Consider the following 70,116-nt stretch of genomic DNA (forward strand, 5'->3'; position numbering starts at 1 on the left):
ACTGCAGGCGGTGAAGTTGCTGCAAACAAGGCCATCCCCTCTGCCTGCTCTTGCATGGAGCGAGCTGGTGCCATGCAGAGATGGCCTTATTGGCCGCTAGGATCGGATGTTTGAAAGGCGGTTGGTAGGGGAGCAGGGAAGCTAACATCAAAGTGAGATATGGTCCGGGGATTTCCCCCTTCTCCTTTCACTTCCCTCCAGCTGCAAAAGGGGTGGGAAGAGCAGGGACGATCGCTCTTGCAGGAGGAAAATTGCCCCTCACTGAGGTTAATGAACCCGCGTGGCAGCCGGGAGACGGGCTGCCGGTATTACGTGTTATGCTGCATGTATATCTGTCAGCCGCAAGGCTCTGGCAAGAGGCCCCGGCTGGAATTAACCTGCAGTAACCCCGCGGCGCAGGGGCAGCCTTGGCAGGGTGCGCCGCCCGGGTGCGCTGGAGTATGAAAGCCATTATAATCCGCCCATTCATGGTGCTTAAAGAGCCAGAGGATTTTTTCCCTGGTTCTCCTGGAAGGCAGGAGGGTTCGGAAATGGCAACACGTAGCATTCTCCATCCTGATGGGCTGTCGCGTGCTTTACCGAGCCCAGCCCGCCATGTCATCAGTTCAACAAGCTTTAAAGTAACATTTTTATTATGAACAAATAAAATTTCAGATCAGCACAACCAGATGTCTGTTTCCATATTAGTAGAAATTATTTCAAAAAGGTTTTTTTCTTTTCCAGTACACAAAACAGAGATACTACTATGCAGAAACCTCTAAGCTGTGAAAAATCGTATCCTACTCACATTTCAACAGTGACAGAGCTTAGACAATGTGCAGATTCAACTTTCCAATCCTTCCCTGAACACCCAACACTTGGACATCTGCTCTTCACAATACCAGCGGGGCTGGGAACGGTTTTGGAAAACAAACCAGTCCATGCTTATGCCAGCAGTGGTGTGCAGGTGGTACATACGCCGCCCTCCTCTGCGCTCGGCCGGTCGGCAGCGAGCCTCACCACACCACGTAACCCCCTGTTACAGATAGGGAAACTGAAGCACAGAGAGTTTTTAAGTGACTTTGTCCCAAATCACGCAGTGAGCGAGTAGCTAAGCCACGAACAGGTCGCAGGAGAACAGCTGCTCTAGCCTCGAGGTCCCACTGCTGCCTTCTCTGCTTCCACCTCTCACAAACTCATTTAAGCTAAACATACAGACGATGCGTCCAGGATACAAACATGCCACCAAAAATATATATATATATTTATAGTTGTGTGTATATATATATATATATCTCAAACAAAGTTCTACTTGAAGCATTGTATCTGTTTCTTAACCTAACAAAAATCCTAACTCAAATACATTCAAATTCACCTGCACCCACAGTTCAATGTAGGCAATTAAATAATTAAGAAACCCCTCAAATGTTCATAATTCAGAAAAAAAAAACAACAAAAAACCCAGCAAATAGCTGTCAATACTCCTATGTATATTAAAGAAAGATTTAAGGCACCCAGAGATATTTGCCAATCTACCTTTAAAGTGACTGGGCAAACACCAGGACTGTTTGGTTACTGCTCCTCAGCTTCCACCCTAATTCCAGATTCTGGACCCAAATCAGCACTTGAAATTTAAAAGGAACCCTTGATGTCAAACCCTGCTTCTCTGCTGAGAGGATGTGAAATATTGCAGCATGTCACGGCACGCTTCTCTACCGTAGGGTATGTCACACAACACGCTAAGGGCACCAGGAGCAAGGAAAGCATTCTCCTCACCTTCTCCCCTTCCCACACGCCCTTCAAATTACTGGCTGGAGACAATTCATCCTCTCTGGAGACTTCCATTAGTTCAGAAGGGTTTAGACTAGAGCAGAGTCAGCCCACAATTACAGAGCTAACAATGTTTCCCTTTTGTGGAGGGCTTTTTATTTTTTTTTTAAATGGTAGGATACAATTCTAGCCACAGCCCCTTTGCCCCAGCCAGCCCCCAGGCAGTCATGAACCTTGGAGCAGTAAGGATGCTGTCTCCTGATACCATGAGCTGAAGGGCTCCCTGCTTCGTTCCTCCCTGTTGTACCTCTCGGCTGGAGACCACATTGCTCCTGATGGCTCAAAACCTTGAAGGGTCCCATTGCTGAGCAATAACAAGGTGTTGGCAGGGAGGGAAAGGAGAGGAGGACTTCTTTTCTGAGTAACAAGCGTCCTATTGTTAAGGAGAACATCAGAAAGCTGTCCTGGCTCCTGGTGAGTTTCGCAGCAGCAGGAGCAAGCAAAGCTGCAGAGACTTGCTCCTGTGAAGCTTGCCTGGCTGCTACGTGGCAGAGCTGAGGCGAGGAAGTTGGCATCTGCTCTGTCTCTGCCCAACCTGGCCTGCCTGAATAAGGGAGATGCGGCAAACCCCACTCCAGCATCACCTTGTTCTGGCCACATCTTGTGCTTTCCTCCAGCTCCATTTGATGCATTTAAGCAACAAAAACAATACTATTGCTACAACTAATAATAATAATAATAAAAATTGATAATAATGGAGAGAATTAAGGGGGGAAAAAAAAGCACATTCAGTCCAGTGAGGGGCTCGGGGCCATGGTGCCCAGAACCTAACCCACCGCCTGAACTCAAGCTGTGGTCTCTGCAACTTGCAGGAAACAACATGCACAAGGACTTCTGTCCTCCAGCACACCCTCCAGCTGCGTGCCCACATCGGCTCAGTGATATAACTGACCTTTTCGCAGGCTCAGCCGCCCTCGCTGCCTGCTGCGCCGGCAAAGGAGCGAGGTGGCAAGATGGCTTGCCGAGGAGGCCGGGAGGCAAGCTAAGGGACTAACAAGGAGCTGCTTTCACCTCCCCTTCCTGCTCCCTCAGGAGTGCCTCCCAGTCCCTCAGAGGAGCAGGGAATTGCAAACCACCCCAGTGGACCCTGGGCAGGAAAGCCTGGAGGTGGCCCACACTGGCAGCAGGGTCTTGTCTCAGAGGTCTTGACTCCCTCCCTCAAGGCCCCTGTGCTGCCTGGCCCCACATTGGTGTTTCTCAGGCACTTGTTAATCAACCGAGAGGAGCCCACGAGGATGGGGAGGCCTGCTCCAGCAGACACCCCCACCCCTCCCTACGCCAGCAAGCACTCCCTTGCACAGGGACGGACACCAGGACATCCGCCTGCCCCCCAGCTGGGACCCTGTTCCTCCAGCACATAAAGCAGCTTAACTCAGTGGTGGAGCGTTGGTTTACATCCTTCTCCCCCTCTCCATTTTGGTAAAGTCCCATTTGCCGGCAAAAATCTTGGTGGCGGCGGCGGCAAACAAAACCATCCTGGGTTGGTGCTGCACCACAGCAGCCACCGGCACACCCCTGCGTCTGTCCCCCTCCTTGCTGTGGCTCTCCAAAGGGGCCACAGAGCCTGGAGCTAGGCTCTGCCTTCAGCCCCTGGTGGCATGGGACACAGCAGGCAGTGCAGGGAGGGAGGAGGTAATAAGGCCACCAAGGCTCCCCCTCCAGTGCTCGCCACCAGACCCCCCTGCCCACCAGTGGACCTGGCTGGAGCTCTGAGAGAGTCTGGGGGCTCTCCTCTCCCCAGCCAGAGAGGCTGTGTGGTGGGGATGGGGGGAGAACACTTCCCAAGAGACATCTTGGAAATAGACAACTCTTTCCGATGGCAAGGGAAGGGGATGGGGCTGCTGGGAGAGCAGTTTAGCCATGCCACATGTGTCAGCAGCCCTTGAGAAAGGAGGAGGGACAGAGGAAGGAGTTTTGGGGGAAAGGTGGTGGGGAGAGGGTCACTGACTTTGGCTCAACTTTTCCGTTGGCTGGTACAGGCTTCCCTTAACTCCATGGTATGCAGCCGGCTGTGATCGGCCTCCCTGGGCTGCTTCCTACCAGCTCCTCTGCCAGGGAGAGACTGGGACGACGTAAAGCAGGAGACGGGGTAGAGGGGCTAGAGAGAAAGAACGGAAAGGAAAAGGAGAGGAGGGAAAGGGATGGCCTTGCGTTATAAAGGCAGAGTCCTAGATCTTAAATACATCATGTAAAATACAGCGTGGGAGGGGGGTTAAAACTCATTATCATTATCTTAAGCAAACTGGTAACATTATTCAGTAGTTAGTAAACAGAACATTAAACCTTTGTCCAGCGTGTTCAGAGGGGTCAGAAAGGGAGAAAGGGAGAAAAAAGGAGGAAGGAGAGGTGTGGATGTGTATGTGAAGAGGAGCAGAAACTCAGCCACTCTTGTGACTCCCATCTCCAGTCCGCATTTTCCGAGCCAGGATGACCTCCTTGGAGACCTTCTTGCGATCGCTGGCCAGCCCCAGGAGGCACATGAGGTCGATGAAGGCTGTGGTTAAGTTGAAGCGCCAGCCAAACTCACTGGTGGAGTAGTCATAGGGAAAGGTGTGGTGGTAGTTGTGGAAGCCTTCTCCTGCAAAACATGACCAGGGAGAGGATGTTGCAGAGCTCTAGGTGATGGCCCCTTCCTCTTGGCCCAAAGCACCACATTCCTGAAACAGGCTCTGGATTGAGTCCAGGCTCCTCTCTCCTCTCAGCCCAATTTCACCTCTCTGCAATCTACCCCATCTCATTTGGGCATGGTCCAGCGTGCCCGGGCTGGCCCAAATGAGGCATTGACAGTCATAGAGGACCTATGGTGCTTTAGAGGAAAACAAGAATGTGGCAAGGAACCGAGAAAGGCTCTGGCTTGCAGACCTAACGGCTTTTCCTCTGCCACCATGAGAAATCTTCTAGTATTGGTTCAGTTACCAGCTAGATCTGCAGCGAGTCCCCAACAAGCCAGGCCAATCAATACCCCTATATCACTGGCAGTCCTAATGCCAAATCCAAAGGGCATTTCCAGATGACAATAAAACAGACAGACTTCTACTAAGTGATTTACCCCAGTCAGCAACTCTCTGCTCCAGAGACTGTCAAGGCTGACTTCAGTGCTCACCCCTTCGATGACATCACCTGGACTTCTGCTCCTATCCCCTGAGTCTCTATGGTTCATATCCCTCCCTACTAAAAATCCAGGAGCAGGTCCTTCAGTGGCGGAAATCAGTGCAGCCCCAGTGGTGTACACTGATGCAAACCAGCTGAGGATTTGGGCTTCGGAGAACAGATCAGGGCAAATGCTGACCCTGGGATGTACTTTCCTAGGTCCCCAAAATTTCAGGGAAATACACAAGATGATCTGGCTTGTCTCATTCTCAAGTACCCCCAAAAATCACCAGCTGCACTGAGAACATGTCCAAATGTGCATTTGCTGCTTTTCAAATTGACAAATCTAAGACAGATAGGCAGAGACTGCTGCACACTTTTTTCAGTCTCGTGAACGGGGCAGGGAAACCTTTGAGCAGGCTAAATAAAATATTGCTATTGAGATAAGGAGGTGCTGCTAAGTGTAGCAGAGCCCTTTCCAGCTTGGAGAGAGGCTGGTGGGAGCTGATAACCCTACTGCCCTTATGTACTCACTGGCCAGCCTGGTAAACACACCCAGATGCAAAGGCTGGAGGGGAAGGGTGCAGGAGGAAATGGGGACACCTGGATTCAGAGAAATTCCCAGAAGCTGCAGCCCTCAGGGGCAGTCCCTGCTTTACAGTCTACCAGCAGCAAAAGACACGGATGCTGAACGTACCTAGGGCCCCCAGGCTGACCAGGGGGTTCTCCCGTGGGTTGATGTTCTGATCATATGGCCGGTTGCCAAACATGTGAGCAGCACTGTTCACTAACCAAGTGGCATTGAGCCCTATGGTGTAGCGCAGGATGGCTGGAATGAAGAAGCTGATGATGATGGATTCGTCCCAGAAGTACCAGGGCACTACAGTGGGCAGCGTGAAGCACAGCAACACCACCGAGGGCTTGTAGTATCTGGAAAGGAAGGGACCAGGAGGAAAGCGCTCAGTGGCAGAGGCAGGACAGGAAGGGCTGGTTCAGTCCTCCCTTTGGAGGATTCACACTCAGCTATACAGGGAAAATCAAGTGCAGAAATGCCTCACCTCTGAGCCCTGCATCATTTGCCCTGGATGCGCAGAAGCCATTCCTGGAGACTCTCAAGTCTTATCACCGGGCAGAAAACTCAAACTAAAGTCCTGCTCTCTCTGTCTCAGTGTCTCTTGTGCACAAAACAATGTTCCCATCACCATGAATCCAGACACCAGCTGCTGCTTTTGGCCTCATTTTCCATTTGCTTCTCAGCAATATTGGTCCCCCATAAAGTCAACCCCATGCTTGCTGAGTCCCATAGAAGGTCCCTTCTCCAGCTCTGGCCCAGTGCTGCAACTCCTCCTTGCAGACTTGGCCCTGCCTACCAATACACCCCACCAATACGTGCAAGCAAGGGACACCTGTGCCATCAAACAGATGAGCATGTGGGGTCTCTCGCACTGGAGGGGTGGGAGTAGAGAAAGCCGAACCACTGATGACCCACAAGAAAAATCCCAGCCACAAAAAGGAGGGAAGACATAAAACTTGCTTGGTTCATCTGGGCCTGAGCTAGAGACCTCCCAAATCAGGGTGGTTACTATATGGGTGCAGTCCCCCATCTCTGCAGCCATGGTGACAGGCTCGTCTCCTCTGGGGATCAGCCCCAAACAGCTGAGAGATACCCCATCCAAGAGACACCAGTGAATCAAGACTGTCCTTCCCAGCGACTGCCTCTCATGATCCCATTTTCAACTCCTCTGTCACCACACTATTTCCAGGAGACTGATGGGAGAGGGGCAGAGGCATGGCCTGGAAGGTGTACCACAACATCTCCAAGGATGGCCTGGAGGCACCTGCGGGTGGGCTCTGGGCCAGCCAAAGCAGCAGCTGGGCTGTGGGCAGGCAGGTGTGGAGGTGCTTTGCTGTGGGAAGCTCAGCCCACTGCTGGCAAGATGCTATATGGTAAGCAGGACAGAAAGAGGTGTGGGAGGGCTGGAGGTACCACTAGCTCCTAAATACTTCCTATAGGAGAGGCACAGCTCATTTCTCACAGGGTTCATCCCACAGCAAAGCCTCGGACAGACCGAAGACTCACATTTCTCACATGATGCCCTCAATCCCTTCATGATCCATCAAAGGTGCTTGGGGTCCCCAGCCCATTTGCCAAGTCCCTGCTCCATCCCACATGGCTCTGTGCTGGGGCTGACCTCACTACTCACCTCCGCTGGAACATCACCACTTTGTCAGCCTTTATGTCGCTCAGGTCCAGCTTCTGGCCCTTCTCTATGACGTCCGGGTGCTTGCGCACCAGCAGCCAGCCAATGTGGGAGAAGAAGAAGCCTCGCATGGCATTGTGAGGGTCCGCATCTGTCTCAGAGAACTTGTGATGGACACGGTGGTCCCGGACCCACTCGTAGATGTCATTCTGCAAGGCAACAGGAGTGCAGACTTAGGGCCAGGGCCGGAGATGTTCCCTTCAAATTAACAAAAGGGCCTAAAATATTTAGACACCTGAATCCCATTGACCTGAACTCATATCAGTCATTTTATCTTTCTTTAGAGTTTGGGGGTTTTGGCTTTTAAAATAGAGGTTGGATCTTCTTTGCTCAACCAGTTCAATTTTCTTCGAAATCTGCTTCTTTGGTGGGCCACCTTTTCTCTTTTTTTTAATTGGTTACCTTTAGGCTTTCATTTGCACATCTTCTACAGCATCACAGGCTCTGACTGGTCAGCTTGTTCCCTCACCCCTGCAATAGCCAGCCCTCATTGGCCAGTTGGTGACTCCTCCCTCACACGCTCAGCTCTTGTTGGTCATTTGTCCCCATCCCTACATGGTGCCAGCTGGGATTGATCAACCTGCCCCTTCCCTCTGCCCTGACATTTTCCATGGGTCAGCTTGCCTTGTTTTCCTGGGATTGCCAAATCAGATCTGTTTAACTTGGGGTCGAGTTTTTTAATTTTTTTTTTCTTGGAAATAAAATGGTCTTAAAACGAAGGCCCCTCTTTAGAAATAGAATAAACACACCATTTCAATGACAATTATAAAAAATACCCCCCTTCAGCCCCATAACCATTCCATTCAAGCTGCAAAATCAATACCGCTTGGAAAATGTCAAAGCTTTCATCACTTGTATTAAGAAGTGATTGTTTTGGCCAGTTTTAAGAATAGATTTTAATGAGCCTGTACTCATTCCCTTACACCAAGATTTTCATGTGCTTAAAGCCATGTATTACACCATCCTAGAAAACATGCAACAGAAATCCAAGCACGCCTCTATTGCCTGTGTTACACAAGATGCTCCTTAATCTCCTAAGTACATAAGATTTTTCCTCAAAACACCTTGAAGGTAGGGAAGCATCATCATCATCATCCCTATTTCTTGCCTGGAAAGACCAAGTGACTTATTCACACAGGGAGACTGTAGCAGAGACAGAAATCCTCAAGTCCCTCTCAAGTGCTGTAACCACTCCTCCTTCAACTGAGATAAAATGATTTACCTGTGCGCCATGCAATAAGGCAATGATAGACATGGGCCAGGATTCAACTGTTGCTTGTTTCCAAATACTGGGAACTGCTGCATTCCTTCCAGCCAGATCCTGAGCACCTCCAAGTATCACCAGCCCTCACTGATATTAGCCAGAGCTTGGTCACTCAGCATCCTCTCAGAAAAGGGTGGCCCAGCAGCCTTCCCTATCCAGTAAGCAGAGAAGCACAGCCAGTACCTATGCTGGAAATGTTTCACCTGTGACCCAAAGTCTCTCTCACATCCCAGACCCTACACAGCATCACGTAATGTGAGAAATCCCAGCCTGAAAGCTGACAGACAGCTTGGGTTTATACATCTGGGGAGTCTTTCCCTGTCTCCTGGAAATCCTTCTGTTGGAGGTATGAGGCACAAGTTTGAAAAGGCCAAAGTACCCCAGCCGGAGCACCTCATCCACCATACCCTGTGCACAAACACAAATCAGGGGCCTCAAAGTTGAAGAGTCAGAATCTTGACCCAAACTTTAGCACATGTCTTTTCTACAGATCTTATTTTGGGACCACCTCTAAACTGCAACCCTGTCTGAAAATCATGGCTTTCTGACACCAGCAAGCAAAGCCTGGGAGAATACCTCCTTCCTTGGGAGTTTGCAGCCACAGGCTATAACCAGGAGAGCTTCTGCTGTGCTGCAGCTGCCTGGTCTTGCAGGTGGAGGAGCAACTAGGGGCAGAATTCCCAAATTCCCTGAAATCACAAGCCATAGGTCTCTGAGCAGCCAACATGCATTTTCTGGAGGACCTCAGATAAGATAATCGATAGTCTTCTCTGGCCTTAAAAGTTATTAGTCTGATCTTAGAGCTGCTGCCACTAACAGGAATGAGGTAAACTGAAAATAAACCTTCTCTTGATCTCATTGAAAGTAACTATTAAAAAAAAAAAAAAAAATCCATGGGGAATGGTACTGAATTTTCAGTAAAACTTTGGATTAGTTTCTATTGAAGCTGAAATATCTGTCTGTCTCTCATCTTTGTCTATTCCTATCCCCTACAGCAATAGCTCAGCAAATTCTTTCCCCCTCTGCCCTATAACCCTGTGAAAGATGGTCTTTGTGTGGGACTAGCCAATACACAGCAATGGATCCAATTCCTTGCTGAGTGCTGGACCAGTCGCTGGAATCAGCAGCTTGGTCCTTCCTCTTCCTCATGAAAGACTCTTGTTTGGTACTAACAGAGAATAGGAAAGTGAATTGTGTTTTAGAAATGCTGAAAAAAACATCCCCACCCTGTTCTGATTACATGTCAATGAAGTGATACCTTCTACAGCTGCACAGAGGGGAAAGGGAGATAATGTCTCTAAAATACCTGGTCCACTTGGGCTTTACCCTTCCCCCATACCTCAGATGGAGAATTACTTGGGGGTACAGCACTGATACTTTTCTGTTTACCTTCTTCTGGCAGAAAGTGCTGCACCCTGCCAGCCTCCTGAGTACTTCCTACACATGAGCAAGCCTGCACGAAGTCCCTTCAAGTACAGTTGGAGGACAGAGTGCCATTAGAGCTGCCTCACAGCAGCAAACCCAAGAGACCACCAGGATTTTTCTGTGCCACGCCAATCTGGGTTTTCACTCTAACTTCTTCTAAAGGGCCATCTCTGCTACTTTCTACAGTCCCTAAGGACTGCCCGGTTTGCTTGCTTTGTGGACTGTGAAGTGCTGTAGTGAGTGGTTAGGCAATACTCTGAGGTGCTTATCAGCTGCTTGCAGTCACTTGTGCCACTCTCAATGGTCCCAACCCTTCTTTCCTTGAAACATCACTGACCTGGGATGACTCTCTGGAAGCCAGTGGTGTGACTTATAACAGGATTATTCCTAAACATCACTCTTCTGAACCAGAGAAGCATCCCCCTAACTGCATCATTTCAACAAGTTCTTGGTCTTTCTGCAGCAGCAAATTCCACAGCCTGACTCCCTGGGCTGTGCAGATGTCTCCCCCCTTTTATCAGCTGTGCAGCAAGAGGAGGGTGAGGCAACCCGAACACCAGGAGAGCACTTAGCACTTCCACACCTCTTTCACAGGACCTGGAGCAAGTGTAGGGAGACCACACCTCGAGGGAAGGGTACATTCCTGCTTTGGAGAGCTTTCCTACCCCTGGTCTTGGCCAACAGTCCTCTCCCCACCTCGTTCATCTCAGAGTCACCCTCTGACGAGACAAGGTGAAGACAATGAGATGGACTCTAGCACCGCAGTCTTAGATGGAAAGGGCAGGTTGTTTCCTAACAAGAGGTAGTAGGAGAGAGGAACCCCTCCATCAGCTTGTGCCCCATATCTGAGACAGGGATTCAGGGGAGCACTTCCTTCTGAAGACCAGTGGTACATTGAGGAGGTGCTTACCTGGAAGGCCACGGAGTTTGCAATAGTCAAAAAGATCCTCAGTGGCAGCGTGGCTTTGTAGGACCGATGGCTCCAGAGGCGGTGAGATCCAGCTGTTATCCCCAGAGCACTCACCAGGAAACACAGAACGGCTGGAGAGGAAAAGAAAGTGTTGGAGCAGTTAGAGCAAGTCAGCCTGCAGCAAAGTTTCAGGCAGAGCAACACAAAGGCAGGCCTTTCCCCAAAGCTATATAAACAAGAGAGGAACCCATGGAGAGCACAGATTCGGGCAATAAAAATCAGTGTGAGAGTGCCCAAGCTACCACAGGCTTCCTAAGCAATGTGGGGCAAATCATTTCAGCTCTTCATCTCTGACAAGGGAGGAGGTTCCCCCTTACAAGACTTGTCACAAGGGTTGGGTCTTCAGCATAGTGCCATCTGTCATGGTGCAGGATCATCAAAGTTGTATGAAGCGACTGCTTCCATATAGCCCTGTGATAACCTCTGCAGTTCACGAGAGAACAGCTTCCTCCTTTCCTCCCACCCTGAGTAATCAAGGGTCTTGCTTTCCTATCTCACCACTCCTCACTAAATCTCTTTTGCATTCTTTTCACCTAGAGGTGGCAGATGATCTTAGAGTTCTTCAGGGGGACAGTCCAAGTGCAGGGTTAGGCTTCTCTTCTGCTCCCTGTCTGAGCAGAAGCTGGTCAGACAAAGATCTAAGCTACCATCCCACTGAAGCCTGGGCTTCCCCTTCAGCTCCACCACTGACTGAAAATCTGCCCAGAGGCTCCTGTTCCCAGGTTCTTTTTGATCCCCCCCTCTGCTCAGCTCCTACACCATTTACAGAAGGAAACTCCAAGGCCAACAACTCATTGCAAGTCGTGCCCACAGCAGAGGCAGATGCTGCTGGGCCCAGTTGAGCTTCGAGGCTGCTTCATGTGTTCCCACTCCACACAGGTCAGAAGGAATTCCTTGACCCTCTGGCAGCTAGTAAAAAACAACATCCCTCTCCCTCTGGATCATGTGTTTATGCCTGCGCTGGTCTGTGTGTTCCCACATGTCCTCCTGGGACCTCTGGAATTTAACCTGGGTTGCAGCATCTGGTCATAGAACTAAAACGGAGAAAAGACCCCAACAGGATCATAGCAGCATTACGCTAGGAAGCGGGGAATAAGAAGAAAATTGGATCTGAAAATTAACTCTTTCTCTAGGAAGGAAGGGTCAGGAAGTTGGGCAGAAAGCCGGAGAGCATTCAACAGTTGGTTTGCCCTGCAAGCTCAGACACCGAGAGGGAAGACTTCACATCTGTGCATAGGTCAACTGATCCACCTTCAGTCCCCTGGGGAAAGGGACACCTTCTTCCCAGTTCCCCAGGGGAAACTCTTTCCTTGGTATAAATTTGCAGATGTCAGTCAATTGGATCAATCATGAAAACAGCTCCTTATTCTTACACATAACCCCATGGATAGGAATCACTGGTATGCTTGATAATACCATTCAGTCCAGCCAAATGGCTCTAATCAAGCTTATTAGATACTATGCCAGAAACTTGTCTGGAATCAGAGATCTGAGACACATTCAAAGCACGGTCACCCTGTTGTTTCATTCAAAATAAGCCAGGCTTTATTTCCTGTCATCTCCTGCTCCCTCTTCCTTCTGTCACCTCCTTTTTGTTTTGCTACATTCCAAACCTAATCTCTTATCCACTAAAAGCTGGTCTCGGCTGATTTAACATCCTCTTCTGTCCCCTTAAATTTGCATGAACCTCACTCCCATCCCACTGTATAATAGCGACCTTCCCTGCCTGCTGATCTGACCGTGACTTCCCATCTTCATCTTCTCCCTTGGCTTCCCCTCCTGCTGCTGAATGCGGTGCAAGCCTCGGACCAGCACACCTCTGCCTTGCGTCTCCTAGCACCATTGCGGTCTCTAGGAGGAGCCAAGCAGCCACTGGTCATAGCTGATTTATAGGGCGTGAAGAAGGATGAAAATGCATGCAAATGCAGCAGGGTCCAGCCTTTGCAAGAGACAATGGAGCTGAGCAAAGCTCACAAAGCTGGCCAAACCTGGAAGGGGAGAGTGGAGATGCTGGAGCAGGGCGTTTGGCCTTACTGATAAGAAAGTACTTATGCTGGATGCCTTGAAGGTCTCACCCAGCCCCATAATGCTGACTTGAAAGTTATGAACTAGCTCATAACCAGTTCCCTGTTGGTTTTAGATTTTAAGACTCATTTTAATCAGTCACTATCCCCACAGATTCATAAGCAAGAAGAGCAAACCTTGAAAAAGCACCTAACACATGACTGATTTGCAGAACCTCTCTGGCCTCAGACACTGCAATAACAACAAAACCCATTCTTGGATGTTTCAGACACTTCCTACTAGCGGCAGAAGTGTGACTCACCACCATTCTCCCTCGAACATAAGCTGCTATACCCTGCAAACCGCATTTTATAAAACCTCTGGGCAACTTTATACCTATGGTGCACACCTCAGTAGCTGAGGTAGATTTCCAAGGGTGACAAGCAGTTTATAGCAGAGCTGAGAGCAGCATCCAGGAGTCTGGATTTAACCCCCAACCTATACAGGCTCTAAGAGAAACATCAGACAGGGAGTCTGTGGGGAAAAAAACATCAGCTTGCAATGGATGTAGGGGGCAAATTGCTGGGGAAAGAGCCCAGCTCTCCACTGTGGGGCAAGTAGGCATGAGTTAACAGTGCACTGGGGACAGAAATGAACTTGGCAATCTTTCATATTCTTCAATGGCACTAGAAAGTAAATGCCAGGTTAGGTGAGTACAAGCCCTATTTATAGCCCTGAGTTCAGGCTTCCCTCTCTAGCGAATCCTCACATGCCGACTGAGAATTTTTTGGTAAAAGAGGCCTCCAGGAAGATGACTGGCTGAGAACTGTGGTATTTAAGCTTTGCAAGAAGGAAGCTCATCTGTATCTCTTTTATACAGGCGGTTCTCAGAATTTGCCTGTGGATATCCCCCCCGGGAAAAAACAACACCAGCAATGAAGACGTATCAGCAAGCACAAGGAATCACAAAAGAGATGTGGTGGGGACACCAACAGACCCAGAAACCAGACAACCCAGTACTTGCTTTCGGGTAGCCTTGACTGAAAGCTTTTGTTAAAAATTTGGAAGGGTACCCACTGCTTTCAGGCTGGGTATAGAACAGTCACGGCCTTCATCCAAAGCCCACGAACCTCAGCAGATCATGTTGACTTCTCTTGGAGCTGCATCCCAGGTCACTACAATGGACACAACTCTCTAATTATACTCCTGTGCTGCCTTGCCTCTTGCCCATATATAGCAGATGTAGTTTACCTAAGGAGCAGACACTTTCTGTGGGAAAGGAGCTGATTCTCAGTCTACGCATACATGGCATCCAGCCCCACAGAAACCCAAACCCTACTTGGGGGCTATTATCTCCATCAGCCATACCTAGGAGTTGTTGTGACAGTGACAGGATATGGACAATAAGATTGAAAAGCCTGGTGGAAAACAGAAGAATCCAGCACCCTAATGATTCAGAGGATTCATCCCCGCAAACAGGTACAATGATGATCATTGCATAGCCAGGGAATGAGCATCTCAGGGAAGGAAGAACAAAATCTCCTCCAAGATCGTCCACTAGGAATGAAATTGGAAAGAGAATAGAGAAGGTGAAATAAAGTAGCACAGATTTTCACAGGTGCCTTGTGAAGCTGCCCCAAACTGAAGGACTTAGGGACTCTCTCAGCTGAGGTTTCAAAGTCATCTTCCACACCATGCTTTGAAGTATTCAAGATCCAAAAGATTGTCAACTCACAGGTGACGTTCCCAATGACCCACTCAACTGGAACACAAAGAATTATGACCACTGGCAGTCATATGCACTCAGTGCTCCAAAAATTAAACCCAAAACTGAATTCCAGATTCAGTCATGTCTATATGACTCATTAGCCTTTTACCTCTTCAGGGCCCAGATTCAGACCTCAAGTTATGATGGGAAGCCAGGAATGTGCTAAAGGCATTGTCACCTGCAGTCAACACCAAGAATGTTTACATGAAGAGGTGTCCCTGCTCCAGCAGGTGTCCTTGAGCTTCTGCTCAGTGCAAGGGAAAACTACAGTTTTAGACTGTTTCCTCCTTGCCTCCCAGCCCCTGCTTGCCAGGTGGGTCATGCTATTCTCAGGAGAAAGATACAAAGAGCAAGGAAACGTGTGCAGGCTGCATAAGGGGAACAGTGTTTAGGAGGAGCAATATGAGCTATTGTTGCTAAAATCTAACTTCCCTATCTGGCAAAATCAGAAGTTCCCCTCCACGCTCGGAGAAGCATGCCACCTGCTAGTTAAGCCTGGAGAGGACACCAAGTGGGGAGGTGTTGCCAGCAGTAGTCTTGATGGGAAAGTAACAAAAAACTGCTGTAAACATTTTGCTGGACACATCCCTGGGGGTAGTACTGGCTGAGATTTTCAGGCTGTCAGAGTTGCCTAAATTAGCCAGCAAGATTCTCCTTGGTCCAAAGCAGGAGCATCAAGAAATGGTATCAACCCATGTTGCTGCCACTGCTGGCACTGCAGGTAGCTGAGGTATTGTCAGAGCACCACATCAAGAGGAACCATCACTGTTTTACAGACATTGTTGGCCAGGCCAGCAGGGGTTAACACAAATATCATCAGTCTGCTGCACCCAAGGGCCAGGAAGACAACCTGTAAATCACGTTTCCAGGGAGGCTCAGAGCAGCTAGAGAAGAAACTGTCAATGACCTTTGCATTCTGGCCTTCCAGACTCAACCTCTATGCCGTTTGGCAAATGATGTGAAATCTGCCCATGATCCCTGAAAAGACTATGTGCAAGACTTTGTCAAGTGCAGTGGAGAAGACAGTAAATAAAAGGGCAGCTGGCTAGAAAGCCATAGTGCTGGAAGGGCTTGGAGAGCTCTCATTATGGTGAGCTCTCACCTGATCAACAACCCCAGCTCGTTCTGGGAAGCTCTGTACCAGAAAGAGATCAGGGGATACAATGCACACAGCAACGCAGAACAGCAAACAATGATGAAGGCAGGGCTGGAGAGCTTGAGAGACAAAGAGGAATTAGCACACAGAGAAATGAAAACAAAAGAAGACACAGTCACCAATATAACTGGTTTCAGAGGGACAGGAACATCAAGGAGACAGTGGCCTGGATAAAGAGGGTATAAGCAGGGGATTGCTCCTTATAATAAAACACAGAAGGTGTATCAGCTACTAGGCACCACAGCTGCCTGTAGCATCGCAGCAGAGAACATCTGGGACCATGTTAATTTTATATTATATGTACACAGCCTAAGGAAGGAATGATCTGAAAAACAAACAAAGAAACAAGCTGGGGTTTTTACCCCAGCAGCTCCAGAACTACTGCTGGGAGAGCTGCTCTGCCATGAGCCCATGGTGAATTGCCAAGAGCAACACAAGCCTCTGCTGCTCTGTCCTTGTGTGTAAAATGGGAACTGTAGTCCTCTCCTTGCTACCAGGGGGTGCTGGGAAAATAACAGCAAGTCACTGAGATGACAGCCACAGATGCCTTGTATGTGCTAAAGAAAGGTATGAACTGAGAAAAGGGCAATGAAAGAAGGAGCAAGGAGCCTTGCTGAGAAGCCAGACCTGTGGAGGATCAGAGTATCCCAGCTCCGGTCAGCACTGGAGGAGAATGGATTGTAGGGGAAAGCTCTGACTTGCCTGCAGGGTGCAGGGAAGGGTGGTCCTTTCCCAGAACAAGTGCCAGGGATGCAGGACAGGGAGATCTGTGGAAATACTCCAGCTTTGGTAATGCGGGATGGATCTTCAGCCAGTCCAAAACAGTGCAGTTCCCCCAAACTCCGTGTCCTTCTCCCACTCCTAGAGCATGTCACTCCAGAAGACACCGAGGAATCTCACAGTGCCTCACAGTGGCAGGAGAGCAACTGGCACTTCGCATCGGAGTTGGCTGAGGAAGGGGAGGGACTGGCATCAGGTAAAAAGCAAGGCAGGTTCCCACGAAACGCCATAGGATGCCATACAGACATCCCGAACAGGCACGTGTTTGCAGAGACACTGCCTCAGAGACCATTTTGGGGTAAGGTGGGTCTTGGCAGAATGCAAAGCAGCATTAATGTTCTGGATCAAGATACTCAAGCCCACTTACTTATCTCAGGAGAGCTCAAGGGAGAAAGGTTGGATGGATTTGGAAATCACAGTGCATCTCAGCAGCCTGAAATGAAACCAGTAAACCCAACACACCTTTTCCCTCCTCCTTCCCCAATGCACTGAGGATATTTGGCTGGGGTTGGAGGACCCAGGCTGTCAGCTCAGTGAGTGAGAGGAGCCAGCGGCCCCTGCCAAGCCTCCAGCTGAGAGCCTGGGGAGAGGGCACACAGAGCAGGACTGAGAGCCCTGAAACGCTCCTCCAAGGTCATGCTGAGGCTGCATGTTCTGCCCAGCCCTGCCACCTCGGGGAAAAGCGCAGCCTGTCAGGCTTTCACAAGGGAAAGGCCCAGCAAAGTCTTTCATGATGTCCCCCTGGAAGGCCATGCTGGCTGCACAGGGAACACGTTGGTGCCTCTGCTTTTGCAGATGCTGTAGCCAGCCTCTGACTGAGTCCTGTGCCCTCCAGTGATGCTCATCCTCCAGGCCTCTGCCTGTGAGAAGCTGAGGTGGTCCAGGAGGGAAAGAGTTGTCTGGCTGTCCAGGGAGCCATCTCTTTCCCAGTTCAGCTGTGATGCTTGTTGCTCACAGCCATTGGGAGGACAGACTTTGAGAGTGCAACAGACCAGGTGGATCTCTCCAGGGCCTGTCCACAGCTGGGTTGGCCAGGACCCTGCTCCCAGCCGAGCACTTTGCAGGAGCACTGCTGAAACAAAAAGCCATGCCAGCAGGTCTCAAATTAGACTCTCGCTTTTTGTTTCAGGATGCTCTGTTTCACAGGAAGGCAGGGGCTGGATGCAATCTCTCGACCCACTGCGAGCCATTTGGCTTCTTGACTCCTCCAGGGGTCTACACAAAGGCTCGTGGAAAGCGAGGCTCCCCTGCAGCTTGGGCCCCAGGCCCAGCTGCCTTTCAAGCAGTCAAAGGAGAAGTTTGGTTCCTACCCAGGGCAAGGTCTCTGAGAAAGGGGAGCTTCGCCTAGCTACCTTCTGCTGGGTTGTGCTTTCCATTGGAATTTGCTGCCTGGAGAGATGCTTATTTATTTTTTGAAAGTTGTCAGGCTTAGTTCCGGGATGATGGGGGCTAATCTGTGCTTTTGTAAGAATGATAGAAGACCTGAGCTTCAGACTTAACTCTTGACTTTTATCTTCAGCACAACTGTATTTTGTCTCTTTCCTCTCACACACACACAGAGGCTCTGCAGGATTTATCCTCCCTTGGTAAGAACAGGAATGGTTCTTGTCTTTGAGCAGCAGCCTCATGCCAAATAATGCCCTGTGCCTTGCCTCCCCAGCCACTCCTTAAAGTGCTCTTGCTAGCACCTTTCTTCCTAACTTTCTGGGACCGTCACAGTACTCCATCAAACATTTTCTGTGCTTCACCCAGAAGCGGCTGCACATTCAGTTGTGGGCTACTTCCAAGCCCAATGCCTGTGAATCAAGTTTGCTCTTTAAGCAGCTAAGCAGTCCCCTGCCAAATCCTTCCCTCGCATGCATGACCTTACAAGAGACACTAGCAAGCCCTCCCACAGCTTCTTCTAATAGAAGACCTCCACTTCCTACTTTCTCCTCCCTGAGTCTGTGGGCCTGGAGGAAAAAAAAAATACCACCCAACAAATGGGCTTGCAGATGCCAAGAAACAAGTAGAGGAACATGCTTACCCCATGCCAATGTCTGGATCTTTGCAGAAGGTATCAGCACCAACCCGACTATGGCCCCTAGATGCAGCAGGCTCATGAGGATGATATTCCTCCAGACGTATATCATGGGGGGCTTGGGGCCCTCCTTCTCCCGGTAGGTCTCATCAAAGATATCGTCTACTGTGCCCCGGTCTCCTGCCAAGTCCTCGTGATTGAGTAACTCCTTCTCCATGATGGCATCCCCATTCCTGGTCACCCGGGAGGTGATGTTGCTGACCGTGGTGGTGCTGGAAGCGGAGGAGAACTCCTTGGAGAGGCGGCAAAGGACATTTTCAAGAAAGGAAAAAGGGAAAACCAAACAAGAAGTTGGTGGTTACCAATGCAGGGAATTGAAACACAAACAGCTAGACTGGCAGTACTGAGACTTGCAGCCTGCAGTTTCCCTGGCAGGCTCCGTTCTTTCAGCTGAGCCCTTAGCACCAAGAAGAGCCCGCTCTGGCCCCACAGAGTCATGGCCTGAGAGGGAGGGGACCTGATCTTTCTGGGGAAAGGAGATGAATGGTAGACAGGGTGCAGAAAGTAAAGCAAAAGACTTCAAAGACAGTTTTTTTTCCACCAGTGGCTTTGTTAAGATCATTTGCAGGCTGCAAGGATTTTCATTTTCCTTCAGTTTTATTAGTAGGCGTTTTTAGGTGGGCTTGTGGTCTGGGCTTGTGCATAAGCAGACAACAATAAAGGAAATCTTGTGAATGAACAAAGAGGAGGGAGAGAAATACAGTCTGAAACACAGTTTTATTATAAATCATTAGGCTGCTCCTGATAGCCTGCCTTTTTGTGTCAACCCACTAGGGATCACTGGAGGAACACCAGGAGGATCCACAGGGGCATTCCTCTGGGGTGCCTCCTTATCTCCCCCTGCCTCACCTTCCAGGCTGGGACATGGCAAGACCAACACACTTGGAGATCAGCAGAGGAAAGCAGTCAAGCAGTGTGCTTCCAGTTAGACATCCTATCCCATGGCTGCTGCTAAGCCTCTTATCCCTCTCCCGCTTTCCACCCACAGGCAAACTGAGGCACAGGAAGACAGTCCTCTGAGCCAAGGCCACCAGCACGCAGAGAGGAACTTCTGAGCAGCAAGTTGGCTCAGCCTGGCTCCCGGCTCCCTCCTGTAACCGTGACACAACATTCCCTCTGCACACGCTTATTTGCCCTGGCTGAGTGACAGCCTGCCTGATCAGGCATGCATGATGAAAGGAGCAGGCAGGACTGACCCTAATGAGACAGGTCATTGAACCCTGAATCACTGATTTCCATCTCCATCATGACAGCCGCGTGCTTGCTGGTGCCCGCAGCCCTTTGTCAAGCCTGAGCCCAAGCACCCGACTGGGCTCGACTCCGGGGGTGCCAAGCACGTGGGATGCAAGTGGTAGGAGGGCACGCTGCTCCCATCTCCTCACCTCCTGGGAACCTGCCCAAAGGACACGTCCCTCCACTGTTGTCTCCACGTGCGAAGGGGCACTAAAGGTCAGCCGGCAGGAACGGGAGAGCCAGGACTGTGGGAGGGAGCGTGGCCAAGCTGGGAAAGCTCCTTTCCCAATAGAAATCTCTCCTGAATTAACAGCAGATTCCCACCCAGGCACCCGGATTCGTAAAAGACCACCATCCTGCCATGGCCTAGTTTCCTGAGGGAGGTATTAAAATCAGGCCAGGCAGCTTACGTGGCCACCCCAACTCCTCCCTTTCCCAAGGGTAGAAACTAGAGGGTTACAGACATACCCTCCTACGGGGAGGAGCTGGCAAAGCTGACAGATTCCCCACGTTTGAAAAGTAAAATGATCTCTACAGAGGGAGCCCTCTAAGTTTTTCCTTCTGGAATCAAAGTTTAGAAAGGAAAAAACCTGGACACAAAGTATCCTGCTGCTTTCACTGAACCCAGGCAGCTGCTGAGCTTGGGACCGGCTCCTCTCCATCCACCCGCTATAGGCTGTCTCTGCCTGCTTTCCTAATTAATGTTTTGAGGGTAGTATACTCTGAGCTGCTGGATAATTTAGAGGCAATCACCCCCCCAAAAGAGCCATGAGAAACATCTTCTAATCCAGAGCTTAGGCAAGGAAAAGTCCTGCCCATTCCAAAGTGTCAGGTATTCTCATCCGGCATTTTGGCAGGAAGGCACAATTTTCTTCCTTGGCTGGAAGACAATCTACCAAAAAGACCTAAGACTTGTCTATGCAGGAAAAATTCCCAACAGAGATCTGGTGGTATAATTAGACGGGTAACGCTCCCCATATGGACATGCTGCTTCCAGAGTAAGAATGTGGGGTTGGAGTTGCATTTTTCTCCTCTGCAATAGCTTATGTCACTGTCAAAGTTACACAGGGGCAGAGGAGGAGGAGGGAGAGCACAAAGGAAACAGCAGAGAGGAAAAAAACTCTTCTTCCAGAGCTGTAGTAGCCACATGAGGAATTTTACCAGCATACCTATGCTGATGGAATTACACTGATATAATCAAACTGGTCATTTCTCACATGTAAACTAACCTTAAATCAAAAGGGCTATAAAACAGTTGTGAAACACAGCTCCACCATTACAGACTTGGTGGGGGGAGCGTGGGGGAAGAAGGAGGGAGAGAGCGGGCAGCTATTTAGCTGGAAACCAGAGAAATGAGGAGGAAAGAAAGAGGATTTTTACCCTCTCATGGCTGTAGTGGTTCTTGCGGCTCCTACCAAGGAAAATGGGATGGGGATTGATCTGGGGTCTAGAGCTGAGAGGGGGAGGAGGCCAGCTAAACCATTTCATGAGCTCTCCCTCATTTCTGAATGACTTTGCAACTCTCATCTGCAGAACAGATGTGTTTCCCCATCTCCACATCCCCCCCATACCCTACCAGCATTGAACACGCCATAGGTGATCCTGGCACCCAGCCAGCTTATACAACCAACTGCAGCTCAAAGGCTCCCGTGCCGGGTTCAGCCTAGGGGCCCCAGGGCACTCCATCTCGGGTCCACTATATTTGAATATGCCCAACGTGATCCAGGGACAGGATTCTTTCCAGCCTCCAGGATATGCCCCAAAATACATGCCAAGACCATGAAACGTGGTCTGAGCACACTGCCTTTGGCATCCATTTCAGGTGGGGAGACGAGTTAGGTTCCTTACATTACAGCGTCCCTGGAAGGTTACAGCACCTGCACAACAGGACCAGGGGAGACCCTGCGTATTGGTGAGAGGCAAGAGAGCAGGACTGTGATTTACCTCCACTCCTCAGCATAGGCAGAAGTGGGAAGGTGAGAGCAGGAATACCAGAATTAGCCCCTGCCTCCCCTCAGGCAAAGAGTGGCTGTCAGGAAGGGCAAAAATAAAAAATAAAATCTCTAAAGATCCAACAGTTCCGCATATCTTCCTGGTGCCGGGCTGTTATTCAGACCTTCTTATGCCAAAAATGGGCAGTCTCCCCATTGTATGTTTGCTTGGATCAGGCAATGCAGACACAGTCATTCATTTCATCTGGGCAGCTGGCCGCTTTCACCTTGCGTCTGTCCTAGAGACAGTCCCTGCTGCAACATTTGCCTTAAAAATGCTGTAAGTGAAAGCCCTTTCTTATATTAAAAAAAATATTAAGAAAATAATAAAAAAAATCACAGTCTGAGCACTACCAAAACCCCCACAACCTCTTAGCACAAAAGACTGTCCTGAACAGCCCTTACCAGCATGCCTAGGTGGACGTTTTTCAGATAAACCTGTATTTTATGCTCAGTCTGTCCGAGGGTATAGACTCCACAGGGAGATATTCCTAGCGGCGTCGATCCCCGCTTCATTCACAGTCTCCCCATGAGCCTTGGGTGATGTCTTAAGTTAGCACCGAATGACTTCGCCTCATGACTGAGAAGTGGCGCAGAGAGGACGTACGCACACACATATGTGTGCATACGTGTCTGTGTGAGTGCACGGACACGCGTGGATGCCCAGACCTTTTATTCCCCAGACAGCAGCAGCGCAGCACTGCCGGAGCCGCGGAGATGAAGGAGGAAGGGGCGAGGGGAAGACAAAGCGCCCGCACCCCCGGCCCCGCCGGCAGCCCCCCGCTTACCTCCTCCTGCAGCAAGTGCGCAGGCATGGGGCAGCCCTGTCTCTGCTCCTCGGCGGCGGTACGCGGGCGCGCAGGTCCCCGGCGGTGGCGGCGGGAGGAGGCTGGTACTTGTCGGCCCCTCGCCCGGCGAGCTGTGCGGCTCGGGGAGGCGGGCGCGGAGGTATTTAAGCGGGGCTGTTTGCTTGGCGGCTGGCGGGGCCGTGCTCTCTGCGCCCCGGCCTCCCGGTGACCCCCTGCCCGCGGCTGGGATGCGCGGGGTCAGCGCGGCGGGCGGCGACTCGCGGCGGGGGCCCGGCTCTCGGCGTGCCCGGGAGGCGGGGCGGGGCGGGGCGGGGCGGGGGGCGGGAGGAAGGATGCTGAGGAAGAGGAGGATGACGAGGGCCAGGCTCTCTCATGATGCCTGGCTGCTTTTTTTTTTTTTCCCTTTCTTTTTTTTCTTTCCTCTTTTTTTTTTTTTTTTTCCCTCCCCCTCGCCAGCCGATTGGCTGCGCGAAATTTGGTGCCACCTCGGCCTGCCCTCGCCATTGGCTGCCCGCAGTCTGCTGTTCGCTCCCCGCGGCGCGCACCCTGCGCGCCCGCTGCTCCCTGCGCGCACGGCTCCGCGCACGCCGCGGGGAGCGCGGCCCGGCCCGGCCCGGCCCGGCCGCCGGCCTGCGCGGGGGGCGCTGCCGGGCCCCCGCGGGGCGCTGGCACCCGGCCCCCCGCACCCCCGTCTCCGCCGCCGCGGGGGCTGCCCCGAGCGACACAAGAGGCTCCCAGGGGTGTCCGGGAGCGGCGGCGGAGCCCCGCGCCCCTTCCCCAGCCGGCTGCGGAGTGCGGCGGGGAAAGGAGGGGCTTCAGCGTCAAACATCTGCTCTGCGTGGGGGATCTGTATGGGGACCATTATATATATATATATATATATATATATATATATATATATATATATGTATATGTAAATCATTCATCTCTGCAAAGAAAAGCACACCCACAACTGTATATCCGGATAAGCATGTATATCTGTGTAGGTGTTTACCTCGGTATGCAAAAACAGTCTGAAAAATGTTGGCTGTAACTTTTTAAAAAGAATCCTGGCCATTTTCCCCAGAAAACAGTCCCTTTTGGCGGAGGGCGGAAGGAAAAAGGAGCAGCTCGGTTTGCTATCAGCTATTTTCCATAACAACCTCCTTGCCAGCCAGTAATGCCAGCAATAGGAAAATCCAAGCTCTATCCCCAGGAGACCTTCACCATTAAAAATGAAACAGAGGGCCCTTACAAATAAAACCTTGCCGGCGGCAGAGCCTGGAGGCAGCTCTCCTAACCCCACCGTGTGGTCACCGTGCCAGGCACCCTCAGCTATTTAGGAGTGAGGTGTGGGGTGCCCTAGTGCCATCACCCCAGCCAGAACCTGTTTCAGCTCCTTCTGCCACTCACGGTGTGTCCCATGTTCGATCTCTGTCCCCCACTGGCATGAGTCATTCTAGGAGTGGAATAAGAATGTCAAAAACCATTTTGAAGTGTGCCCACATCTCCTGGCACATATCATGTCCAGGCAGCTATCCTGCAGCGATGGAGCTGACCACACAACATGCAGACAGACAACCAAGATCTTGCAGAGTCCATCCCTGGGCTGATCATGTTCGGAGGCAGTGGGGCTGATTCAGTGGCAGCTGTTAAAAGTGAGCTGCACTGTAATCACTGGGAGGGAAAACTGACAATGAAAAATAATGCTAGCCCAGTTGACCTCTGGATTTAGAGGTGTCCAGCAAAGGGGGGGAAATATGTCTCTCCTTTTTCATTTCACTGCGATGGATGAAGTGGTCTGAGAGGAGTCTGTGTTTTAGTTTTACATTAGGAACTCGAGGCTTGCCTGCTTTCTGAGACAGTGTTAAAACAGAGAGTCCAGGTCAGAAGATGTTCCTAGATGGTAAAAGCTAACATGAGTCAGAAAGGGAGTTGTAACCATCGCTTTTAAAACTCTCCATTAAATGTTTGGTTAACAACACTGAGGGTTACTGAACACTGGGGAGAAATGGTGTTTTAATTAAAGATCCTACCTACTTTCTATGTGAGTTTTGGAAGAGCTATAAACTGTGCTAAAAACTGCCCTAAGGAAATCCGACTCCTACTATTTCCAAAAGAAAAACAGAAAGGAAAAAAAATAAAAAAAAAGAAGGTGGTACTTGTTGATTTTTAAAAATAATCTGCAGCTCATGCCACATGGGGAAAATAATCACAATGCCACGAACCAGGGGGAGAACTGGCAATGCTACTGGTGGGTGACAATGAGGCTTTTGGGGATTCAAGGTCTGCAGGTTTGCAGATACTCAGGCCCACCAGAGCCCTTTCCTTTTCCACTGGTTTCTTTCCTCAGACGTGGAGCACAGCTAAGAGGGAACTTACCGGACAGCTAGACTTTGTCATCCTCTAAAATTAACACCATGTCTGGCTACTCCCACACAACAGGAATAAGTTTTCTGAATATGCCCCTGCCAAGTTATCCTGGGAGGTGACCATCACATTTTTTTCTTGTACAGAGGGAGAGATGGATCTTGACCATCGTCGGGGCTGTGCTCACCTAGCAGGTCTCAAGTCTTATGTGCTAAGGACAGTCCCAAGGAAGGCCCTTCACAGCATAGTCAGCTTCTCCAGCTGGCATTTTGCTCACTTTTGAAACAGGTTGATGCTCCTGAATGTGGCCACGAGGTTCACGCATTGACATCTTGGCGAGGTAAGCAGGGTAGTTGCTTTCCCAATGTTTAGACTGCGGCAGCTCCAGCCTTGCCTGTCAAAAGGCTTTTTGGCCCTTTGCGAGCTGGAGGCTTGGCTGTGCCGTGCCAGTCAGGCTCACTCCCCTGGAGAGCTGCTGGCCGGGGCGATTGCCAGCACCCTGTGCACCCCTGACCCCACCACCGCGCCCTGCCCATCTGAGTCTCTGCTGCAGACTCCGGCCTCAGCTCTGCAGCTCAAGGCCTAAGACAAAAGGGAGGATCACTGGGCAGCACAGGTGGGAAACCAGAAATGTCTAGTACAGACACAGCAGTACAGCTTAAACTGGGCTTTTTCTGCTCTAGTTTGTCTGTCTCCAGACAGGCTTTCCCCTCCTTCCAGGGAGAGCTGCCCAGCTGAGCCTTCAGCAGAAGTACATCACTGGTGGAGTTCACCAACACTGCTCAGCAAAGATTCAGCTTCAGTCATCGTCCTCAGGAAACTGATCCAATTCTTCTGCATCTGGTGACTGCTGCCTGAGGTCGTGGTCTTTCATAAATGAGGTGATGCAATGCCAGGGCCATGGCGCAGGGCAGTGATGAGCAGAGCCATGCCACAGGCAGCACAGGCCATGAACTTGAGCACAGGGTTTCTTCAGAAATGCACGATCTAATGTAAGGCTGTTTCCACCTTCCTGAGAAGTCCTCTCCACAGCTTCATGACCCAGCTGAGGCACTGTGCTAGTGAAAAGCTCTTGCAGAGTACTTTTTGTCAGAGGGTCTCACAGTTTTTTATCAAGGTTGGGGAAAAGAGAGGCACAAACCAGCAGTGCGGTTTATCGCAAGACACTATCTGTGAGCAGAGCCCAAATGAGAAAGAATGGTTATATTCCTCTTCTGGGATGAACTAAACAGCCTGGCTTTGCTACCACAGTGCCAGGATGCAGAAAAAAAAGCATCAAGGCTAAGCTAAGCAGGTTTCACCAAAACATTTTCTTTCCTACTCTTGCCTCAAAAAAAAAAAAAAAAAGGGGAAAAAGAAAAAGTATTGCTTTTCCATTTAGCAGTAAGTTTTGCAAGGAGATTTCATCTGGTGTCGACATCCTGGAAATTTTAGTGAATCTCCCCAGTTACCCCCTCCAAAAATGTTGAAAAAAGCCACACACACACAGAGGCTTGCTGCCACGGCTTTGCAAGGTTTGTTTCATGTTATTTGTTTATATTCTTTAACATCATTCCCTGTCTCCCCCTTTTTCTTCTTCTTCCATTTCACAACTGGAAGTTGAAAAAAAGAAGAGGAGACTCAAATAAGGAGGGAATAAGCTGAAAACTGGGAAAGAGCTGACCCCTACCCTTTCCCCTCTGCCAAAAATAAAGGTTTGCAAAAATTCTCCTAGGATTGTTTTCTGCATCTCTTGCATTGTTTTCCTGAAGAAGTAGGAAGCAATTCCAGTTTTAGAGCTTTTTCGAGGGGTAGGAGAATCATGCCATGGGCCTTTCATCCAACGAGAAGTGCAGGGGTTGTTTTCAGTCATTTCACTAATCCTCCTTTCTTTCTCCTTCCCCTCATAAAGAATCTGCTCTTCAAAGGCATCGAGCCCTCTCTGCAGAGCAGATGAACACCAGCGTGGTTCACTGCTGCGGCCAGCAGTTTCAGAGGTTAATGGTCCCCCTCGTTTTGACAGGTTGACTTCTGGGCACAGTTATGTATTGCAGAGAAACGAGGTGGGGGCCCCACAGCTACAGAATGAGCTGGGACAAGACCTGCCTCAGACTACAGGAGCTTGGAGTTAATGCCTTCTTGAAAGGTGATGGCAGGTCTTTCAGGATTGTCAGTCACAGCAGTCCAGATGCCAGGGGATCAGAAGCCGGCTTGTGGGGTCGCTACCCTTGTTTACTGCTGCTTTCTCCCTTGTGCTTTCTTTTGGAATCTGGTGACCCTGTGTTGTGTTTTCACACACTCTTCCTCGGCCAGGAGAGGTGGCAAATGGCTTTCCTTTTTGAAATGGAAAGCTAAGACTGTTGTGTAGTTACCTGGCTCCAGAAACTGTGACTTGAGGAGTCTGATATCATGGCATTTACCAAAAGTGAGGCTTATGTTTACAAGAACTGGCATCATCTTGCTCGCTTGCTTGCTTTCTATCAGTCATGTTTCGCCCCCTCCTTAAAACATCATCCATGAATTCAGCAGATCCCACAAACTCCTGAAGATCCCCTGCTCCATCCTCACCTTTAAAGCATGGCTAAATTCAGTTTGCGTTACCTGGGCTCTTCAATTAACAGCTGCGGTTGGGAGCTCCCAGAAGGGCAGCAGTGGCCAAACCCCCAGCTGCCTTCCCACAACTGCCTGGGGAAGGGCCAGGGCTGAAAGAAGCAGCTGGAGCTCACCTTGCCACCCCGCTGCTGCTGAGTGGGAAATGTGGGGTTAGAAGGAGGCAATAAGATAGCAGAAATCACTGAGGTCTCATTGCCAGGGTCAGCAGGGAAAGCAGATGTAACTGAGGTGACGGGCCATGCCTCCAGGCTGTGACCAGGATGGCTAAATTCCCTGCCACTGGTGCAGTAATCTTATCAGCACAGAGAATTAGGCTGATAACGCGCTGTTGGCTGGGATAGGGTGCTTATCTCTGCACTTTGCCCCATCCCTTGCTGCCTGACTCAGTGCCAGACCCCCTGCCCATCCTCCTCCCCTCCTGTTACCCCAAACAGGCTTTGCTCCCAGTCCTCGGGATGCCAGCAGCAAGAAGCCAGCCGGTATTGTCTAAACAGGGCCATACAATGGGCAGCATTGTTGACACTGGATTTTTGCCCTCATTAAAGATGACCTCACAGCCCACCCCTTGGCCACTTCAGCCAGTCCCTCCGGACTGTGAGGCTGTCTTTTGAACTCGGGTAAATAAATTGGGAGAGGAGGGGGAGAAGGGGATGGAGAGCAGCGGAACACAGCGGTCTTTGTGTTGCCACCCTCTCTTCAGCACTGGTGCTCTCTGGTGTCTTTCTACCCACATCAGACATGGCAGGCCAGGTGCCAAGAAGCCGGCATGCTGAGCACCCTTCCCCACCCTCTGCGGCCTGTGTTTGCTGGGCAGCGACACCATCTGCGGTTCTGCAGCCTCCCTTCTTCAGGATGCAGTTTGCTCCGGTCATCTCAGCTGGCCTTTCTCCTCCTCCAGGCCTTCTGTGCCTTCCTTCCCACACCTGGAGCCCACACCTCCTGCCCCTTCCCTTCAGGCTGAGACCATCATCTCAAGCATCCCCTGCTGCCAGCACTGTGGAAGTGCCAAGCAGGGACCTGGGGTAATGCCACCTCCTAGCGGCAGATCTTCTGACCCAGCTTAGGTGGCGTGGGCAGTGCCACAGTCTCCTGCTCCATGGTGTCAGACAGTTTTAGATGCAGCTAACACATTTGAGATGCCAGCTGCACCTAAGAGTGGATCTCCATCTACGTGGGGAGACAGGTGATGCTGTGGGGCTGTACGCGTGAGCCCTGGGGATGGATTGCCACATAGTCAGCACAGGGGCAAATTGCAGCACCAGGAAAGGATGAGGGCACATCCAAGGTCAGTTTGCTGCTGCTCCTGTTGGGCAGAGTGCGGTGTCCCATGCCACTGTGTATCCTCTTTGCATGTGTGCTCTGCATCGTCGCTTTCTACCTTGTCTCCTTGCTGTAATAGCAGCCTGGGCATTTGGGGGCTGCCCAACACTTAGAGAACAAAAATGGTTTCCCAAAGTTAAAAATAACCTGGGGTCTAGAGATCAGGGAGACATCTCCCTTCCGAGCTGCAGGCCGAATCACAGGTATTTCTTCTCCTTCTGGAGAGGTTTCTGATAGACTCCTGTTACGAGAAGGGCAGGGAAAAACTGGTGGGGCTGCCCTGAGAACGCACACATGCTGCTGGTATGAGAAGCAGGAAGGACAAAGGGGAAATTTGCTGGACCCTCATCCCAACCTTCCTACTCTGGGCTTAGCAGTGGCATACAAAGGAAAACCTGAAAGATGGGGTATGCCTCTCCCTGTCTGCCACCCCTAACTTTGCCTACATCCATACCTCAGTCTCCTTTAAAGTGAATGCTTTCTTTCCTCTTGGGCAATGGGACTAGAGCAGAGAACTGTCTTTGTATTCCTCCAGAAGGCAGCCTTGCTTTTCCTCCTTTCCATCTTTGCTTATGCCAGTGAAGAGCTATATCTTCTGAACAGCATTTTTTTTTTTTCTATAAAATGGGGGTGGTGCTTGTGTCCTTTGTCCGAGTCCATTCACAACTGAAAATCCTTCAGGATTCCCACCTGAGCAGAGTGCCTCCCCACCCTTATGTGTGACGGGCTGCGGCAGTGTGCATGGCTGGCTAAGGAAACGATATTTGGAGTCCTGAAGGAGAGAGGTGCTACAAGGTGTTACGTTTCTGGCCAGGAACATTTTTAGGTCTCCTTGTTGGGAATGAAGCCCTTACCTGCCTGCCTGGTTTTGCTGCCTTTCCAGGTCTGTAAAGAACCTGTCTACCCTGTCTCCTTTAAAGAATGGAGCTGGAAACACACTATTGCCTTTCCACATCTACTTCCTCACTTAAATGAAAAGGCTGCAGACCTCTGGGTTCATGTTAGTTTTGATGGGTAAAATGCCCTGTGTTAACCAGGTGTTTGTGTTTGGAGTGTTAGTAGGGGGAGAGATCTGTTGCAAGTGTAAAAGAAATCCTGGGCAGGTAACACTGAAGGGACCCTGCAGCCCACTATCTACTTTTAGCTATTTCTGATTACCTTTTTAAAGTGTCCTTGTTTTGTCTCTTAAGTCTTGTGACAATGCTAACATAGAAGTCTCATTCAAAAAGTCACTCTACAATCGCCTCTTACAAAGTCTAGTCCTCAGGGCACTGAAGAGCTGTAGGAGATGATCGACCACCACATGCATTCACACATTCACACATCCACACAGCGGGCATTCGGTGTGTTCTGGAAGGTATGTGTTTTGCTTCATCCAAGCTGTGTTTGAGGAGGTCATGTTTGCAGAGAATTCAGGTACAAACTTCAAGAACAACCCATGTTGGCACAGAAATGACTTCAGCCTTCTCTAGTTGATAACGCCAGGTGATTTTATCCCTGAGTCTTTGAGAAAAGAAAGTAAGGTAAGGGCGAAGTAGCAGAATTGTATGGCTTTTGGTGTAGAGTTACATGACATTATCACAACTGTTCTTACCATCCTAATTTTACTTAAATGAGGATGGTTGGAGGTTTTGGGAAACTGGGCTAAGAGCACCCACTTTCAGTCTGAGGTTTGCTGGAATGGCTCTGGGACCCGTACCTGCAGTACAGCTACTCTGAATTTCCCTGCTGATATATGTGATGGAAGACAGATCAAGCTTCCTCTTCTGCAGAGTGTACTAGACTAGGAAGAGTGGAAAATGTGTTGGAGGTCACCCTGCTTAGATTTCCAATAAGATCTTGGCAAATGGAATATACAGACTGAAATAAATAGGATGCAATTCACTAGACAAGTCCAAAGTTCTAGCTTGAGGGGAAGAGTCAACTGTCCAAACCTACACTGGGAGAGTGACTTGGTGAGAGAGCAGTTCTGCAGATAAGGGTCTGTGGTCAACTGTGGAGCATGTGCTCACAATCTCATGCTACTGTGAGCAAAGCAAACTGTAGATGTAGAAATAGTAGCATAGGAAAGACACATGGAGTAACTGTCTGGTTCTGCTTGGCACTGGGGACACCTTAGCTCTGAGGTTTTGCTTTGTTTGTCCATTGTGCCATTCTGCTTTTTAAATAGTCTGCTGGCTCTGTGTTGTGCCTTGGGAATAACAACTCTGCAAAAGGAATTACGTATAAAGATTAGCAACCCTAAAACTTGAAGAGCCTCCCTGAACAGAAAAAATAACACACAAGGGAGAATCCAGGCAAACTTACACTGTCCTGCACCAGCCAAGCTTCAGTTGCACGTGTGACACCGGGCTGTGCAGCTCTGGGGGATGGATGCCTGTCAGGATGGCACCTCTCAAATCACTAGCAAGGGGCTGCAATGTTGTCCCCCCGAGGATGTCCCCACCTGATCACAGTTTCTGTAACATGTTGAGAGCACCCCACAGGGACCCCAGGATCCCAGCTAACGTGCCTGAACACTGAGGTAGAATGAGTCTGGAAAGTACTGGAACACAGATAACAGCTAGCTGGTGTGCAAACACACAACCTTGCCAGTGACTGGTAGGGCCCCACAACTCCTCCTTCACCTCCTTTTTCTCAATCAGTCAAGTTTATCCTTAAAGAGCTGGCTCAACCAAGTGGTTGGCTCATCCCTGAATATCAAGCACATGTAGCATCTAATCCCAAAACTGATGCCAGCCTCTGGCTTTTCAAATGACCACCTGAGCCTTTCTTATCTTGCTTTCCTACCTATAAAATGAGAACTTCATGGATTATTTGGAATGACATGGCCAGGAATGAGTAGAGAAAAACAAGTACTGTGTAGCATAGGACTGTGCAGGTTGAGTTGATATAATTGCACTGCGGACAAATGATCTTTGTCTAAACAATGGTTTGGTTACAGAAAACTGGTGGAAAAAGGTAGTAAGGTGGCAAATTGTTTGCAGCTCCTGAGGAATCTGCCTCTCTGCTTTCTAGCCAGGACTTGGCCAGCACCATCCCCCCAAAAATCAGTGAGTGAGCTCAGGACATCCTGGGGTAGGACTAGGGTAGCTCTTTGGTGCCCAGAGGGTCCCTGCCTTGATTTCCAAAGATGCCAGGACTCCTTGTTCTGCATTTCCTCCCTGGGGCTCACAGCTGGATCTCAGGAGGTGCCAGGCCCTCAAGTGTAGGGACCCAGCTCTTCCCCTGGTGCTGCTGGATCTATCACGGACATTTCTTTCACCCTTGGGGACAGGGTCTCTCCTCTTCAGCATGTGGATGCTAATGTGACTCTCAGCCAGGGACTAAGGGAAAAAACAGCACCAAAATGTCAGCAGTTTGCACCTGAGGTAGAGGGATACTCCTGCAGCTAGTGTCAGAGATGCTTGAGGTTTTGCTCTGGAGGTCCTTGATCTCATTGTGTCTCATCTCTAAAGTTGCTCCAGGCATGACAGGAACAGGGAGGGTGAGTTCCCCTGGCCAGGTATGAGTTACTTGACAGTTGACCAGTGCTGAGGATGTAAGTTTGAAAGGCTAATCTAGTTTTATCCCCCCAGCCCCCACCCCTTGGACTTTTCCTAAATTATCTGGATGGGAAATCTGCATTGTCTGTCCCTGCCAGAAGGCCCTGAGAGGTGGGAGTGTTCCCAAGGTCTCTCACCCAGCCCCTCTCAACATGCAATGATTTAACTGCAATGAGCCTGGCAACTTTCAGCAGGTGGCTGCTGGTGGGGACTGTGGTACTGCCCTATATGGCATGTGTCTGTCCCTCATGCTGCAGCACCTGGATGATGTGCAGGGAGCAGCAACCTGACAGAAAAAGCTTTTCCAGGTGGAATAAACTGCACTCCCTTCATTCCAAACACCTGCACTGGTCCTCAGGCAGGATTGATAGCTGAGTGCTCTGCCTAGATCTTGAAGAAGACTGGCTGCCTCTTACCTAGTTGGCAGTTGTCTCTGTAGCTCTGTCCTGGCTGTGACAGGATGGGTCTTGTTGGCGCTGTGCTGGCTCTGCCCATATTGTCTTTATTAACCAGGGCAATGGAGTAGGCAGTAATTGACTGATTTTGGCAGAGGACAACACTAATCTGGTGCGGCAGGTGAGTGCTGGTGGGACTGGGTTTCCCAGTGCTTGTGGCTGCTGGGGGATGTGGTCCCAGGCAGTAGGAGCCAACTGAGGAGGGGGCCATGCAGGCAGGACTAGCTGTACAAAGGGGACAAGGCAGCAAGTGCCTAGGCAGCCGTCTTGCGCTGTCTGGCCCAGGAGGCCTTGTTGAGCTGCAGCTGAACCCAAGTCAGCAGTGCCAGAGAGTTGCTAAATAAACTAACAAAGCTTGGGCTGTGGCAGCAGGAGCAGCAGAGGTCACTATGTGAAGTCATCCTGACACCGGGAAGGCACCAGCTGGAAAAATGTGCTCAGCAATGGGCACCATGGCCTCAGAGAGGGAGAAAACTTTGGGACAATTCAGAAGGGAGTGAGGAAAATAGGAAGGAATGCAAGGTGTGTGCTCAGCCTGAAGGAGCTGGTTGGTGGCAGCCACAGGAGAAATGAAGGGAAGCAAGGACAAGGCTGGAAGGAGACTAATTTGCTTCCTCTCTGCACTGAACAAGAGGGAATGGGGTTATGTTTCAGTAAGTGAGATTTATATCAGGCCAAACTCTGGCTCACAAATTGTGCTCAGCCTGCTGAGACGGTGGTCCAGCTTGTGCCTTCCCCCCTGCTGTCCTCTGGCCTGACATGGGCAGGTGTCTGTGGAAGTCAGCAGATGAGATGGTTTGCTGTCACCCAGAAGTGCCAGCTCCCCCTCCACCCATAACCTGCCTGGGACCGGGGGGACCCTTGTGGAAAAGGCAGCAGCCCCAAAGCCATGTTACTGGAGGGCCCCTGGGATAGCAGCAGGGGTTTGTCCTCATACATGGGCTTTGCTGCATGTGCATCGGAGGTCTGGGCCACCTCGGCTTCTATGGAAGGACCACCCGAAGGGATGGTCGCAGTGGGGAAACGGGGTTACCCGGCCAGAGTGCAGAGCACACGGCAGCCCCTTGACCCACGCTTTACAAGCGGATTCTACGCGCCAGCACTGCTCACCAGCCAGCCTGGCCGGGGCCGGCGCCGGCGCCGGGGCGGCTCTGCCGCCCGCGATGGGCAGCCGCGGCCCCGGGCGGCGGCGGAGGACGGGGCGCTGCTGCCACCCGGTGGCCGGGGCCCGAGCGGCGCCTCGGAGGCGCCGGGGCCGAGAGCCCGGGGAAGGTGGGAGCCCACCCGCCTTCCACGCGGGGCCACCGGCTCCCCAGGCGGTCACAGAGCGGGGATGGGAGAGGGCAAGGTCCCGCTGCCGTCTCGCGTGGGCTCTGCTGGTGGTCTGCCCTTGTCCTTCCCATCAAGCTGCCACTTTCCCGTCCAACGAGGTCCTGTGCTGCCACATGGCCCACAGTTTGCGTATTCAGGGAATTTTACATTTTGGCAGTTTACAGGGGGAAGGGGAGAAATTGAGAGTCATATCTGGTCCATTGACTCCTGCAGGGTTCCTGAAGTCCAGCAAAAACTGGAAGTATAGGACTGCAGGCCTCGAAGCATCCTGCAGAGATCTCGGCTGCTGGCTTGTGCCCCAGTCAGGGGGGCAAGCGTCTGAGGTAGGCTGGACCCACATTGCTAAGGGGTTTGAACATCATCCTCATGGGATGCATCCAGAAAGTCAGAAAAGGTCAATGATGCTCCCAGTGAGCTTTCCCAAACAGGGCAGCCCTGTGCCAGCTTGTAGACAAGAGCCACGTGCTGTAAAACTCCTAGGAGCTGCTCAGAAAAACTAGGTGGTCACAATACTGAGTTTAAGAGCTTTACTAAATGCATAAGCATGTAAGTGGTGAGCAGATGAAAAGCAGTGAAGTACAAATAATAGTTAATGAAACAACACAATATTTTGATGCAAGATTTGCTGTGAATAAACTGAAAGGAAAGTGTAGGCGTTACCTACACTTCACAGACTAAATGCTTAAAAAAGTGCTGGTGCATCTAAAGGTGGGAACGCCAGCAGGAACACAAGGTCAGGAGGAGGGGAACAATGTCATAACAGAGACCTTCTTTTACTAGTCTCCTGTCATATGAATTATGGTATTCTATCAGGAAGGTGGATGTAATGATGCTATTTTCCATCGTGCTTGCTTCTGTTAACAAAGCTGATGGGAAGTCCCATCTCATCTCTCACTTCTGATGCTTCCTGTTATTTTTTTCATATGCAGAAGCCTATGCATTAGCACAACTTTCACCAGCTTAAGCCTGTACTGTCTCATAAGCTTCCTCTCCACTTCAACTAGTTCTTCCTACTTCTGTAATTTGAACTGCTCCTTACACTACCTTATCATAGAAGCATACTGAGTGCTAGCGGGGAAGGCCTCTTTAGGACTAAACAGACAAGGTATTGAATTCTAGAATGTGGACCTCTTCCCGTTGGGGTTGAGCTACAGAAAGGCAGGCTGCATCTGCCAGGAACCTGGTGGGATGGGAGTCTTGAGGTCTTCCTTGCTCAGCTCTCTTTGCCTGCCATAGAAGATCCAGCCAGTTTCTTCACCTCTGTGCCTGCTTTTATTTTCTTTCCTGTTCATGTAACCTGTAAGTCCTCTAAGGGAACTGGCTATGCAGAGGCTAAGGATTCCTGATTACTGGAAAGGCCTTTATGGTATAATGATTTTCTCTAGTTGTACAACACCCCACTTACTGGCTGGTTCTTCACTTCCCCCTGTGCAGAGACATTGAGGGAAAGCAGCAAGCGGTCTGTCTGAATAGTTAGTGGCTAGCGTGAAGGGTTCGGAGGAACAGGCCTTCCACACAGGTGTTTAAAAACCAGCCTATGCCCTTTCAGGAGCAAACCAAGGAGGAGTGATCAGCATCCCTTCCTCTCATCACACTTATTCAACACGAGCTTGCAACATGCTGTATTCTCAGGGGTATTATGCAGGGACTCACCAGCCTCTGGCAGATAGCTGGGTTGGGGAAGGCATCTTTGATCTCTGAGTCCTGCTTTGTCTTTGCATGGACACTGGCAGGTGTTTGCTTGTGATATGCCATGGGACACAAGCTATGGGTGTCCTCTCTGCTGGCTATGCTAAATCTGGGTCAAAGGAGCACCCTGTAACCAAACACTCTGCCACTGGCACTGACAGCAGCCCAGACTATGGGAAGCTGCTCTTTGAGCACCTTGAAGGAAGCTGCTTGACTCTTGAAGCGTGGGTCACCTCTGAGAGTGAACTGCTGGTTGGTCGCTGCCCCGGAGCCAGTTGCATTGCACAGGAGGAAGTACCTTTTGCTTTCAAACCTGGCCCCTTAAGGCACTTGTGCTTCTTTACGTATGGTGCCCACCTGGGTGTTCATCCCTGCCCACAGTGCTTCAAAGACAGACTTTCCTCTTGGTAATGCCAGTACAACATTTGCCCAGACAGCTCCTAGGGCCACAGAGCATGCTTGCTGCAGACATACTGCTTCAGAGCTGTTAGGCAGATTCTGGTTCTTGCACTGCCATCGTGTCACATCAGGGCTTACCAAGGCTGGACCAGACCTACTGGAATTGAGGCTACAGGAGCTGGGTGGCTGCTGGAGGATGACTGGCGTAGGAGTGCTGAAGGCCCTGAGCAGCCAGTGGGAGCCATGGTGTGCAGGGGCTCCCATCCTAGACCCCACTTGCTTCAGCAAACCGAGACTGCTATGCTGAACGTCCTGGGTAAAACCATGGAGAAAGATGCCTGCAAGGCTTCAAGTTTAGAGAGGGAATGGTGATTGGAAACATAGGCTTTAATGCTTGTTAGCTGATGTGGAACTCAATGGAAAATTCTGTAGTAGATGTGTGCGCATACATGCACATGTGCAGGTATTGCAATGGAGGTTTAAGAAAACAACACCCTGCAGAGTGATAATACAGGTTATTCATAATCAAAATAACAATATTATTGATCTGTTATTATATTCTGAAAAGACGAAAAATGACCATTATCTTGTAAAGGACCTTGTAACTTTCTCCTACATCTGCTTCTTTCTGCTCAGCCGGAGTTGCACATGACATTCTCCAAGTTTGCAGCCAGCCAGTGAAGTCCCTACTGAGGGCTACTGCACAGGTACATGAATGCAAGAGAGCTCTCTAATGCCTTAGGAAATATGTGAATGTTAGTAAATATGTGAATGTTAGTAAATATATAATTATACACATACAAATGTTTATGGAAACTTGTTACTGTGTTGTACAACTTAGCAGTAAGTTTCTATAGCTCAATTTCAATCTGTGCTTGTCTAAAACACACTTCTATCCCTCTCCACCTTCTCCTCCTCCTCAGGTAGGTTTATCTTGATGGATTGGAGACATGCAGGGCTGCTTACTGACACAGTTCCTACATCTTGGTCTGAAGATAGCAGCTTTCACCTTTTGTATTGGTTTCTCAACGAGTCTCTCATAAGATGGTTGGCTATCTTAGCCTCTGCACATTCTTAGAATGAGAATGGTATCAAGTAATTCAAACACAGAGTAAATCTACTCATTTGATGTAAAAATGGAGATAGCCAGAGAAGACTTTGTTTAAATGGAAAGTAATGAAAACACATCTATCTGAATACACTGTGCTGGGAAAATTTTCAAAATGCAGCATAAACAGCTTACTCAGCACCAAGGTACTCTGCCTGGAAGTCTAGTTTTTTCTTCTGATGTTTAACCGTTGATTAGTACTGCCACCACCACTTTCCCATCCTCTTGCCCTGACACAGTCCCCAGGGATAACCACCAGCTCTAGCTCAGCTCACGTTGTCTGGAAGCGGGAACCAAATGCTTGTGTATGAGTTGTGTGGGAACCTGCTGAAAATGGATTATCACCAAGAGAATGAACAGAGCACCATAAATAACGAAATGGGAACTTGGGTGTAGAATTATTTATCCATGGTTGGGTCTTTTTTTTTGTTGTTTTAGTTGCAGCAGACTGACTACAGTATATTGTGTCATGCTATAATTTTGTTGTACAAGGTTTCTCAAGAATGAGACATCTGGGAAACCTTAAACCTCTGTGATGATTATTAACCTCCTGGAAGAAAACTAAAAGGACTGTTCAAAATCCAGATAGAAGCTGGTGGTATTATAGATCTGGAGACTTCAGTCCTGGTCCTCCAGCGAAGGGGTAGAGATGGGAAAGCAAGGACCTTCCAGTCCTGCTCGGCACGGAGAGTTAGTCTGTAACTGGTGTCCCAGCATCATCTCTAACTGATAAGCACCCCTCAGGAGTGCTTAAGCAGTGGCTGGTGAGCTCCTGGAGAGGCTGTCCTCTTGGGTCTGGCAAGCAGATTTACTTTCAGTGTTTCAACAAGTGTCTGCTCTTTATTAACTGATTGAACTGTTTTCTAACCGTAGAATCTAAATGCTTTGTAGTTCTAATTCAGCGTTCAGTACTGCTGTTTTGGGGAACTGATGAATTCTTTGGTGCTCTCTTCTCCTTACACTAAGGATTTAAGAGTGAGACATTGTCTAAAGGTATGTGTGCTTGGCACGGCAACCAGTAAATGGGATTTTTTTAATGACTTGTGGTGCGTTTCATCTCACGTTTTCCCTATTGTAATTATTTCTGCATCTCTGACCATCTTGTCCTTTAGACTACCTGAACCAGTAGCGTGGAAATGAGCATTTTGTGTGCAAGGATCACGCGTGTTCCAGCTGCTTTTCTCACCTGATCTCTGAGTGCGGGACATTGGGAGTGCTGAAGGTGGGGAGGAGAAGGGAGAGGCTGAGCTCCATGTGGGAGACTGGGGAGGCCTCGAGCATCCCCAGGCAGGCAGAACATCTGGGTAAGGTGGAAAAGAACAGGCCGATCCGCATATGCAGTCTTAACCCTGCACCAGTGTTTTGGCCGTGGTGAGGACAGTGTGCCTGTCAGCAATTAGCGTAGGGTGGACTCTCCCGGAGAGCGTGAGGGTCTTCACACAGGTGTTCGCTGATGTTGGAGTGCGATTGCAGGAAACGAGGCTTACTTTGTGTAGGTTGTCTGTGAGATGTAGTGCAGAGAGTAAGAGAGCAAGTGGATGTGAATGGATGAAATCTGGTAGGCAGGTAGTTTGTAAGTAGGTTTTGGACAGTTTGTAGGTACCTGTTAGGTACAACACAGGGGGCAAAGTTGACTTTGTGTGGTACAATTGGACAGGTGTGGACAGCTAATCAGAAGTGAGTTTTTGCAAGTGTTACTGCTATGCAATTAGAAGTAAGAAAGATGCTTGAGCTAAACCAGCAGAAAGGATGCCGCCCTGTAAACCGGGAGGTGGAAATGACACAAAGTCTGCCGTCTCGTGCTGTCCTGTGACCCCCGCCCTCCTACAGCGATGCAGATGGTGGAGCCTTCGAGCTCAGGCAGTCCCCGGGCTGCCTCTGCCCGAGCAGGCCGCAACCCGGGGCCGTGCTGGCCCTCCGCTGGTGCCCGGGAACGCGGACGCGCCGCGGCCGGGACAGCCGCGCTCTGCAGCCGCCGGCGCGTGGCGCGGCTCCCGCGCAGTCCTGCGGTGCGAGGCAGGAGGCGGGGCCCGGTGCCGGGTTCGGACGGGATTGGCTCGTACGCGGTATGGGCGGGGACGTGCCCCACGGGCGCGCCCTGCGTGGGCTCCGTCGCGCGTGCTGCCAGGGCGCAGCAGCGGGTGTGAAGAGTGGCGGGGCAGAGGGTAAGCGAGGGGTTCGCGGGCGGACACTGAGGTGACTTGGTGGGGCCACCCTGATAGCAGCTGAGGGGGGGAGGCTGGAGGGGGAGGGACGAGGTGGTTTCAGAAGGAGGAAGGCGAGGGGCAGCCAGCCCGCGGGCACCACGGGGAGATGCTGAGGTGCCTCGCCGGCCGCAACACCGCGGCCCTGGACGGGGGACGGACCGGGGTGAGCCGGGAAACACGAGAGTGGCTCTGAGGGAAGGGAGCCCCGGGCTGACCGTCGGGCAGGGCTCAGATGCTGGCGGTGGGGCTGAGGGTGAAGCCCGTGATGACGCCAGGGCAGAGGAGGGAAAGTGAGTGTGAGCTCACAGCGCCGGGTCGGGAAGGTAAACGCTGAAGCGGTGCAGGGCCAGGACACCGCCGCCGTCGGGGCGTTAGAGCGCGCGAGGGGCAGGGGCTGCGGTCCCTCAGGGAGGGGACGGCACCGGGGAGGCGTCGGCGGGAAAGGCTGAGGTACCGCAGGGAGGGGACGGCACCGGGAGGCGGCAGCGGGAAAGGCTGAGGTACGTCGAGGGGTGAGAGGACGGCACCGAAGGAGCTTCGGCGGGAAATGCTGAGGAATCTCCGGTAGGGGATGATGCCGCGGGGGGGCTTCGGCGGGAAGCGCTGAGGTACCTCAGGGAGGGGACGGCGCCAGAGGGGGCTTCAGCGGTAAACGCTGAGGTACCGCGGGGAGGGGACAGCATCGAGGGAGGCTTCAGAGGTAAATGCTGAGGTACCGCGGGGAGGGGACGACATCGCGGGGGGGCTTCAGCGAGAAAGGCTGAGGTACGTCGAGTGGGGAGAGGACGGCACCGAAGGAGCTTCGGCGGGAAAAGCTAAGGAACCTCCGGTAGGGGATGATGCCGCGGGGGGGCTTCGGCGGGAAGCGCTGAGGTACCTCAGGGAGGGGACGACACCAGCGAGGCTTCGGCGGCAAAGGCTGAGGTACCTCGGGGAGGGGATGGCACCGAAAGGACTTCAGCAGGACACACTGAGGTACCTCTCATGGAGGGGATGATGCCAGTGGGGTTCTACAGGAAACACCGAGGTACCTCAGGGAGGGGATGGCACTGAGGTGTGGATTCAAAGAGAAATGCTGAGGTACCTGAGGAAGGGATGCTGGTGTAGGAACCTTGAAGCACGTAAGATGGGTCGAGAGTGTGTTTAGGACAGAAAATTCTGCAGTAACACAGCCCAGTAAGGCGGGGGAGAATGGCAAAACTCTGATCTGGCTTCCGAGGATGTCTGCAGGCTTGGGGACAGGGATGTTGAAGTTGCTAATCTTGCCTTAAATATTTCTCTCTCTCTCTCTCAGCACCTGATTGGATGGAGAAGCAAGTGGACAAGAAGATCCTGTGCCACAACACAGATAAAATTTATTACTCTCAGCTTCAGAGACCTGGAGAGCCATTCCCATCTTGCCTTTAAACAGCCTCTGCTTGTGCACTTCTCCCGGGGAGAACACAGATTCCCCAATAAAATGCCCTATTAAACCACAGGGTGTACACTCTGCAACTTCCAAGCCCACCTCTGCATGAGCTCACACCTACAATATTGCACTGCACATGCAATTTTAGCTCGGCGCCCGTTGTTGTACTGTTTGGCTTTGGTGCGCATAGTGCGCGTTTGTCAGCGGTTAGTGTAGGGTGGAATCTTAAGGAGAAAGTGAAATTTTTCATGCAGGAGTTGTTTGATGTTGGAGTGTTGTTGTGGAAGTCTTCATGTAGGCATTTGTTGATGTTGGAGCATTATTGCAGGACGAGCGGATAACTTTGTGAAGGCTTGTCTCTGAGATGGTGTAGAGAGAGTAGGAGAGCAGTTTAGCGTGAAAGGATGAAATATGGACGGTTTGAAGGTGGATTTTGGAAAGCTGTTGTTTGGGCAGGTACAGGTTAGGTATAGGGTAGAGGGCGAAGTTGACTTTGCCTGTGTGGTGCAATGGGATTGGTGTGGACAGCTAATGAGAAGTGGGCTTTTGCAAGTGACCCTAAAACTCGAGATCCAGCTGGCAGCTGTAGGCATGCTCCCGCTGCCTGGCTGGGCTGAGGAGGGCCGTGCATGGCTGCGGTTTACCAGACCCCACTGGAGTGACACACGGCAAGCTTGAACCTCCGCACATTCCAGAGAAAGTCTACCGAGGTGGGGAAATCTGGTCTCGAGTGATAATGTCTCATTGATGGGTGGGGAATTCTCCTCTGTCCAGGAAGATCGGATTAAACGTGCCACTTTGTCTATTTCCCAAATTACATTTTAGACTGTATTGCACATTGTCAAAATAAAGCTCCCCCATCTTAATTCTTATACTATTGTAATTAGAATTAATAGAGATATTAAAGCTTGTCCTAGCTAAACTGGGAGAAAGGCAACAGCCACGTGTACTTTTTAATAAAAATGAAATAAAATCTGCTGTCGTTTGAGTGTTTTACTGTGATTAATTCCCCCCGATGTACTGTGTCTATTAAGGCCTGACGTCCACCACCACAGTGGATGAATCTAATGTTGACACTTAAATACTTGCTACACAACTTGTTTGCTGTCTAGGACATCTACACCATCGGACTATTTTTTTTAGGAAAAAAGCACATCATGAAACTGAAGAACCATCTAATCGTGTCCTTCTACACCTTCACTCCTCTTTTCTCTGCTTTATACTATTTGTAGCTTTTAAAAATTGGATTGTTTGAAAAGGGTTTTTATTTTGGCTCTCCATAAGCAGCCTGATATTCCTTCACAAGGGCCTTCTCCCCGAGTTCACCACGCTCGCGCATCATGCGATCGTTGCGCTACAAATGGATAGCAAAATTTGCTGTGCCTTACCTTTCTCTTGTAAAAACAGTTACAAATATAATAATATAATGATCATGCCAGGAACTAACTTTACGGTGAACATCTGAAGGAACATACCGCTAATATATTTTTAAATTATTTGGGTTATTTAGGTGCAACAAAAATCAACGCTTTCTTTTATCCTTTGCTATACAGAAGGTGGTTGGACTTTCTTATAGCAGATTCAATCGCTTGTTGTAAAACAAAATTGTCATCTCCTGTGAAGAAGGTGAGTAGATTTATTCATACCGTATAAGCACCATAGGTTAGTTATATAGAGGAACAGTTTAAAAAAACCCAAACAAACAAAAACCCCAACAAAAACCAAATAAACCAAACCAAACCAAAACTGCAAAGGCTCTTGCATGCCCACCCTTTAAGTGCTGTGGTGCCAGTCTTCCCGAGAGCCTTTGAGGGGCTGTCCCCGCAATTACAAACACAGGGAAGCCAAACTGTGTGATGCCACTGAGAGAAAAAAAACCCTCTGTTACTTCAGTCAGACTAGCTCACGGCCCTGTGAAAACTGGTGAAAAAGGGTAGGTTTGGATCAGCTCCAGGGAGCGGTTACGTGGCAATGCACACTTCGTATTCACAAACTACACAGCATTTGCTAAAACAGTCACGAGCACCGGACGCGTACCCGGCGCGTGTGCTCCCTGGGCACCATCGCATCCCGTCCTGCGCCCGGAGGTCTTCGCACAGGATTGTTTGAGAGCTGTTTCTGGAGGACGCGGAGCTTCCAGAGTTGCAAACTGCAGTGAACCTATGGGCAAGTGCTGTAGAATTTAACCTTGTTACAGTAGTAGAGCTGTTACAGCCGTTGATGAGCCAAGTTACTGCTATAAACAAGACCCGGGGTGTGGGGAAAGGCAATATATTTTGTTAGGCCAGAAGACATCACTGGGAAAACCATATTTTTAGAAATGCAAGCCCTTTATTTTTTTTTTTTTAGTGAGCAGATTTGCAGGAACCTGAAGGAGGATCGATGCACTCAGAAGCATGTCTGTTGTTTCCTAACTCTGCCAGTACAATAAAGGACACTCCTTGTTCTTACAGACTGTCTTTTTCATGACAGCAGCGTTACTTAGTAGACAGCATCTTTATATTTTGTCCTATTCAGTGCTGCTCATCGGTAGTGGCTCTAATGCTTTCAGTTGGTGGGGATCTCGAGGGACAATTGTAGGGGGGGTGTTTGTGTATGTGTACCTCAAGATAACTTCATTTTTTTTTTTTATGTTAAGCATTTTGCTTAAATTAGCCATTTGAATCAGCAATTTAAACGAAGTCAGAGCACTGACAACTTTATACAAACAATATCCCACGATCAAGATATTTTGTTGGCTTTTTTAAATGTAGCACTTCTCCCTTTCTCCTCTTCTCACATGATTTCCAATAGATGAAATCTTTAATTAACTTTAAAAAGTCATTATTCCCTCCAGCGCGGAAGTACTCTTTCATTCACGGGTGAGTGCAAGCCGCCCGACAGGACGCTGGTCCAGCAGCGCGCTGCTGTAGCCTACTGCAAGACTTGAGAGGCTCAGGATGAATAGCTCACAGGCTACCTAACAGAGCCCCTGGCCAGCTGACAGGGGCCGGAGGCCTAATGCCAGCATCACATAATTCCGTGATGGAAAGAGGCTAGATGATCTCTGAAAGGCGTCTCCCTCCTCTCTCTCCTTATCATCGCCAACAGACCTTCACCTAGCCTATTCAAAACAACGTTCCCCAACAGCGGGGAACGTATCCCCTCCCTAGGTGAACTCTCCCACGGCTTTCTTCCTCTCACCTGCTCACTGGCTTCCCTCAGTGTCTAAATTAAATCTTCATCCCTGCGGTTGCAACAAACAAATTATCTCCTTTCTTCACAGTGGCTTTTTACACCGCAGAACACTTACTGTGTTGTTTCCTTGTCCTTGCTTCTGCCCCAGGACAAACTTCCAGGCTCCCTTCAGAGCATCAGAATTGACTCTTAGAAACAAGCCATTGGAAAAAGGAGCAGCAAACCCGGAGTTCCTCTACCGTAAATGCAGTGAATACATATGTCTTTTTTTTTTTTTTTTGTTCATCTGTGGCTGGGTGTGAGCAGTTCTGCTGACAGTCCTTCTGCTTGGGGAACCTCTCTGTGCAGTGAATGAGTGATCAGCCTAGGAACTACTTTGATTTGCGTCACATTTTAAGGAATTTATTAATAGGAAAACTGCTGGGGCTGTGCTCCTTTGTCTTATCCTAACACGCTGAGTCCCGCTGTGATGGTGGTTTCTGGTTTTAGAAAGAGTCCTCTCTGGGGACCTCTGAAAGGTTTCTTCTAGGCCTGCTGAAAAATGGACCTCAACGCAGAGGGGAAAAAAGAGGATGGAGAACAGAAGTTCTGTTGCCTGGTTTTCACAAGAATGAAAGGTTGGTGAGTAAGGCCCAAGGCACTGGAAGGAATAAATACATGAGGTAAGTGCTGAAAGGTGCTATCAGACACGTGTCGCTCCTCAGCCAGCAAATACCGGTGCTCCACAGGATTTTACATCAAACACCACAGACGGCCACACATAGCATGGTGATTTATGAGGTCCTAAGGTCTGGGTCATATTCTCCCTGGGCTGACATATCTCCCTGCACCACCTAGTGTAAAACTTCCTATGCAAACGCATACCCTGCCTCCTAGCAAGGAAGTCCTGGTGCCATTTTGCAGGCCAGATAGACAACTCAAGCCCCACCTAGATTACCCTCCAAAACTGAAGCATGCACTACACAGCACAGCTCAGGTTTACTGACTGAAAAGGACCTTTACAGGCCTGCATAAATGAATGAGTCACCCCAGCCTGCCTGCAAAGCACGATGTGCATTTCTTTAATTATAGGGTGCTCTTTATTCTGCCTTTTGTTAGGCTGTTCAAAATCAGGTGACGCAGACATGACCCGTCGTCTGGCCTAGGTGGGGGACTTAGTCTTTCAACACAGAAGCTCAAGGTCCCCCCTCTCACTGCCTGCTCTGTGCCCTTGCCAGCAAGAAAGCAGATCTGCAGTGTACCTGGGCCCTGGGGAATGTGATGTGATGTGAAGTGGTGCTGTGCCACAGGCAGTGAGAGATGTGCTGTGGAAAAACCTGCATGTTCCCCTGAAGTGGCATCCCTGGGTAATGTCAGAAAAATAGCTACCATCAGTACCTGTGGCGAAGCACCTCTTCCAAATTATATATTCAGAGCTGAGGAAGGACCAGGCTCACGCTATACATTCATTTATCATCTCATCACCAAGACAGAAGCCTGTCATCCCAGGGTTAAGCCATCACCTGATCCTCCCCTCCATGGGTACAGTCACAGGCCTCAGCACCTGTGGGGCCTGGGGCTACTTGCTGCTGTCTGGGGGGGAGAGGAACGCTGGTAACCCCCGTTTTGCCTGGTATAATCCTTTTTTTTTCTCAGGTTTGCCTCAGGGCCAGCAGGCACTGCAGGACTTAGGGAAATTCTGCAAAAGCAGAAGAGTCCAGTCCCTGGTTTCCAAAACCCACACTACAAGTTTATTGCTGTTTTTTACTCCTGCTTTTAACAATGAGACAGCAAAGAGGATGCTGCAGAAACACTGACTGGGATCACGTTTTAGGCCAAACCCCAGCTTTTTCCTGAAGTGTCCGCAAGGCTTGGCACAGGACCCGCAGCGCCTGCGAGCCCGCCACCAGGCGGCTGCCCGGGGCGAGCTGCCCGGGGCGAGCTGCCGCCGCCGCCCGCTGCCGCCGCCCGCCGCCCCGCGCCGCCGCCGCTCGCAGCGGGCGCTTCTGCTCTTCGGCGCCCCATGGAAAATTCAAGGCTTCCCCGACCCCCGGAGCAAAGGCTCCCCGTCAGCCAGCGCCCACCGCTCTCCCCAGCGGCACTTGCAGAGGCTCCCACTGCGGCGCCCCGCCGGAGCTTCACGTGGAGCTGATCAGGGCTGCAGGGGTCCAATTAAATCCCAGCCACCTCCTCCTCTTGCCCCCTCAACTCAGGGGCCGTCTCCTAGCAGCCTCCTCTTCCTACGATGGCATCTGGGTCTGTTATCTCTGTTGGGAAGCCGAGAAGGTCTCCTGGATGTGTCGGTGTTCCCAGGACTGCTGGGATAATAGGGCTGACGGTGGTTCCTAACAACGGGTAGTGCCACCCCTCTGGTAGGTGTCACTAGCTGAGCTGATATAAAAGAGAGAGTGGATGTGTGCAATCTGTGGGAAGCTGGTGGTGTGCCTTCTCCTGGTTCTGAGGCAGATAAGCCGTTTGGCATTGACTGATTCTCTCTCTGCTAGCTTACAGCTCTAGCCTGGGCAGGCAATCTTCATAATTCCAGTTAAAAAGTACTTCTGCTGGCAGTGATTAGCCATGAGCTCATCTCACCCAAACAACAGAGCTGAGAGTCACTTTCAAGCCTCAGAGGAGCACGAACTGGAGGCAGTGGGGAAGAAAGCTTGGGATAATCCTGTTTACAATGGCTCTCCCTCTACCTCCTTGAAGATTCGAGCCATCTACAACCCCAAGTCCATCCTGGAGAATCCCTATGAGAACTTTGAAGAGGCAGGAGATCCACTGCACTACCAGGAAAAGCAGAGCAAAGCTGTGGATGGGAAGACAAGTCCTTTCCTGAAGTGCTGTTTCTACATCTTCAGAGGTATCCGAGGTAAAGCTCTGATATCTCACTAGGAAGGATTTACCAGCCCTTGGGAAGAACAAGGGGGGGGGGGCAGTTGGGGGATGCAGAAGGTAGAAACCCCATGTATCTGTGTAGCCCAGGAACCTGCTCAACATAGACTAGCATTGCCCCAGAGATCATCTTTGGCTGACCTGGGGGGAGCATCCTCATTCTGTGTGCCTTGCTGTAGCTCTGGCGTCTGTCCTGTTACCTTTGCTACAAGGCAGGAGGTACAGACGGACTTAGTGGTGTGCTCATGGTCATGCAATGAATCTGTTGGCAGAGCTTAGGTGTCCTGAATCCACAGGAGCCATTGCTCTGGTGATGAGACTATTCTGTCTTTCTGTGCATTTTCTAGATGGAGTGGTACTGGCCCCTGCGTTACACTAAATTAAGAACTGACATAAATATCCACCAGAGAAAATCTAGCACTGTCAGGACTGAAATGCAGATAATAGGAATGTATCAAAAAACACTTTGCTTGAAGACAGCTGAAAGAAAGAGGTGCTAGTTTCCAGTTTAAAGGACAAAGGGGAATGAAATATTATGTAGGCTTATTCAGAGGCAATCAGAAAGCTGGGAGCAAGTTAGGTCTCCTGTAAGGCTACAGCCCTGGGCAAGGGCATTTGTTGAACTGTTTCATATAGAAGGCATAAAGTCCTAATGCTGTAAAAACAGGGAAGAAAAAGCAATAAGCTGTTTCTCGCGGAAACTATTACTTTCTTGCCAATGTGTCTTTATTCCTGACTCGGACGAACAGCAATGCCAGGAGCGCTGCTTCCTAGTCTTGCAAGAACGTTTCTCGGAGCTGTACCTTCTAACAGTACATGTGAATGAATAATGGTATAGCCTGGTCCTGAATTGCACAGCCCCTCTATGATCAGTTACTTGTCATTGCAGTCACAATCTAACACTACTAATTCACATGGAAGCCAGAGCTGAGTCTTTAGAGGTTTCTCCTGGCCAAGGAGCAGTGCTGGGTGGGCTTGGTGGGTAATTACAGATTGCTCAGAGGCAGTGTATCTTTTACCTGTTTTATTCTGATATCCTTTCTTCTAGGCGTTTTTTGAGACTTAAAAAGGAAAAACAAATCCATACTTTAACATCAGAATTCCATTTGTGAGATGCCGGGGTTGAAATTGGAGAATGCAAATGAAAATACATGTCAGGACGCTACACCGTTCCCTTCTTCTGTGACTGTTGCTGTAGTGTGTCCTGCCAGCAAGGGTGGTAAATAGGGTTTTAGGACAGACCAGAGCTGGGAAGATGAGATCCAAAGGCCAGTGCAGCCAGAAGAAAAGCCTCTATCAGCCTCACAGAGGTGGGGATTTCTTCCTTGAAGAATTTGCATCCTTCCTTTGCATCTTTATTAGGTGCTCATTATTTTTTATCACCTCTCCAAATATTGCTAGTTTTCCCCCCTGCCCTCCCCTTCCATTTAATCACATTAGTGTCTCACATGGCAAGCGGACGTAGTAAAGAGAAGTTGCTTAGCCAAGTACAGTTTGTGGGGGTTTTTTTTGCTTAAAAATCATTCCTTGGGATTACGTGTCCATAGCTCTTCGGGGGTGCTGGTCATGGTTGGCTTATTGAGTTCTTTTCTTGTCCTCACCAGCTACTGGGCTGGCCTACCAGTGAGTAGCTGCTGCTCCTAGCGCCACTGCTCAGGACTCTTCCTCTCTAAACTGTGTCCACGCAACTCTGGGTCCTCTGGTTCCTGCCTGCCTCCTGGCACCTCAGCTCTTCATGGCCAGCCTACAGATGGACTTTGCTGGGTATCTGGGTGGCACAGTGGCTGGTGAGGGGCACTCAGCTTCCCACTGCCTTTGGAAGGCTGTACCTGAGGCTATGAGCTAGTCACTTACCTGGGTCACAAGTTTGGTTTAAAAGCAGCCTCAGAAGATAATGTAGATGTTGCCATTAATTCTTACCAGTAACCTGTTACTATCAGGAAGGCAAGAATTACAAACAAATTGCATTGATTGCCTGTTTTCTAGATTCTGAGGTTTTTTTCCTTGCTCTGCCTTGTGAGTGCTGGACGGTCATGCAAGATGCCATAAGGAAGCCTGGATGTCTTCTAGTCTTGAGAATCCTTGTACTCCAAATGCCATGTCCAAACCAGCTGCATTCCCAAGGGAGTAGGTGGTGCCACAGGAGACACAGATGGGGACATGCTTCATGTATGAGGTGGTATATTTCCATGGCATGTTTCCTAAAGAAACAGCTGAAACCAAACCTCAGCTGATGTAGTTTTACCATTATTGGATGCAATTTGAAAAGGTACTGGGCCGGCCTTATGGTCCTCCAGGTATAATTTTGGGCAAGTCTCTGAACTAAGTTTTCAAGGATATTTGAGTGTCCCAGAATTTAGGTGTTCCCAAGTACACTTCTTCTCCCAAAGCAAAGAAAGTCTGTGCCTCTGTTCCCAACATGTAGATAGTAGGGGTTCCCTGCCTCATGGAAAAACAAATAAACTTGTTCAAAGATTGTGGTGTTGTCATATCTAGAGATGAAGGGGGTCATTTAAAAGTGACCTGAACAGATGGGTGGTTGTTGCCCCCCATTTTTCTCTGTTGTGGAGATTCCTGTAGACCACATGCCAGTCTCTCCTGCACGTGAGTTAATCCAGACCTTCTCCGGGCTCTCATTTCTGTTGCTGGTCTGGCATGCCCAGAACAGGCTACTGGTTTGTCTGTCCAGGAGTGACGGTGGAAGCTGCAACAGGCACTATGGCAGCTGAAGGTGCAAAAAGCTTTGAGATGCCAAAGAGCTATTGAAAGGACAGGAGTAAATGCACACAGACCAGTATACCACTTTTGCTTGATCCAAAGAAAAAAAGCCCTTCGTCCTCTGCCAGAGATGACTTCAAATGTGTGGCCTTTGATCAGCTTTGATCCTGGCTTGCAGGAAGATGATTGTTGCGTACTACTGGGGATGGGCATCAGGGCTGAGCTGTCCAAGAGCTGCAGAAAGCAGCAAGACTACAGGTATTATTGACATGGCTTCCATCACTAAGCTTTCAAGTGGAAGTTCTTATGCCTTTCAACTTCAGGAGGTTTTCAGAAATCACAACAGAAAGCCATTACAGCAAGAACAAACAAATACACTAATGATGTGAGGCAGTTCATCAAACCCAAAATATCAAGGCTCCTTTTAAAGGAAGTGTTTCTGTCTTTTTGATCAACCCTGCTGATGTTTAATGAGTTGCTTTCACTGTGTGAAGAAATCTGGTGCAATTGGCATAACTGTATTGAAGTCAGCAGAGCTCCATTGATAGACATCCTGAAGATAATTTGGCTCTAAATTTTATGCTGAAACTATTGAGTTGGGTTATTTGATTGAGTCTTATGACCTACAAGAAATCTGCAGGAGTTTTTAGGTACACAAGGGACAAATATTTGGGGCCTGACGGTTCAATATATACTAAAAGGACTAATGGTTGTAAAGCTAACATCAGATGCAGTTCTGCTATGGAAGTCCTATCAGAAGGTCAGCTGTTGGCACATGGGTGACTGAGATGAAATTTTGTGTTTTCAAGAATACGTGTGACAAAGACTGAATTTCTGCAAAGAGTAAGCTGAAAAACAAGTAGGAAACGGTCAGTCCATATTGAACTCAAACAGAAAACTGGAGAGTCGTTTAGCAAAATAAGAAAGCTAATATATTTCAGTTTCAGTCAGCCCCAAATCTTTTGTTCACGCTGAAATGGTTTTTTTAGGGGTTATCTAACACATTTTTATAGCTCTTAGTCAAGTTTTGAAAATAAAAATGATTTTGCTTTCAAAAATGACAAAAGTCCAACTCCCAAGAGTGTTCTTTGGGAACAGAACTTCAGCTGCTTACACGGCCTTTGAGAATGGCCATCAAAACTCTCCACTTTCTTCTTTACACTCAACAGGTCTGTGGGGCACTACGTTGACCGAGAACACAGCTGAAAACAGAGAACTTTATGTGAAGACCACACTGCGAGAGCTGCTAGTCTATATCGTGTTCTTGGTGGACATCTGTCTATGTAAGTAGCTGTCACATCTCATAGGTGTCTTTTCTGTGTGCAGTGTGAGGAGAATAATGTGAGGTGTTATTATCAGACTTCCTCACTCTGTTGTAGGTGTTAAATTTATCGTACATGCACTCACTGCAGCAAACGTGTGTCATTAACCTACAGAATAGCTGCTGCACACACAAGTAAAATAACTATCGCTCTAGACCTAATTAATATGGGTTAAGTTTAAGCAATATTTTCTGATCCATGTTATCAATTCTAGCCATTGACTCCACAGTCCTGGGAGAATCTGCCCCGGGTCTTGTCTTAATTTCACAGCGAATGTTCAGACCCCAGAGAGCAGCTCTAGAAACTTCCTGGGATCAAAGACACAGGGTTCAGAGAGATTTTTCCTCTCTGGGACTGGAGGGATGGCTGAGGTGATAAAGCAGATGGCAGCTCGCACTGGTGTTCTTGGGTGGATTTAATGCGTCCCTGTGCTGAATGCTAATGGGCTTTGTGTGGGTAGAACAATGGCTGTTTGTTTTTTGGGAAGGTTAATTCATTATCGCCAATGAGCACCTGTGGCATGGGACAGTGAAGAGGATTATATTTCATGGACCCTATGGCAGGAGAGAGAGACAGACAATACCAACCTGAGTTACTATCACACTGGCCCAGGGAGAGAGTGCTTCAGCCACTCTTCCTAAAGAACAAAGATACAGACACAGACGTACATGTGGTCACACACTGACTCATCTAGAAGTCGGGGGTGGGGGGAGCGTCTTGAATGTCAGCTGCTTTATTTTCATAGTGCCCTTTTAACAGTAGGACATGTTCTTAGTGATCACCATGATGGACGCTTTTCTGCAGGAAGGAGCCCTGGAGAGTTGAAACAACATGTTCAGGGAAGTTAGAGCCTGCTCCTGTTTGAGGTTTCTTGGTAGATGAGAACTTAACTGGAGCTTTCCACTTGGGAAAATGGAGTGGTCTCTATAACTTTATAGGTTCAGATCAGAACTTCAAAATACAGATCATGGACTTTGTTCTGAGAAAGAAAATTTCTCTCAGAAATCTTGTCTGAGGAAAAAAAATTGTTGCCTGGGATGTTCAGTTGCATCATCCAATGGTCTTCTCTGGCTTTCAAACTCTTACGGTCTGTCAGTCTGACAGTTTAAATTCTGGAACATGCAACAGATCGGTTTGCAAATCCCTAAGAAAGCAGAAAGTAATATGATTAGAGCTCCCAAGGTTTCTTCTCTTGTGCCTTGGTCAGCTTACGTGTGATAGTATAAGCTACACAGAAAGTGAATATATACATATATTTATGTCAGGCTCCAATATTCAGGTATAAGGGAGGACGCTCCTCTTGTCTGTTCTCTTAGTGACATATGGAATGACAAGTTCCAATGCCTATTACTACACCAAAGTGATGTCTGAGCTCTTCCTCCAGACCTCTGCGGATGGCCGTGTCTCCTTCCAGTCCATTGGCAGCATGGCTGACTTCTGGGTGGTGAGTACAAGTGTGGCCCAGCATGGGGAGCCCTGGAAATCTCAGCTAGACTGGGATATTCAGTTCCCTCTGAATGTGCTACCTCGTGCTTTCAGCAAGGCATTTTGCTGCCGCAAGCTTTTGCCAGCTACTAGCAATAGTTACAATATAATTTGCATGCAAAATATCCACTGATTTAAAATATAATTTATCCCTCTGAGCACTGTGGCCAGAATACTGGCTAGGCTAAGTGTTGTGCGTGCCCAGAAGAGTCCATTCCCCAGAAACTTACCAGCTAGGCAGGCAGGACATAATAAAAAGAAATTGCTGCAATATGATGCTCATTGCACAGATAGGGAGTACCGGCCCGGAGAGGCCAAGTGACTTACTCAAGGTTTCCTTGTGGTAGAAATGGCTTTGAATCCTACAGTCCAATGTCTTCATGCTGGTGTCTTAGTAATAAGCCTATGCCCATTTTCACGGGCAATTGTGGGAACAGCATACTTAACCTGCCTGTAATTCATGCCTGGGGTGGTCTGATCCATAGTTTCTTTATGAAGAAGCTGGATTAATATTTGCACTGACTTTTACCAAAGACAATAAAGAGGCAAAAAGATGTCTAGGGTCTAACACATTTCTGTCAAAGAACCGGTAAAGGAATAATATAAGCCACAGTGAATGCCGTTGAGATATTGCAACCACTTGTCTCTGACAGTCAACCAGAAATTGTTTGTTAGTTAGCTTTGTCTTTTCCTGCTGTCTTAAAAAAGTAAAATGAACTATGGCACTATTGTTTTTTTCCTCTGCTGTTTCCAGGGCACTGACGCACCCCCTTTTCATAATTCACACCTCATGCCAGGACAATTCCTTGAGACTTGTGCTTACTGACGTGGAAGGGACAAAGAGGCTTGCAGGGCCCTTGTCTCTTCACTAACCCAACAAGGTGCAGCAACCATATTACAGGCCAGTGAGAAGCCAACAACAGCCCTGCTGCCCAACATCCCTCCTCCACCCTGTGGCTCCGCCAGCCCTAGTCTTTCCCCTCCTTAGCATATATCCAACACAAGCTTCTACTACTTTCCATCTTGGGGAGTAGAGAGGGGTGGGTCAGGTCCTACTATCTCAAGCCCAGGCCAAGAAAATTCCTCTGATATGTGGGCTGTGAAGAAGTTGTTCTCCTCTCCTTCTCTTGCAGTATGCACAAGGTCCCCTTCTGGATAATCTTTACTGGACAAAGTGGTACAACAACGAGTCCCTAGCAGCGCATGGCACGCAGTCATACATCTATTACGAGAACCTGCTGCTGGGTGTCCCACGCATGCGACAACTGAAGGTGAAGAACAATTCCTGTGTGGTCCATGATGACTTCAAGGAGGAAATCTCAGGCTGCTATGATGTATACTCAGAAGACAAGGAGGAAAGGGTCTCCTTTGGACTCGTCAATGGAACGGCGTACGTACATCTTCTGCTGTTCAGGATTAGAAGATCTGGAATTTTTTTTTTTAGTTTTGTTCGGTTGGTTGGTTTGGGTTTTTTTTTGTTGCCCCAAATTAGTCTCTTCTAGTTAAAATAAGATCTGCTGAGCCACAGGATACCAGGGCTGAGCTTTTCATATAAGGCTGGAATTCCCCTTGCAGTCAGCGGCAGCAGGTCCTCTTTGTCTATCAATAAGGCCAAGTGTCTCTTTGGGGAAAAGCACAACAGAATGCGTGGCAGAGTGGGACCTGTTGGGAAAGCCATGAAAAATCCAGTGGAGAATTAGGTAAAGATTGTTGTTTGTTTTTAAGAGGGTGAGGATAAATAGGGACCTTTGGGATAAGAGCATCATCCATTTGATAGATATCTGCTTCCTTCCTAGATTTCAGGAGCCAGAGAGAAGGGAGTGCATCTCTTTCACCTTGAAAACCTATTTCTCTATAATAATGTGAGGTAGCTGGAGTTTAGTAACTCTTTGCTTGCTGCATGTGTCTTGGTCTGTGAACGAGAAACTATTGTTCATAAGAAAATGACTGCAAGTGTGTTCGAAGCAGAACATGTGTGCAACATGGTAGAAGGCAATACAGCAGATCCTGGGAGTAGCCTTCATGCAAACAAGACTGTCGCATAGCCAATGAACCTGCGGAATTTTCCTTCCATAGTATTGCAAGTCATGTTGTGTTACTGCTGGGAAGTACTAGATCAGAAATCTATCGATAATGAACTGATGTAGGCTCAGATCTGGAATAGGAATTAAGTGCCAACTCTTTAATTAAGAACTGCTCTGTCCCTTGAAGATATAGCCTAATTTCTCCTGGCTACAAGGTCATATCCAAGCCTGGGATGGTGATGCCTTTGCTTATGGCTTGTCTGTTGCAGGTGGAGGTACCATTCTGAGGAGGACCTGGGTGGCTCATCTCACTGGGGAAGACTAACCAGTTACAGTGGGGGAGGATACTACATAGACCTCAAGTTAACCAGAGAAGAGAGTGCTGAAGCCCTACAGGTCTTGAAGGAGAAGTTGTGGCTGGATCGGGGGACACGAGTTGTCTTCATTGATTTCTCTGTGTATAATGCAAATATCAATCTGTTCTGTGTTCTGAGGTAAGCGGAGTCCCACTGAATATTCTTCTGCCTCTTGCTTCTTCCTCAATGCCACAGTTTCTTAATATGCAAAAATTTTAATATGGTCCACCAGGGGGGTAGGACTGAGTGGTGTCAGTAGATGTTGCATAGATTAGTAAGAAGACTTTGTCTTCCTGACGTAACCAGTCACACTTCTCTTCACCTTTCACCCTTTCCTATCATGGGCTGTGAAGCAGCAGAGATAAGGCTGCATAAACACATGCACAACTCTTCCACTCATGGTTTGGTGGATAGCTCATGCTCAGGTTTGATGCCTCTCAAAATTATCGAAGAGCCTCCCTCCCTCTGTTTGTAATTACCAGAGTTTTCTTGTCCCTTTCAAGGTTAGTGGTTGAGTTTCCAGCCACTGGTGGTGCCATTCCCTCCTGGCAAATCCGGACAGTCAAGCTTATACGATATGTCAGTGCGTGGGACTTCTTTGTTGTTGCCTGTGAAATTGTCTTCTGTGTCTTCATCTTCTACTATGCGGTGGAGGAGATTTTGGAGCTGCGTATCCACAAGCTTCAGTACTTCACCAGCATCTGGAACATCCTGGATGTGGTAGTCATTCTGGTGAGGATCCTTACACACTTTTTGTGGGGAGCAATGGCAGAGAGGTATAAGAGCCAAAACAAATGAAGGAATGAGGAAGCTGGTCTAAAGAGGACAAGTTGGCACATGTTTTGCTCCACTAGCAAAATGAACCAGCAGGGTAAATGGACACATGCTCTTCTATCAGCTGTTAGGAGAAAATTCTTTTCTTAGAGATCCCTGAGAGGCTGTGAAGTCAGGGGATCATTCAGTGCATTAAGACCTTATTTCCATCCCCCACCAGTAAACTGCACTTGTGAAGTGTGATAGCAAGGAATTCTGTGACACTTTAATTTCTGTAGGAAGCATAGGCACAGTGGTCACTGCAGACTCTTCCTCTTCGCAGCTCTCCACCATCGCTATTGGGTTTCACATCTTTCGCACCATTGAGGTGAACAGACTGTTGGGAGAGTTGCTGAAGCACCCTGACACCTATGCAGACTTCGAGTTCCTGGCATTCTGGCAGACACAATACAACAATATGAACGCAGTCAACTTATTCTTTGCCTGGATCAAGGTATTGTAGGAGGTCTGGGAGGTGCCAGGCCTCCCATCTCAGACCTCTTCCTCTAGATAGCTTGGGGGTTGACTCTTCCATCCCTCTGAGTGAACGAGGGTAACAGCTATCTAGCAGAGAAGGATTTTCCTCAAAGTTGTATGCTCTGTTTTGCAGTAAATCCAGACAACTTTTCAGCCTGCATTCTGAGGCCAGTTATTTGGAGATAACGGACACGGAGATGAGTTCAGACGACGTGGTGTAAAAGTGGTTTTCAAAAATGCTGAGTACAATATAATTTTGTCCATCCTGTACTATTTTAGTATTTTGGAGCATAATCTGGTAAACTGTGTTTTCCTTTCATGATGGCCACCCAAAACTGGAAGTGACTCGTCTGTTGGCATGGACTTTGCATTTCAACCAAGGTGTCTTGGTATGGTGGAAAGCCACACTGTACTTGGGGCTCCTCATTAGCCTCAAAACATTTGTCCTTATAGCAGTTGCTCTTTATATTTTCCTTTGACATGGGGAACAAAGTCATATGTTTATGATCCCACAGGAAGATGGTGGCACACTTGGGAAAAATATCCTGAACACTAACCCACTGTTCCCCTAGCCTGGCTGTCTTCTCAGTGCTTTGGTACTATAGTGAATCTCTGGTCTTAGTAAGCATGTGCATATATGAGACAGACTGACCTAGCTGATGGTTTGACCTAACTTTGTCCCTGTTCTTTCTTCTTGCAGATATTCAAGTATATTAGCTTTAACAAAACAATGACCCAGCTCTCCTCCACACTGGCACGTTGTGCCAAGGACATCCTGGGCTTTGCCATTATGTTCTTCATTGTCTTCTTTGCCTATGCCCAGCTGGGTTACCTTCTTTTTGGGACACAAGTGGAAAACTTCAGCACCTTTGTTAAATGCATGTAAGTGTATAAGTCAGAACCATGTTTCTATCATTTCATCAAAAGACTTTTTACTACTTTCCAACCTCTCCCCAGTTGCAAATCTGAAGGTCAATCAGACACCTGCTGTATCTCATTGTAATAAAGCCACAATGGTTAATAAGTCACTCACAGTCCTCCAGCCATGACATCTTCATGGACAAAAGAATGCAGTTAAAAAATTGAGGGTTACAGACAGATTTCTGATTGTCTGGTGTTTATCAGTAGGGATTTGAGTAGCTGATCCTACCAGACTTTGAGACTCCTTGCAGCCCTACAGTTCAATGGAAATCCCAGACTTTTCATGGGAGCATTTAGTGAGAAGTTTCAGTTTGCTGAAGCCTAGACAGCTTTCCCTTGATGTGGAGCTATTAGGCACACCAAGGGTACTCAACATACAGAGTGGTTTAACATCTTTCTGCAGAAAAGCATCATAGCTTAGCTGATAATTTAGTTTCTGTTCTGCAGGACCTTCTGTCACCTTCTCACCTGCTGTGGGTCCATAAAGGCAGTAGAATAGTGCTGTCTGGCTGTCACTGAGACAAATTTGTGTTCCTATACACCACCAGATGCCTTTAGGCCTAGCTAGGTTACACATCTCTGTAATTCTGGTGGTAAGAACTGAATAGCTCAAAACAAGTGTTTTGAGGTAGGCTCAGAGTGTTGTTTGTTTGTTTGTTTGTTTGTTTGTTTGTTTGTTTTAATAAGGAAGAGGCCCAGATAGAAGCTCCAGAGTTTTGAAATTCTCTGGCTTCCAAATACACTTGCTGATCACATCATTTCAGTGTCTGCACAACAGCTGCATGAAAACTTTTCTGCTTTTCATCAGATAGTGCACCTGAATTCAAACAAAGATTTGGATGGAATACTGTTTGTTGCTACAGGGTTTTCACAGGGAAAAGCAGTAGTAGTGCATTTATCTTATCAAGATGATACCTTTAAACACTGAAATGAAAAAGTCGGAAACTTCATATTTATATTATTTATAAATATATCTGATTTTGATAAGATAGAAGCTCTACTTCATTTCTGAAAGTTGGTATTCATATAATATGCTAATTTTAATACAAATTCAGCACAAAGTTTTCTAAAATATGCTGTATAATAGTCTAAATAAGATTAAGTAGACATTTTCAAAGCAAAAAAGATAAAAATAATTTCTTACTGGAAGGAGACATTTCAACATCACTGAATTGGGACAATTTAAACCAAAGAAGAGGAAGCAATGCCATATTCTTCTTCATTAGGCCTGGAAAACATTCCCAGCTCCCTCAATAGTCCAAATTCAAGGAATCTGAAATGGAGCTTTGCATTTCTCAGACAGGATTTTCAGGATCTGGGCTTTCAAGGTCCTTTTCCCTGCACATGGCTTCACAGTCTGTGTCTGTCTTTCCATCTGTCTTTTCCTTTTCTTTGTTTTTTTTTTCTTTCTTTTTTTTTTTTTTTCATCTTTTTAATTGGAGGGTATTTTTTACAAAGGTCATTTCACTGATCAATTTCCAGAGAAGTCCCACAGGTAATGTGCCAAGATAACCTGAGATGGGGGATGACCAGTGGGTGGATGAGCACCCACAGAAGGGGGTGTTGGGGAAGTGAGTTAAGATATCCAGTCTCAGGCAGCCCTTCAGTCCATGGGCCTCCTCAGGCAATATGTGATGTTAAGGGAGGTACCTGCTACAGCAGCAGTTTTCAGCCTGTATTCCACAGACCTCTGGCAATTCAGGTCCTGCCTTTAAGAGGTCTACAAGAGATAACTGAGATAAGCAAAATTCTGATCAATAGGCTTACACTTGCTTCATTGTAGGGGCTATGAATTGCAAAAGGTTGAAGAGCATTGTCCAGTACTAACATTCTCTCCACAGTCTCATGAACTCTCTTGCCAGAGAAGGCTTCAGTGAGTCAAATGTCTTTATAAGGGAAAATTCAGGTTGGTTTTGGTTTGGTTTTGTTTTTAACTCCTGTTTAGACCAAAACACTCTTTGGACAACCAGAAATTCACGTGGAAACCGTGTTTTACTCTCCAGCCAGCTCTTGCTCTAATCAGATTGGCTCCATTTACCCCTGAAATACTATGGGTACATTTAACTCACCAGTCAGACTGAGTGACTTAGACCCTGCTCTGGCTTGTGCCTGTGACCATCTGGGCTGCAGGCAGGTTCAGGGTTCACCTCAGGACTCTCTGAGGAGGTAGGATAAATGTATGTGCCTTTGTGTGACCTTGGTCTCTTCCTCTCCTCCAGCTTCACCCAGTTTCGGATCATTCTTGGTGATTTTGACTACAATTCCATTGACAATGCCAACAGGGTCCTTGGGCCTATTTACTTCGTCACCTATGTGTTCTTTGTTTTCTTTGTGCTCCTGGTAAGCAAGAAAGCCCTACTTTCCCCTGTATTGACAGCAGTGTTTGAGAGATCCCTCCCGATTAACCCCTGAGTTAGGTGCAGTGCAAACACTTAGAGAGAAAGGAAGGTTCTGTTACAATAGCTTTGCAGTGCAAATAGACCAAAGTAGACAAAAAGCAATTCATTGCAATTAGGGGTTTGATGATCAGGGCGATTAAGGGCCATATTCACATCCTTTAAGGTGAAGACTAAAACTGACTGGGAATACCACTGATGTGGTAGCTGAATTCAAGGGGATCGGTTCAGCTGCTCTGTAGCGGGCAGTGCACAAAGCATGGGGGACGGTCTCTGGCTTTCTAGACAATGGCTACAGAGGAATCCTCATAATGACCAGGTTAAATACCCAGTCCTAGGAATCCAAATGTAACCTAAGGTCTTGCAGGAGAGGCTACCAAAGGTGGTATTTGAGCTTGGAACAAATGTACCTTCAGCCACTGCTTTAACTGCAAGGACCCCCTCCCCAGTGAGAAAGCACTGTGTGGCTGAAGTGGGCCTTCCCTTCACCCACTTTAATTTTCCCAAGGGATACCCTGTGTGGAAACAGCTCCTTGTTTAACTGAGCCCTGCACAGCTATGCCTATCTCTTGCTGCTTCAGCTGCTGGAGCAGGCAAGATGCCTCATGCTTATTCACCTCTTTTCTTCCCCTTTTTCTAGAACATGTTTCTGGCCATCATCAATGACACCTACTCAGAAGTCAAGGAGGAGCTTTCAAGCCAGAAGGATGAGCTGCAGCTCTCAGACATCTTGAAGCAGGTGATGAATAATGAAAGCTGTGCTACTTTCTAGCTAAATTCTGAAGCATTTTCTGGAAGTCCCTGACCTACATGGAATTTACTAGAGAAAAACAGTGGCTGCCAACTCCAGATCCACCTTCTTGGTGCACACAGGAGTCACAGTTCCTTTCTGGGATAAATCAAGCTCCCAAATCCTTTGGCAATGGGAAGATGAGAAAGCAGGGGTTGGGGGAATCCTGTTACTTGAGCATGTTGGTAATGTTTCTGAGAGACTTTTCTTCCTAGGACAGTCTCTAGACAAAGCTCTTTCAGTCCTTAATAGAATGTACTTTGATCAATAAAATGGCAGGTCCTATTTTGCTAAGCTGAGCATGTTACAGTGGTGCAAATGTAGTGGGTTACATCTGGGTTTCCTATGGGCAAATTCCAGAAAAGGTCCTGGAAGTTCACAACTCTGTGCTGTGGGACCAATATTCTACGAAGACTGGTATTTGAGACATTATCTTAAACAGCTGATGACTGGGAGCTCAGATAAAGCGAGAGTCAGGAGGAGAAAAGCAGAGGGCAAACTTTGTCATGGAGACCCTGGCTACCATGTTGGTGTTGCTTTGAAGGCGTGATCCTAGTTTAGAGATGGGGCTCATTCAGCAGTGTTGTATTTTTGCTTCTGGGAAGCTTAAAATCTCCCTGTGTTACTCAATGCACCCGTATTGCATTGTCCACGCTGCCCTATTTTTCGCTGTTCTGCCTGCATGATTCTGTGTCCGTTTGCACCTTTGGTAACAGAGCTACAACCGGACGCTCATGAGGCTGAAGCTGAAGAAGGAGCGTATTTCCGATGTGCAGAAAGCTCTGCAGAACGGAACAAAAGAACTGGACTTTGAAGACTTCAAGAACAGCTTGAAGGAGTAAGTGAGTCAGCTTGAGGGATGCTTGCTTATTCCTTTCTTTTGGTCATACAGGTAATTTAAATTTTCTGGTTTTCAAGGCTGGGAGAGCAGTTAGCTCGGATCTGGGCAATGTAAGACTCAAAAAAAAAATAGTTATCATCTTTCCTCACATGTTTAGTCTCCTACTCTAAATGGGTTTGTGTTGCTCTCTTGCTGTTGGGATGTTTAGGTTTGTCACTGGCAGGAGGAAACAATATGCTGATTTCAAAAGGCATGCTCCCACATTGTTAGAGCCTAACAGTGTAATTCAGTGCCTTGAGCTTTCTATTCTTTTACAGACTGGGCCATGCAGACCATGAGATCACAGCAGCCTTCTCCAGGTTCGACAAAGATGGCAACCACATCCTTGATGAAGAGGAGCAACAGCAGATGAAGCATGACCTAGAGGCGAAAAGGGTAAAAAAAAAAAGGGCGGGGGGGGGCAAGGAAAGAAACCCTCTGTTTGGTAGCGATCACTCCAAAGTGGCCTCAGGAATCTTTAAGCTTGTGGTATAAACTAAGCAGGCAGCTCAAATATAGTTCCAACTCTGCCTGGGTAGCAGCTGAGTATATCACTGCCTGTGAAGGTCTGTGTTATTCACAGTGAAGCTGACACAGAGTTAGTATTCAACTTTTCAGGAGTTTCTTTATCTATCTTCTAGGCTGCTCTGAATACAGAGATTGAAAATTTGGGGAAATCCTATGCTGACAACAACCTGGATGAGAATCTGACCTATGTGGAAGCAAGGAATAACCACGCCAATAAGGCCAGCTGGGTCTCCAAAGAAGAGTTCCAAGTGTATGTTTGTGCTGGCAGTAGTTTAATCCCTCTGTAAATGAGGGGTCTGATTCCCTGCTGTTTCCTTCCCTGATGTAACTGTTTACATTGGTGCTGAGCAGTTTCAGTAAGATCTTGTCCCTTTTTATCTTGCACACGTGTAAATGAGCAGGTCAGGAGAGAACTGGACAGTTCTTGTAATGTAGTTTGCTTGTCCCTATAAAAGATTGGGTTAAGAAATTTTGCTTTCTGCCCCTTGAATAACCCCTGCAGCTGTCAGCTGGCCACAGGCAATATGCTGTCATGTTTCAGGTCAGAAGGTAGCCTGGATAACTGGGCCAGGGGAAGTTGATACCTTTACAGAAGGTCCTGTGGGAATAAATATCCTTATTTATGGCCTAGTTGGCCTTCATCCTCCAGGTCGGAGAACAACAATTGGCTGTTTCTTCCACAGGAGGAGCATGGGATAAACACAGCACAGAGAATCAGGAGATCCTGATTCTGCTCCTGAGAAACACTGAGCAATCCACAGAGGGCCATATCAAAGGAGAGGCAGGTGCAATATTTAATAATGGGATTATATTGTGATCCAAACTGGTTGGGATCCATCCTAAGCAGAATCACTAATTACAGATGAAAACACAGTGTACCAGGGAGTTACGTCTTCAGTGGGTACGAATCAGTTCTCCAATGTGGAGTATTCACTCCTGTTTGCGGTCTGGCCTGTCGTCCATAAGATTTCTGCTGCAAATCCTGCTGTTCATCACAAGAAAAAGCTTGCAAATGCTCTCCATGTCTTCCTCAGCCTCCTGCAACGTGTGCTGCAGCTGGAACAGTCCATAAACAGCATTGGCTCCAAGATTGATGCAGTGGTGAACAAGCTAGATGTGTTGGAAAGAAACAAGCTGAAGAGGAAGGACCTGTTGGGCAAGCCGCTGGAAAATGTTAGCAAGGTTGGTAGCCCTCCACCATGCATTTGAGCCAGCTTCAGGGTGGGTGACCAGCCCTGCTATGTGAATGGACCTGGTATCATCTTTGCTTTCCCAGTCCCCATTGACATAAGACAAAAAGGGTTAGGCAGGGTCAGCATTTCGTATGATCAAGCCTCTTCTGTTCAAGCACAGTGACAAAAAGCTTCTTGCTTTCATGTCCCCCCAGTTAACCATGGTACCCTTAAACACACCTTCCAGCCCCTTTGAGGCCAAGCTCATTCCTGTGGCAGTGGATGCAATTCACTTGTCTTCAGTTTCTTTGCACCTACTTATCCTCAGACATCAAAAAAGATCATACCATCCTTTCCAGCAAGAGCAGCTCATGATAGTGTTGTGCACTATGATCTTAATGTCTGGCCTGTGCATTATTTATCATACATGAGGTGGAAGATTGTTAGCAGTGTGCCCATAGCGCCTCATTGCAGGCTTGAGTCTTTTGCCACAGACTGCCTGTATTCAGTCAACCAGCATATTTTGGGTCTCCAGCTTTAAAGTCAAAGGCAGAAAGGCGTGCAGGAGCCATGTCATTGCTTCATGTCTTCGTGGCTTTCGTAACGAGAATAGTCCAACAGCACACAGTGACTTAGCTGAGTCAGAAAGAAGCCTCTCTCTTTTGCAGAGTAGTTTTGTGATCCCTTCCCATCTGAAAGAGTAGTTTGGAGGGTCCTACTTCTCCTGTGAACATGCCTGGAAGATTATCTGAGTGTCTGCTTGCAGCTTTGCTTTGCCCTGGAATTTCTGTGAATGTTCTTGTGGAGGGCGAAAAGGGATGACTGTCTAATGCTTAAATATACATTCATCAGTGTATTGCAGCAAATGGTATATTGGATCTTTAATAGACAGGCAGGTTGTACTAATTTCTGGAAGAATCTGGGAAGATATTTAGTATCATGCACGCCTTGTCTCTCTCCTGGAGTGTTGCTAGACTTCTTGGTAGCTTGCTAACGATACAGGTCACTCTTTCTTCTGGTTCACAGGAGGAAGAACCCAGTCAGGAAGAGCTGCTCCCCCAGAGCCTAGACCAGCTGGGGAAAGAAGAAGCAGAAAGCTGGGGAATGGAATGTGTACAGGGAAACAACCTGAGTGGCAACTGTTCCCAAAATGGGGTCTACCCCATCTTGCCCAGGTCAAGTGTGCCGGGGTCTCAGGTGCCCAAAAACATCCAGCCGCAGTCTGATGTGCGCTTCTAGTGAACAGTGCTCCCAGTCTGCCTCCCACAGTACTAAGTCACTGTCAGTTGTTTCCCTGTTGTTAGAAAAATCAGGACACCTGGACGCAGATACCACTATTGCCAGAAACTGGTGATGTGAAAAATCAGGAATGCTTTTTTCCAGTGTAATGATGTGTAATGTCACAGAGCTAGAACTTCTCTGGAGTAGGTAGGAATTTGGAACCAGGTGTTGTATTAGTTTTCTGCCTCTGAACAGGCCAATGTAAAGTCTTTTATCTGTCCTTTCCCAAAAAGTAGAGACTCCAGAACTCTGTGAACACTTATGTCCAGAGTGGCACATTACAACTTGTTTCCAACACACACAATTGTCTGCGTGACAAAGATGTGGTAATCAATCATGTAGACAAAGAAGAATATAAATAATAATTAGTGTGAGATGCAAAGGAGAAATTCAGTTATTTGTGTCTACCTGGTTACCAGCAGTTTTGTTCTGTTGTAGTTTGTTTCCAGAACGCTTTGGTAACCCTCTCTGTACCTGAGATTCAGATGTTGAGAAAAGAGGATACTAACACCTCAGTCTGGATAACTAAAATGAGATTTGGGGGGAGATCTGAAATATCATAAACAGAGAAGCAGTTGTTACTGGTAGAGTCCAATGTCTGAGTGTTAGGGAACAGACCGCTGGTTATATGGTTTCTAACACAGCTGTTGACACTAAGAAATCTCATTATGTTGCCTATTTTCACATTCCTTAAATTGCATTTCAAGCTACTTCACAAAATCAGCACGACCTACAGAAAGTTGTGACACTTCTTATTTTTGTCAAGGAAACAATTTTGTTTGCAGTTGTGGGTGCTGACACCATTTCATTTTACGAATATTGTGAAAATGAGATGAAAGTTAGTTTTTCAGTCACATGCAAAATACTTCTTTTCCAGGCATTTTTCACTTCGCTGAGACTTTTTCCTTGTAATTGGTGCAGACTATTGCAGCTATTACAGGACCACTGTAAATGTATTTCAAATATCTTAGTCACTGGTATTCTGCAGTAGTTAACTTCTAATAGGCTCTGTAGGCTTAAAGCCAATGGAAATGCAGGTTGTCCCAGACCACTGCTAACAACTCATATTAATGCTACACTATTTGGTGTGCTATGCAGTGCAGTGATAGCTTTAGTGGGGACGTTGTGCAGTGGGGTTTTGTATTGCCACCTTTTCAAGATGGACGTGTCACTGTGTTCTGGGGGAAAGCCTCCCTGGGAATGTCTGAAGGACCTCAGGATCAGCCCTGTCCCCAGATGGTCCAGGCTGTCACAGCTACAAGACATCATTGATAAACTGACGCAGAGGGTTATTCAGCTGCCAGAGCCTAGCAGGAGCTGTGAGACCTTGTCACCCAGCCCACAGGGAGCTTAGATTTCAGCCAAGAGCTGTGGATGCAAGAACTGCAGTGTCTCACAGCTCACTTCCCATCAGCTGCTCCTGCTGCTGGGGATAAGACTTATCTGTAAGACATTGCCATGGTTCTTGACTCCTAGTTCCACTGAATTCAGAATTGAGCAAGAGCTTCTTACCTTCAACTTTTCCAGCTGAACTCAGAACAATAATGTTGCTTATTTCCTCCTTCAGTAGCATTGAGGCTATTGTCTTATTCCGAAGAAAACACCCTATGTCAGGAGAACTTACTGAAATAGGCCTTTTTTTTTTTGTGCAATTTTAATTAAACAGAAAATCCATATGCTAAGTTGTAATTGAACAGAGGAGCTATGTGCTCTCTAATGGGCTTGAAGAGTGCATACAGCCCCGTGTGGTTAATGAATCAGGTGCTCTGTGTGTTGAAAGGCACAGAGGAAGGTTCTTCCTTAAATTCATTTGTAAGACCTTGTTTTAGATCCTGGCTCAATAGCAGGCTATGGTTATTGAGGCCTAATTGCAAAATAAAAGATACAGGCTGGTCTTCTGAAGTCTCTGAAGGAGTGCCTGCCTTTTCCAGAGACTCAGAATATTGGGTGAGTCTGTGTTACTGCATAGATATCAAATACTGGGGATATTGATCTGTGAAGAACTAAGTCTGGCACCATGAGAGAGATCCAAGCAGCAACTGTCTGCTTCAGGGAGTTGATCCTGTGCTGGTAGAGTCAGTGGAAGATATGTTGCTGGCTCAGGTTTAGCTCCTTAACTTAGCAACAACTACTGTGAGGACAACAGTATCCTGAACTCGGGTCCTGCCAAGAAAATGAAGGTGAAAGTGATTATCTGTAAGGCCTGGCTTTATAAAGTCTCAGATTTCTCACAGGGACAGTGTTGCTTGGTTGTTCTGCTCAACAGAAAAGGTGGCACAAGGCCTCCCTCTTTGCATTGCCCAGTGTTTCTGTTCCCCTCCTCAGCTGTGCCAAACATCTGCAGGACCAGCCCCGTGGATAACTCACCCACTGAGGCAGGGATGCTGCAGCCACTGCAGCACAGCACAAGAACCCCGCTGTCACTACACATCAGGAGGCAACCTCTACCACCCTGCTGCTTTCTGCACAGGGACCTCCATAAGTGTCAGGGGAGGCAGGTGAGGCGAGAGGGCAATGCTGGCAGCTGGGCTCAGATCCACAGGACAGTGACCATCAGCCTCAGGCAATCAGGTCACAGGCAATGTGGGACGCTCTTTAGGGCAGCAGGAGGTGCAAAATGGTTGTGTTTGTGCTGCAGGGTTTGTTCATGCCTGAATCCCAGGAAGCCACCTCTCCCCTGCAAAGGGAGAGCATGGAGTCCCCACGGCGCCGTTGCAGCTGGGAGAGATGCCTGCCCCTCACTCTGCCTGTCCATGGCGCAACCCCAGGAGCAGCAAGCCCAGCTTGCCAGGGCTCCCCCCTTCCCACTGACAAGAACAGCCTGGCAGCCTCCTGTCCTTTGGGGCGAGGGACAGCAGTCAGCCTGTCCTGCTGAGGACCCCTGAACCAGCTCTGGCTGAGATCAGACAAGAACCACAGGCTGCAGTGGTCTCCTGGGTGTCATCAACAGACTGGTCAGTGAGCTCCTTTCCCCCTTTCTGGCCGAAAGACCAGTCCCTTCACCCCCATGCTGTGATTTTGGTGGTGCCAGTGCTGCTCAGTGTAAAACAAGTTCTGTCGCTCGATATGCCTGTGCCTGCATTAGTGTCTTCTCTTACTTGTACACCTCCATGCAGCTGTGCCTTGTCTGTTCCTTGTCAACATGCTGTCATGTATATGATGTGCCCTAGCGTAGGGCAAGGCAATTACTTGTCCCCAGCAATCGCTTGTGTGTAATTGTCAATCGTGTGTTCAAGATGGTTGAGAAATAACATAAATACACTGACTTTTTTCAGATGTGTGTTGTCAGGTCTCCCATCAGGAGCTGGCATTATTTAGATGGTATATGTCTCATGGCGAAAGTAAAGTATTTTTTCCTCAATAGCAGTTGCATGGCTGTGGTTTGTGCCAATTTGCCTTCCAAACTGCCATGTCTGCCTGGAAAGCCCCTGTCTTGCAGAAGACAGCTGTACCTTGAGGTGGTTAAAAATCTTCAGGAGGAAGTTTGGAAAAGTATAAGGTGCTCTGAAGAGATATCACCACCATGGTGATTTGTGTCAGCAGTCGCAGTGGCCAGGGTCCGAGCCCCACTGTGGGAGGTGCTGTGTGTGCTCCAAAGGGGAGGCTTGCCTTAAGGAGCTCTTGGATCCAGCCAAGGGGGAAGAAAGCAGTGCCCTAACCACGGTGTCAAAGCACAAGTGTGGCACGGAGAGATTCACTGATGTGCGGAGGGAGGGACACGGCAGAGATGTCTGAAAGCAGGCTCAGGCATCTGGCAAGGCGCAGCCCCAGCCAGCCGTGGCCATGAGTGCAGAAAGCTCCCGCAGTGTCCAGGACATCCCCCCCCCCCCCCCCGCCTCGCCAAATACAGCCCAGCTTCTGGAGTTACCTTATCAACTGTGTTTATTTTACCAGTAGATGTCAGTCAGCACCACTCACAACCCTTCACATCTACAGACCCTTCTCCGTTTTCAAACGAGGTCGGGAGCAAATCTCCCATTTGTTTTACTGAGAGAAACTGAGACACAGAAGAATTACTTTCTCAGTGGCAAAAAGACAGAAGCAGAGTCCAGGGTTTCCCAAACACACTTTATGATACTAGATCCTCCCACCCAAATATTTGTTGCAAACTTTGCCCATCTCTGGCAAGTTACAGTTCTCCTGTCTCCAACCTTTCAACAGGGTTAGTACAGGTTTTGCTCATTTTTTGCAGTTTTGTGAAAAGCCCTTAAGAAGTGCTAGTATTAGACTACAGCTGCTGCTGACCGGTCAGCATTTAGCACAGGAGATTGTTGGCTGGAGACCGTCTTGCCCCTGCCTGTTTTATGAACACATCATAGCAGGAGTCACTTAGAAAAGAGCAACATCAGGTAACAACTATGAGTATTCATAGAGTTTATCAGTAACTAGGAAAAAGGGAGGGGAAAAGCCAGCATCATCTGATGAGCCAGCTGATTACAAACCCAGATGAAGTGCCATGCCGTCCTTTTGCTGGTCACAAAAGCCCTAATTCAGGGCCTCCAAACCTGAAAGCAAGGAGCCTAGCACTGGGAGAGCAGTAGAAGTAGGTGGAATTTCAGTGGGTGCCAGGTCCAGCTCCTCTCCTGAGCTCAGAGGCCAAGGGATACATTTAAAAGAACATGCCAGGTTTTGGAGAGAGGTGGCAGAATTCAGCGCTTGAGGAACTAAGAAGTCTTGCTCATGGCCTGGTTTCAGAGGTGGCAAATGCCAGGCGTAGCTCATTGCCAGCCAGCCATGCTGCGCACGTGCCAGGCACCTAAGCAGGTGGCAGAAGGGTGCCAGCCCCTGGGGTGCGGTGAGCCAAGGCCGAGCCCTGAACTGGGAGTGCTAAAGGAGGAATGTGAATGCTCAGCTAACAAAACAATGTGAGTGTTCGGTGATGGGTCTCCAGCCTGAGGTCACGCCAGGCGTTGCTGAGGCATGCCAGAGCAAGTTACCCAGAGAGCCTGTGCGCCTGGCAGAGTGACAGGGCTCTGCGGCACAGGATGTCCCAGAACAGCTCTGGATGGTGCTGTATCCCGACCACTGCTGTCCCCAGAAGATACCAGTCATTTCTTTGTGGGTATGCTCACCTCTAGGTGCCACAAGGCACAGTAGCAGCCTAAGAAACAGCCCGTCAGAGCAATGTGCAAGGCAGGAGCTTGAAGCCGGCTGTGCTTGTGCTGCCTGAGAAAGGGCTGATAAGCCATCCTGTCATTTCTGTTGGCTGTGACTACCTACAGGGTCCCCTTATGCAAAAAGCATCAAAAATAACAACAAATGGCTAGCTCAGACATAGAAAAACTCCATATATGCACGCACACATTGCTGTAATGTGTTAAAACACCCAGGTAGTTCAGACATGTTTAGAGTTCACAAAGGAAAGCAAGCTTTGAAATCACATACAAAGATTTCTGAGACAAACAAAAGGGCAGAACTTTTCCTCAGTTTGCTATAGAATAGACAACTGTTATGGCAATGAGAGATGTCGATCTTTCTGAATCCTTTCAGGAATACCGCCTCTTCTTCCTTAAAGGGTTTTATCCTGTACAGGCCCAGAAGAAGCCATGCCAGCAGCCTGCATTCTCCACCACGTATGTATGGAGACAAGGGCAGTGGACCAGCTGAAGTCCTGTAGCACCAGGGTCTGGTCCTTGAGCTGCTTACTGGGTCATATTGGGATGTGTGACTGGGAGTTTGCCTTCAAAAGAGGCAAACAGTGGTGGAAGGTCGCTTGTGACATCCTACCCATGTCTAGACTTTCCAAGAGCAAGGTGGAGGGGAAGTACACTACAGCACTGAAAAAGCCTCCTTGATCAACTTCTGTTAGGTTTGGCAGGATTTGTGAGAGAGGGCTGGGAGACCTCTCAGAAAGGAAA

At 48.6% G+C, this 70,116-nt stretch overlaps 2 protein-coding genes and 1 long non-coding RNA gene across 3 annotated transcripts; 2 read left to right on the forward strand and 1 right to left on the reverse strand.

Annotated features, from left to right (window-relative positions):
- Positions 1-614: 614 nt before the first annotated feature.
- SCD (stearoyl-CoA desaturase) lies at positions 615-22,791 on the reverse strand. Its single transcript, XM_009465941.2, has 6 exons — positions 22,620-22,791; positions 18,554-18,839; positions 10,760-10,890; positions 7,104-7,309; positions 5,597-5,829; positions 615-4,387 (listed from the first exon to the last, which is right to left on the reverse strand). The coding sequence occupies exons 1-6, from the start codon at positions 22,644-22,646 to the stop codon at positions 4,188-4,190; spliced, it is 1,083 nt and encodes a 360-aa protein (XP_009464216.1). The 5' UTR covers positions 22,647-22,791; the 3' UTR covers positions 615-4,187.
- An 11,652-nt stretch (positions 22,792-34,443) lies between these two features.
- On the forward strand, positions 34,444-41,885 carry LOC148054816 (uncharacterized). Its single transcript, XR_015707004.1, has 3 exons — positions 34,444-34,556; positions 36,958-37,028; positions 40,931-41,885. It is a non-coding gene; the product is annotated as an uncharacterized LOC148054816 (long non-coding RNA).
- Positions 41,886-46,538: 4,653 nt separating this feature from the next.
- On the forward strand, positions 46,539-64,216 carry PKD2L1 (polycystin 2 like 1, transient receptor potential cation channel). Its single transcript, XM_009466684.2, has 16 exons — positions 46,539-46,572; positions 46,705-47,072; positions 50,983-51,096; positions 52,452-52,579; positions 53,754-54,010; positions 54,914-55,138; positions 55,504-55,732; positions 56,097-56,267; positions 56,991-57,172; positions 59,431-59,551; positions 60,248-60,346; positions 61,114-61,235; positions 61,556-61,673; positions 61,919-62,055; positions 62,840-62,987; positions 64,004-64,216. The coding sequence occupies exons 2-16, from the start codon at positions 46,778-46,780 to the stop codon at positions 64,214-64,216; spliced, it is 2,559 nt and encodes an 852-aa protein (XP_009464959.2). The 5' UTR covers positions 46,539-46,572; positions 46,705-46,777.
- The last annotated feature ends 5,900 nt before the right edge of the window (positions 64,217-70,116 follow it).

Source organism: Nipponia nippon, unplaced genomic scaffold (genome assembly GCF_047370975.1).
Source record: "Nipponia nippon isolate SJK-2023a ecotype South Korea unplaced genomic scaffold, ASM4737097v1 scaffold_3, whole genome shotgun sequence".
In the NCBI taxonomy this organism is placed as follows: domain Eukaryota; kingdom Metazoa; phylum Chordata; class Aves; order Pelecaniformes; family Threskiornithidae; genus Nipponia; species Nipponia nippon.

Excerpts from the sequence above, each read along its gene's own strand:
- SCD (XM_009465941.2), bottom strand. The coding sequence starts at position 22,646 with ATGCCTGCGCACTTGCTGCAGGAGGAG. Across the intron at positions 7,310-10,759 it reads CAAACTCCGTGGCCTTCCAG|AATGACATCTACGAGTGGGT; the intron begins GTAAGCACCTCC and ends GTTGCCTTGCAG. Across the intron at positions 5,830-7,103 it reads GTGGTGATGTTCCAGCGGAG|ATACTACAAGCCCTCGGTGG; the intron begins GTGAGTAGTGAG and ends CTTCCTTTCCAG.
- PKD2L1 (XM_009466684.2), top strand. The coding sequence starts at position 46,778 with ATGAGCTCATCTCACCCAAACAACAGAGCTGAGAGTCACTTTCAAGCC. Across the intron at positions 55,139-55,503 it reads AATCTGTTCTGTGTTCTGAG|GTTAGTGGTTGAGTTTCCAG; the intron begins GTAAGCGGAGTC and ends GTCCCTTTCAAG. Across the intron at positions 62,988-64,003 it reads CGCTGGAAAATGTTAGCAAG|GAGGAAGAACCCAGTCAGGA; the intron begins GTTGGTAGCCCT and ends TCTGGTTCACAG.